General features: G+C 41.1%; 1 protein-coding gene across 1 annotated transcript; it reads left to right on the forward strand.

Moving 5' to 3' along the window:
- Positions 1 to 808: 808 nt before the first annotated feature.
- On the forward strand, positions 809 to 54,709 carry MPPED1 (metallophosphoesterase domain containing 1). Its single transcript, XM_054813349.1, is given in 7 exon segments — positions 809 to 850; positions 852 to 1,051; positions 6,212 to 6,393; positions 25,218 to 25,443; positions 43,420 to 43,535; positions 48,285 to 48,398; positions 51,977 to 54,709. Coding segments are annotated over 7 exon segments (984 nt in total). The 5' UTR covers positions 809 to 823; the 3' UTR covers positions 52,096 to 54,709.
- Positions 54,710 to 65,663: the final 10,954 nt, after the last annotated feature.

The raw sequence follows: 65,663 nt of genomic DNA on the forward strand, positions 1-65,663 counted from the left end.
TGCTGCTGCTCTAGACTTGCATAACCTTCAGGGAAAAATTTATTCCCAAACATAAAACCTGTATGGATTTTACTTTTTTTAATATTTAATAACATTTAACTATGTGTTAGCCTTTGAATCACTTTCTTTTCCAGTGAATCCAGAATGTTGGGCTAGTGCTGACTGAGAAGAGAATGGGGGTGAAGGGGGGAGCCCTTCAGATCCGTGGCAGGAGTTCCTTCTGTGATACTATAAAACCAGGACCAAGTGTACAGAAGGCCGTTTGCTCTGTTCCCTGGGATGTAAAGAACAACCACTTGCAATACTTCCCTTTAATAAATGGTGCAGACTTTCTGAAGAATTGGTTAAAACTGGTTCTTGTTTAATTAACTCACATTTTAGTCATGCACAGATGTGTATTCCATTTTGGGTTTGGTGGGGTTTTTTTGAAGGAGGATGGGAAATAAACATTCAGCAATGCAATAAAAAAAAGAAAGGAAAGTAAATTATTGTGTTGAAGAAACATTATTTGACCTGCCATTCTGAAGAATGACTGCCTTGCCTTTTAGATTTGTATTAAATGTCTGAAATACTTGAGCAAGTTGCCCCTTCCACTCCCTGCTTCCCACCCCCAACTAAAGTACATTCATCAAATTGCTGAGTGGGAAAGGTTTGTGATGAGTTCTTTAAACTGTGTGTCTTCTAGCCTCCATATCCCCCCTTCATCTTAATCTTATATTAAATAAAGCAAATTCCAAACAGATTAACTGTCAAACAGTTATGCTCCATCTCTTCAATTTGCTTTCAGGTTTTTTGAAGGGGAGCGTGCTGATTAGTTAAGGAGATGTCATGGTCTTCTTCCATCGATGTAGGAAGATAGCAGATATGATCGCCTGAAAAAGCTGAACTACACTGCAAGCATGGCTTTCGCCCAGTCGCACATTATGGCAGCTAGAAGGCATCAGCACAGTAGACTCATAATCGAAGTGGATGAGTACAGCTCCAACCCCACACAGGCTTTCACGTTCTACAACATTAACCAGGGACGTTTTCAGCCCCCACATGTGCAAATGTAAGTATTATAGTTTTGTTATTGCTCCAGCACAGCCTTCTGAATTGTTATTGCCTTGTCGATGTGGTATTTGATGGACCAGTCGAAAAGAATTCAAAGAACACTGTTTTGCTGCCTTTCTAATAATAATTACCATAATGATACAAAATCAGTCCATTTGGAAAGTATAAGTACTTTGTTAAAGGATGGGAGAAAGATCACTCCGCTAGCATAACTTTAATACATAATACGTATTAAAAAGAAAAATAAACAACAAACAGTGGTAATAAAATAAAAGATGGTACAAGGATGGTACTTTCTGCGATCTTAATAATGTTTGTTTGCATTGTGCACTTGCTTATTCATGTAAATAGCTGTTGAAAATTCCAAGCCCATATCCATTTTGTATACTGTTTTGTTAGTTATATTGCAGCTACATACAAGGAAAAATCACATCAATAAATAAAATAGTGTGGGCACCCATCCGATAACTTACTTTCATACCAGTGTGCCGAAGATGCCAAGTGCTTAAAGAGTAATTAAAATAATGTGTTTGTTTCTGACTTCTTATATAATGACAACATCAGTAAAATTAACTGCTCTAAATGATTTACTTGTAATGTAAAGTGGAGAATTATAATTACAAAATGAAACCTGCCATAAAGTTTAAAGCCAGAAGGAAGAGCAAAACACTAAAGCTATTACAAATAAATTAAGTATAAAATTCTACTGTAAAATATTTTTATAGGGAATAAAAATGTCTGCACCATTTTATTGAGTTTATTAAAGAGAGAAGCAGCCTTATCTTTAGATCAGAAGGCTGGTTTCCATTTCTTTACAGGAAACTTTTTTTCCTTTAGGAAGACTGAATACATTTTTGGTGTTTAATATGACTTGGTAATTTACAAACATAGGCCATGATTTCTGCAGTTAAAAAACTCAGCAATGATGACTGGTTGAATGCTATGTGTTTATTTAGCGTGTGCTTACGTACATTCTTTGGCATAATTTAGATATATTAAAAAATTGAAGACTAACAGGTATAGCAGGGTGGTGAGCAAACACTCAGTTTTTGAGGGCAGTGTATTAGCTTATGGTCTGTGTTGGGGATTTTTAGGTACTATTGAAATGCAAACAGTAAAATGAGTTGAGTGTTAGCACTGGGAAACATCTTTTGTTTATAAAGCTAGCAAATGGTAGCAAAAGTACAAACAAACAAATGTGGGTTCAGAAATACTTTTACAAATGAAAATAACAAATAAAGCAACCTGCATGTGATGAAGCTTAGCCATTCTTTGTGAATATTCAGACAGTTCCTGGGCACTGGTGAATTTGTTCACTGGTCTTAAAAGCTGAATGTTTTTAAGTGGGCTGAAAATAAGTTATTTATTAGTATCCACTTGGAACTCAACAATACACTTCTTAAACTTCTAACCAGTAACAAATCATATTACTGGAGGGCTTAGACAATCAAGTGCATGATAGAAGTTCAGCACCTAAGCAAGTAGTTGAAAATAAGTTATCCTTAGAAAATGGATCCTCAGAAGAGTTTAGCAATCTCTCATGAATGGTTAATACTATTGAAGAAGCTTGTGCAAATAGAAGAACAGGCTAAATCAATTGAAACATTTACCACAATCTGCCCTACTCTTTCTCTTGGTACAGAAATTGTAAATAATGTCTGACTACCAGCAGGATTGCTTTTGCCTCCAACCAATTAATAGAATAACAACAAAGAAGGGAAAAGTAGACATAAAAAGTATGACAAGAGCACCTTTTATTCACATGATTGTTATGGGTGAAATCTCAGCCCATGCAAGTTTTGTCATTAACTTCAGGGAGGTGAGGGCTTTGCCTTGTCTTTGTGTGCAGTTCCAAACACCTAGATTAGTCATGTTGCACGCAATCATAAACGGATTTCACATAGACCTGTTACCATCTGAACTCATAGTAAACTACTTGATGCACGGGGCAGGGGGAGGGTTTGTGCTTCTTTTCTTCTGAATTCAATCTTGCAGTTCTTCCTTGGTCCTTCGTGCAGTTTTATATTTCTTGTTTCACTTTTTCGCACCCATAACATGCTGACAGCCCTTCCTAGCCCTCTCTTAGTCTGGCATTGCTGTGCTTGTGAGATGACTGGGTCACCACTGACAAGAAGGGTGGTAAATTGTGATAGTGTTTTAAAGTCCATCAGTCATTTCTGGGAAGTTCCTGTCTTGCTCCTATGTGAAAGCACTGAAATCTAGTGTATAAACGAACCTCTGGCAGTGTCTTCACTCTGAGATTTTTTAACTTTGGTTTTCAGTTTCTCTGCAAGTTTTCATACTGCTTTAAAGAAAAACAAAAGAATTTGCACAAAAATAATCAGCAGATCTTTATTCCTCTGCACGCGCTGCAAGCAGTGCATTGGGTGTCGGTGTGACAGCTGCTGTGGGAATGCGTTACACAAGAATCTGGGGATCGAGCCTTCAGGAATGATTTCCAGTAATACAACTTAGATGCGTTTCTGAAACTTGACATATGTTTTTACCTGTATCCGGCCTCAGTGTGTGCATATCACTTCAGCATGAAAATCTGCATCTCATTTATCTGGTTTTTTATATTGATGCCTTTTTCCCATGAAAATTCTCTGGCCCATTGCACAGGATTTAAAAGTTATACATACCACAGCAACCAGGAAAATGCTGTCCACGTCTTCCCCATCCCCATCCAAACTATAAGAAAAAGCATGTGTATCATGTGCTGCATGGGTTGCCATGGTAAGTGTGTTGGTTTTTCCATCTTGCTTCAGAGGAGCAACATGTGAAATGCATGCTACTCCCCAACACCCAACTTACTGCTGTGCTGAGCTTTAAAAAGATAGCTGCAAGAGAAGTACCTGCTTTAAAGACTGCCCTACCATGAAAAGTCAAAAAGTGGTGGTTTCGACCAGTTCATATCATGATGTTGTACCAGGGTAGTATGCATAATTTAAATCTGGCTTACTAATATGACCTGTAACTAATTTTGGGAAGTGCTGGGCAGGCAGAGCAGTAATCAGGAATTTGCGTACTGAACTGATGTTTAATCTTTTTAGCTTAAATGGCTGCAACGATAGCTAGAGTCAGCTCCCCTTCATTTTTATCCAGCCATCCCAGTTCGAGGAGGAACTCCATGAACTGAATGCATTACCCTTCACACAGCTCACACCTTATGACAAGCCTCACTCACTAGTCTAAAACCCACCATTCACCATCCATATTCCTTTGCGCCCCTGCTACCTCCACTCACCCACCACCCATAGAGCTCACTCTATGGCAGCTCTCTTCCCTCCGAAACATCAGCATTTTTAACAGGTGATGGTAGTGATGCAGCTGCACTGTTTGAGGTTGTGACTTGTTATGCCTAACTCCCCCTTGCATCTAACTCTCTTTTCTTCGTCTGCCCTTCTACATGTGCCTGTGGTCCTCCTGCAACACATGCACTCCCTCAGCCCTACACGCAGTGTTTGCAGCTGCTCTCTCTCAACGTCCCAGCGTTCCACTCTTTGTCCGCCAAGTTTTACAATTTCCAGTACATGTTTGCTTACATATCCCACTAGCACGTACATACTGCTGGGTATTCATTAGGTATGATTTAATCACAGCTGGTTTTACTCCTTACCTCCTGTTTGGTTACTTTATGCACAAAAACTGGAACTTCAGAAAGATGACTATGAGGTACTTGTACTAAAAGGCTGTTTCTCCAGTACTACTGTAAAAACCCCAGCATTTCTTCTTCCTAAAAAGATAAAGGAAAGACTGATACAAAACAAATTTGTTCATACTCTAGTTTTGTAGTTACATTGTAGAAAATGCTAAGAACTTTTTCTATATTTAACAAGGTTTGAATGTTTTAGACTTATTCCTCACTCTGTCACTAATCTTGTGAAGTTGTCAAAACCACCTCAGTTTACCTGCTTATAAATTTCATAGAATTCTTCTTTGACTTAGGGAACAGATTGCATAATTAAGGATTATTATTGTATGTCTTTCAAGCAATAAAATACCTTCTGAAAATTTACCCAGTAAACAGGGGTAGTATTATTAATAGCAAAGATCTCTAACATTTTTCTGAGTTTATTTATATAAAAGTAAGCTCCTGCATTGAAGCACAACCAGCAAGGGATAGGGATATGTATTACATGCTGCAACAGTGAACAAAACTAATTTTATTTGTCCTTTCAAAATAAATGTTGTAAAAGTAAAATAATTCATAACAATTCTGTATATCTCTCTCATTTCTAGTGACATAAATATAACTCTTGCATCTCTGGCTTTTTTATTTTATTCCACCAGAATTCCCTAACTGGAATGGCAGATTTCATATAGCTCCACATAGATACATTTGCTTCTATATATTCTAACAAAATATGGATTGAGGGTAAAAAGATTGAGTTGAAAATAAGTATTCCTCATATAGCAGAGAGGTGTTCTCTGCCTTCCTCTTCTAAATCATAAGTAAGTCTCATCAAACTGGGTCAGATCTTTTCATTTCCTCAGTTTTGAATATCGAGATTGGGCTCTGAACAATGCAGCCTCACCCCTCACAGCATCTGATTTCATTTAGTATAATTAAGCCCAGAAAGTTGCCACATTTGTCCTGACAATAGTCAGGCTTGAACGTACATTTACAGCTGTTGTCAGGAGAGTTCTTATCTTGCTTTGCATTAACACACTGAAACATATCTCCAAAATGTGTTAATTAAATTTGCTGGAATTATATAACTTGCAGAAAAAAGTTATAATTAGAAAAAATGCATTGAAATGTATTTATGTATCTAAAATAAATCTTTTCCCTGTGTACCGTGTAATGATATTTAAACAATGAAACGGGATAGTACTGTTCCTTTGAAACTGGCAATGCCTTTGATTTATTTGTAAGTATTTGTTTCAGAGTTACTGCCATAGTTCAATCTCTTTTTCTTAATCTCTTTAAATTAATCCATCTACCCAACAAATACCGAAAATGTTGTGATGTGAACATCAAGAATTTTTACACCTCCCATTAGTGTTAGGTTTGTTTTAATAAATCCCTTCCATCAGACAGATCTAGAAGTCTGTGTAATCCTTTGTAAAGGTAAAAGATAGTATTAGAATTGCAAAGTAGATGGTAAGAAGTACATAAGTATTTTATAACCTTGTTATGATGCGTTTCCTGCAGGGTTGATCCGGTGCCCCATGATGCTCCCAAACCTCCGGGATATACACGATTTGTCTGTATTTCTGATACTCACTCAAGAACTGATCCCATCCAAATGCCATATGGAGATGTGTTAATACATGCTGGTGATTTTACTGAGCTGGGACTTCCTAGTGAAGTAAAAAAATTCAACGAATGGCTAGGTGGGTATTGAATTCTGTGTGGATTTGAAAGTAAATTTGTTTACTGATTGTATCTGCCCCTTCTGCCTCCCAGTAAAAACCATCATGCACTCAGAAATGATGAATATTAATTTGGTTTTTAAATTTGAATGGTAATGAGCAGGAATCAGATTTTTTTTTTTACAAATATTTTTGCATTTTTCCAACTGAGCAAATAAGATTTGTGAGACTATTCATCTGTTCTGCCTTCACACTCTCAAGTGTACATTAAGCAACTTCTTGGTGTTAGCAACAATTTAAGTCAGTAGGCCTTCGATGATTTACATAAAACCTCTTACATACATTGTTATGGCTTTGCTTCCCTGCAAAAAAAAGTTGTTGTGACTGAAAACATTTGTCTGTTTAACCCCGGAGGCTCATAGTTTTTTTATCTGAGGCTCAGCTGCACCACAGTGATGAATTCCAAACAAAGCAAAACGTGTGCCTGTGGTTGCTGTCTTGGATGTAGCAGACCAGATGTAGATGCCTTCTGTAGGCAACTGTTGGCATTGGTAACCGAAATTCTGTTCCACTGGGCAAGAGAGTGGTGATTTACATGTGCTTCTGCAATGTTTTGGATATGCTAAAAAAAAAAAAAGACAGTGAAAATTGGAAAGCATACACTGTATCCAGACAAAAACCCTGATAGGTATTGCTCCTGCAGCAGCGTGGGTACCTTAATTTGCAATAAAAATGGATTCTTAATTCTGATACTTCATTATCAAAAAAGGGTGAGAGGAAATGAAGGAGTTGGAGAGAGAAAGAACACAGTTTAAGGGTAAAATAGATTTCAGTTTTTAGATTGATTTTCCTTCCTATAGTTTACGTTTTTGCATTTTTCCTGTCTTTATTGCTACATACTACAGCATTCCACACTAAGGCACAAAGTAGACAGATGCATGTAGGCTGAAATGGAATATAAAAAAAAGTCGAGACTTCACAATTTACACAAATATTTACTAGCAAATAATTATCAGCAAGGCTGACAAATATTTATTTGAGCTTGGGAACCCAATAATATGTCCCACATGGAACAACTGCATTGTTCTGTGAGTATTAAGGTAGGGACAGCATGTGGAAGTGCCCTCACCTCTGTATCCAAACATGCACAGGTTGGTTGTAAAACACAAAGCAAATTTTAATCCTATTTTGTAAGTCTCTACCATGTATTATAATAATGTACTGAAAACAGCATATAAAGATTATATAAACCATATGGTTATCCCTTCTAAATAATACCCATTTTATTTATCTGCTAGTGTGGGAAGAAAAGTGCTTTGGGATATTGCTAGCGAGCAAGGATGGGGGCTACACACATTACTTGCTGCACAGTTTTTGTCTCCCCGGTTCTCCATCTGCCTCCCTGCTGGTCACAGCTGTACAGTGTTCTGAAGAAGTCCTTAAGCTGAAATCCTCTTGGTATGGTAGGGAGATTTCCGAAGGCATTTCTGTGATGGTCTCTTCATCATTTTTATTCCAAAAGAAGGCTTAATTTTCTGACTTTTCAGGCATGCTTCCAATTTCATGGTAGTGCGCGATTTGGGAAAAGGTGATCTTGATGGTTAGAGTCGTATTTTTGCAGGAGCATCTTTGAAATATGCAAATTTAGCAAGTTAAAGATTATATTTTTAGTTTCTTGGCAATTTGAAAAAAAATGCAAAATTTAACTTAGTTTTTTAATTCATTCTGGAAAATCCAATAGAAAAATAATTTGGGGTCACTACATAGGTTTCATTCAGCTAGCATTTAAAGTTTTGTTTCAGTTCAAAATTGTAAACTTTTTTTTTTTAAACTACTGTCAATGAAATTTCAAAATGGAAACTTCAGCTTTTTTTGAAAGTTTTTTTTTTAAATGAACAATTTATCAACTCTTGAATACTTTGAGTGTTTGCAAAATCTATAGCAAATGGTGGAATGGTTAAAAATGTTCTCTTTGGGAAGATGAAGTTTCAAAAGTTTTTGCTGGTTGTCCATTTTGTTGTTAAAGGCACTAGTCTCCAACAGTTTTGATTTTTCTAGATAGCTACTTCCAGTAGCTGCCATGATTTTGCAACTCCCACAGCCTACCCAACCTTCTCCTTCTTCCTTGGCTTAACATTTTACTTGTTCCTTGAGAAAGTAATTGACAGACTCTGGCACAGACTCGTACCTCCACTGTCATTCTTACCCGCTGCCCCCAAATTTCCCTGTCTGTTCCTTCATCCCATACTGCAGGGCTCACCTTCCCACTTAGTCGTTTAGTTCGGTGTCAAATCTGTGTCTTTTGCCATCATTAGACTATAACTTTATTTATGCCTTGGTATGAACACTAGAGTGTTTGCTACACGCTCCCTTGATCTCAGCTTCCTCTTAGGCATGAGATACATATCCTACTTCTGCTTTTGCACCGTATCTTTATGTGTAGCATTGATTCCTACCTTTCAGCTTTCTGTTCCATCATACCCTCTTGGGTCTGTGCCACTTAGGTCTATTGGCCTATTTCATCTTTTCAAGAGGCCCTTCAGCAAGTTCAGGTTTTATCTTTCTGTTCTACATAAAATTTCTGTGCCTGTTGGATACAAAGTATATTTTACATTAACATCATTAACTTCCATGGACCTTATGGTTATATCGAGCACATGCTCAAGTGTTGTGCTAATAGAGGCACGTTGGCTTGCTGAGTCATACCCTAAAATATGTTCTCTCTTTTTTAGGCTGACTGTATGTGGGTACACGGGAAGGCCTGTACCAGCTCAGATAATACGTCTCTCTAGCCCAGTATTGTTTTTGACCATGGCTAGCAGCCAAGGTGCTCTGCTTTGTCTGCCCCTTAGTCACCTAGTTTTATACTTTTTATCCTCTGGCCCCTAAAGCCTTCCACTTCATTTAATTTCATTTCACTTCGTTCTTTTTGGTAATTAGTTGTTTTCTTTCACTTTTCTTTTTGTTAAAGCACCCTCCCCCCTTCCCAGGGAGGGATTTGAGGTTTTACTAGGGCTAGTTGATGCCTCGCTCTATGGAGGAGATTAAATGGTGGTGATAACTGGATATGCGTATTTTCTCAGCTTTCTTTGCTAGGCAGTCCAAGGACTTCTTGAGCCACAGCGTTACTTTGTATTTAATATATAGATTTTTCTTCTCTGAGTTTTTTTTAGTTGCCTTTTGGATCTATGCAAATTTTGAGTGCCAACACAATCTTGTATCAGAGTTCCACAATACGATATGGATTGTGTGAAGAACTTTACTTATTTTGAACCTGCCACCTACTAGCTTCATTTGCTATTACCTAATACTGGAAGAGGCAAGTGAACAATTCCATTCTTCATTCTGCTTAAGAATGTATAGGCTCTTCCCATATCTGCCTTTAAGATATTTTTCAGGCTGAAGACTGTTTAGAAGTCCTTAAATGCCTTTGATCATCCATGTCACTCTCTGTACCTTTTTGTTCTATATCCTTTCAAAAATGGTGAGACCAGAACTGCGCATGATCTGAGTACACCACAGACTTATCCTCTGGCATAATGAAATTTCCTAGTTTGTTTTCTTTTTCTTTCTAGTGTTTTGGATTGTTCTGGTTTTATTTTTGACTGTGACTGAACAGTGAGATGGCATTTTCATAAAATTGTCTATTACAACTCTATGAACTCTTTCCTGAATGGTAATATCTAGTTCAGAACCCATCAGTGTGTATCTATAGTTGGTGTATTTTTCCCAGTACTTGAATTATTCTGCATAAATTTATATTCAGTTTCATCTGTCCTCTTATTGCCCAGTCATGCAGTATCATGATGTACTTTTGCAAGTCAGATTTCTATTTTGCTACTCTTATTCAGGGTAGCTTAGAAAAAGAAGGGAAAAAGGGATGAATAGTCAGTTTACAAAGCTTGCCAATGGTGCCGACCTGGTCATTTCCCTCCCTTCTTTTCCCATATTGACCTTTCTCCTGTTTTTATATTTCATCTTTTCCCTTTTTTTGCCTAGTTTCTTCTCTGACTGTATTTTTCTTCCAAATTTGAACATCCAATTTTGGATGAAGTACAAAATATGTATTATGGTAGGGCCAAACGGGAGTCCATTAGGCCAGTGAAACTTTCTAATGACATTATAAGGATGCATGGTATGACAGCTTTGAACATATGCTAATTTTCCAGTATGTCCAGGAGATTTTAATGACATCACTTTAAACAGCTGAAAATAATTCAGGGAAATTGTTTCTAAATACATGGAGCTGTTGGAGCGAGTCCAGAGGAGGGCCGTGAAGATGATCAGAGGGCTGGAGCACTTCTCTTGTGAAGACAGGCTGAGAGAGTTGCGGTTGTTCAGCCTGGAGAAGAGAAGGCTCCAGGGAGACCTTCTAGCAGCCTTCCAGTACCTAAAGGGGGCCTACAAGAAAGATGAAGAAAGACTTTTTACCAAGGCCTGTAGTGACAGGACAAGGGGCAGCAGTTTTAAACTGAAAGAGGGTAGATTTAGATTGGATCTAAGGAGATAATTGTTTCTAATGAGGGTGGTGAGACACTGGAACAGGTTGCCCAGAGAGGTTGTGGATGTCCCGTCATTGAAAATGTTCAAAGTCAAGTTGGATGAGGCTTTGAGCAACCTGATCTAGTAAGAAATGTCCCTGCCCGTGGCAGGGGAGTTGGACTAGTTGACCTTTAAAGGTCTCTTCCAACCCGAACCATTCTATGATTCTATGTAATCAGGGCTAGATAAGGTAGATTGTATCATAAGATATATCAAGCTCACTATGCACTCTAACTATCCTTGTCCTCAGCTTTTTCATTATTTTGTTTTTGTTATTTATTCCCTACCTGCATATAAATCAAATGTGCTGTAGGACAAATACAAAGACACATGTCCTGCTTTAATGTACTCATCAAATAGTGACTCCAAAACCATCTCTATTTTTTTATCTCCCATATTGTTGGCACTGGAAATTGCCTGCTTGGCTCAGTTGCTTTTGTAATTCCCTTTGCTCAAGTCTGTAATACCATTTCCAAATTGTGTATGCTCCAGGACCCACTGTCACTTTGAGCTTGTGGGTTACTTTCCTGGAAATGTAACTAAATAGCCAATCTGTGATATAAGCTGGAAGACATACTTCTGTATTCGCTCTCAGAATTCTGTGCATGGATTGGAAAGATTACCTAAAGTAACACATTTTATAATATCCCTTGTTTCAATGTGTTTGCTTGAGCTTTTCCAATGTCAAAGACAGTCTTCCTATTTGAAATTCAAGTTCAAGCTAAAGTTGAAAGAAAAAAATAGAAGGTGGCTTTGCATTGTAGTGGAAAACAATAATTAACTCTTCAGAGCATTTTCCTGAAAATGTTAATCATACATGCATGTGTTACACCCCCCCCCCCCAAAAAAAAAAAGATTAAATTATTTGACATGCACTTCAGGAATTGACCTGGGCAGATTCAGCTCAAAAGATAACATTTTTATTTTAGACTAAAAATGTTTGAGAGTGAAGATGCCTTCTCAGCTATAGTAACCAGCACTGCTAGAATCACCTGTTTCTAGTAATAGTTTGTAGAACAAAATCAGCTAATTTTGGTCAATAAACATCTTCCCTACTTTTAAGTTCTTGATAAAAAATAAAAGATTTTCAGAAAAGCATGAAACACTAGGCTTAGCTTTACTTTTGCTTTACTGTTCAATCTTGCAAAATCATGATAGTTATTTTTTTTCCTCTGTTAACAGGTATTTTATATTTTTAGGTTCGATAATACTCACATTTAAAACATTAAAATTGTGTTGAAGAAGAAAGAAAATCAGCTTCAGAGCAGCAAAAGAAATTAGAATTTATAAATTGTAGTCATGCCATTTTGACCATCGGTAATTACACTATTTTTATGTTAATGTAGAAACCCCTTGAAAGAAGTATTTAAGCACTAATTATCTATTTACAAAAGAATGGCTTTGGAAATGCAGTGAAAAACATTGAGCTGTGTAGGGATTTAGAACAGATGTCATTTTTAAAAGACTGGGCATACTAAAAAAAATGTTGGTTTTTATTGCATTTCTTAAATGCATGATGGCTCAGATCCATTTGTACATCTAAGGCTCAGACAGTACAGCACAGAAAAGCACACTGCAACACTCTCTTCCAGTATTTCTCCAGTTCTGGGGAGTTAGTATGTCCTGAAGACTTCTAAACGTTAAACTGGCTGCCAGGAGTCTCAGGGAATATTTAAGCTACATCCCCGTAGTGGTAAGATGACCCAGAACAACTGTTTTCCAGGGATGCCTCCCATGCTAGTGGTGAGAAGCTGTAGAAGCTACAGGAATGGTAGGTGCTAAAGGATTTTTCCCTCATTCCCTCCTTCCAAACACATGCATGCTTGTGGGGAGTTTCTTGCACTAATACCGAGGTTGCTTCTTTCCACTGATGGAGTGGAAAGTAGCCAAACGTCAAGGTTCTGAGTCTCTGGGATGACTCACCTAAAAACGTTCTGGGATTTTCATAAATATTGAGATCCCTAACCATCAAAATAAGCGAGTAAAAAAACCCAGTCTTATTCCAGACTAGCAGACAAGCGTAGCTTTAGGAATGCGGTGCAGCCCAGAAGTACAGAGAGCAACCAGGGAACTAAAAGATCTGGAAAACGATTCTGTGAACTGTTGTTGCCTCTGGCAGAGATACTTGAAAGAGCCTGAGGAAGACAAGCAACCAAATTGCAGTTAGTCCTCTTAAGATGTGACAGCATCTTTATCATTCCCCCTTGTAAAATTGTGAAAATGATGCTTGATCCACCTACCACATGAATGTGTTGGAGGATTAATTATTCTCAGTACAGCATTTTGAACACCTATTGCAAACCACTATACACAAACATTAAACATTGTTATTAGCGCTGTGCACCTCGTACGGTGACATGACACACAGCTCTTTGTAGTCGTCCCTTCCAGAAGGTGACAGCTGGGAGATAGTGAAAGCACCTTTGTGGGATCTGAAGATCTGAATAGGAATCTGTATCAGTGTGCAGAGAGATCCATGTAGGAAGTCTAAAGTATTTTTTAATTGTTACTTTTTAACACAGTTCTCTGTCTCCTTTGCTTTCATTGTCCCCAGATACATGTTATAAACCAAAACTGTAATATTCTAAAGGGCAGAAAAGCTGTTGTAGAAATTTATGTTCTCAGAAAGGTATATTATTTAAGACTGTAACTATTCCAGGAAGTAAAAAAGAAAAACTATTTACGCAAATGGACCCTGTGTCTTATGTAGTTGTGGATTCTCAAACCATTAATTGCCATAATCTAAGGGGACATATCACAGGAAGGTTAAATCTAGGTAAACCTGGCAGTCGTACAGTTTTCTAGGCATCTGTTACTGACGGTTAGTGGACAGAAGGTACAGAGCTACATAGTCTTTTGGTTTGACTCACTACAGCTACTCTAATGGCCTAGTTTGCAGCATGCATTGGGTTGGTTCTGCACAATTACAGGGTAATTAAATAAACCAAGGTAAACGGAAGCCACTTTTCCTGTAGAAATAATTTGGGCCAATTATTATACATGTGTGTGGCTGCATATAAAACAGTATATGAAAAAGCTTAAGTTGGACTATTACCAGATATTTTTTAGTTTGATTTGCCTGTATTTATTTTAAGAAATCCTGTTTTGCAAATGTGAGCAGTATTGTATGTGTTTGCTGGTTTAGTGTTTGATATAATTACTGACTTTTACAATGCAAGAATGTCTAGAGCTAGCAGGTTACAGATGATTTAGGAGGGAGTGTTCATTTGCAATGTTATTCCAGATTACACACCATACAAAAAGTATGTTAATGTGAATTTCCCAGACATCAGCCCCAGTGTTTAAACACAGAACTGTCAAGAGATGCGAAAAAAGCAATCTCAGACAGTTATGCAGTCTTTTCACTATATCACTCACTGCTGTATTCTGAAAGGTTGAAATGAGAGGGAAAAAGCATTAAGTGGGCACTTATATGATTGTCACAGCTTTTAATGAATACTAAAAATTCTGCTCAGTACAATACCAGGAGAGAAGCAAAGCACATCTGCTTGTACAAGTTTACATTTATCTTGGTGAAGTTGCAAGTTGGTAACAATTGTAAGCTGCAAAGGAGGTCACTGGTTGATAAAGATGCCTAACCTCTTAGTACAAGAGGAGCTTGGAGTATAAACATCACGCGTTTGCTTTTGAATTATTTGCAGCGTTGATCTAATTTACAGAGAAGATGACTTGCTGATAGAACAGGATGAACCTTTAAGCACACAGAATTCTACTTTGAACAAACTCGGATGCAGAAAAATAGCAAACAAAGGCACGTTGTTCAGTGCTTTGCATTATGCAGTTTGTAGTTCAAGTAATGGTTCCCCAGCATTTCAAGTTATTCTGTAAAAATTATGTTCACCATAAAAAGGACCTACTGTAGTTTAGAAGTTAAGAATTGCTGTAATAATTTTGTAATTGGTGCATAAACATGCAAAAAATTAGATGTTCAGTTGATTTTCTTAATTAGTAATCTACAGTAATGAAGGGAATAAACAAAGACGTTACTAGCTAAATAATATATATATACTTTTATACATGTTATATTACCAGAACTACTATCAGATTCTTATACTAAGCAAACAAAGACTAAGAAACTTTCTGAGGAGAGCTTGCCACAACTGACAAAAACTCCATGTATCTAGTTAAGAAGTTTGTAAGAAGATAATACCATCTGGCTATATATAAGCTAAATATGATATTCCAGGCTTTTTGGTAGTAAAATAGTATGATAGAATAATAAATTACATTGTTTTAGGAGATACAGGGCAGAACTTTTTGTCTGATAAGTTGTTCTGGGAGCAGAACCACTGCTGCCTGACTTCTTGGATTTTGTCTTGTAGACCTTCTGTGGGTGCTTAGGTGTCTTAAAAGATGAGTCACCTAAGGTGTCTCATTCCTTTGAAGCCTCTCCTTCAGACTGGGTGTTAGTCATCTTGGACACTTTCAGGAAACTCAAGGGAAGATAATTGCCTTTGAGGCCCTTACTCCTCTGCTGAATATAGTAAATGACTTTTGAATCTGTTGGGCATTTTCAGGGGGATGTTGAGAGACAAGCATACAGAAGTATAAAGCATCGTACTTCTACAAGTTTTGCTTCTGCTAAATTAAGTGCAAGGTAATGTGTCTCAGGCATGTTTCTGCACACAAGGGGAAATTACGAAAAGGAAAGGAGAGGGAAAAATGAGCTGGAAAGATGAAGAACTCTGTAGCAGAGAAGGAGGAAAAGGAAGGGAAAAATCTCATCCCATGTTAAGACAGAGGCTGAAGGAGTGGATGGTGGCTTGGAGCTCCATTCCGAATTAGCAGAAGGCAAAAGTTGGATGCAGCCTGAAAGAGAAAGCCCTGAAGCCCAGGACAGAATTGGAACCAGTGTGTTTCTGACAGAATTTTGATGTGTAAACATTTCTGTTGATTCCAAATCCAAATAGGATGAAGTGGCCAGAGGTTGATTATGGAGGAAACTAATTTTAATTTCTTGCAAGTTAGACATTATGGGAGGGAAAAAAAAGCTTGTTTTAGAAAAAAATGTGAATTTTTGCTTAGAAATGAATTTTTTATTCACTCCAAAATATTTTAAACTGATATTTTGCTTCATTTTGTTTCCTTGGTAATGTCAGAATCATTACATGAATTTCCAACTATATCCCATTCCATCCAAGTGGTAATTTAATAATTTTAATACCGAAAACTGTTTAGGTAAAATTTTTCCAATCAATTCTAGTTGTAGTTTGTCTCTAGGTTATAGGGATATTTTAGCAGAAGCTTCTCAGCTGCCAAGACGAGGGGGATCCCTGGTCTTTGGGCAAAATCACTTGTCTCGTTTTGGCTAGTCAAAATAAGAGATCAGAAAAAAAAGGTAGTTTCCCCCCAAATTCATAACTTTTCCTTTTTTTTTTGGTTTGAAAATACATCTTTGACTTCCATAGCATATGTTCTTGCATGTGTTTCTTGGCACTCCTGAAGGGCAGATCTATTTCTTACATGCTTGCTGCCTTAATTTTACTGGGGAATGAATTTTGTCCTGGATATGTGTGCAGAATTCCTGTGACAGCCATAAATTTTCTTTAATATCTTTGTATACATAGAGGTTCTGTATTAATACCAACTTTGCTACCTGCCCACCAGCAAAGCCATATGCTAGCATTAAATGTTAATTGGCTATCAATTGGATATTTAGTCCTACTCATCTGCTAAATGGATAGTATGAGAAACTTATACCAAAGTTAATGGAACATAATCTCTAGTCCTGTTAAATTGCTTGTCTACCATAGATTTGTTCCATTAGAATCACAACACGAAATGAGTTTTTAATTTCTTTCAGCATTGCAGGCTCTTTAAAATTTTTGCTGTTTTTCCAGTGTAGACTTACAGAAACTTAGAATCACACAGGATGCAGGGGACCTCTGGAGGTCATTGAGTCCAACCTCCTGTTCAAAGCAGGTCTAGTTAGAGCAGGCTGCTCAGAACCTTGTCTAGTTGAATTCTGAATGTCTCCAAGGATGGAGATTTCACAGCTGCTCTGGGCATCTATTCCACTTTCTGACCGTCCCCATGGTAAAATTCTTTCCTTACACCATGTTCCCACTTGTGTCTGTTGCCTCTTGTCGTATCTGTGTGCACCTCTGTGAAGAACCTAGATCTGCCATCTCTTTATCCTGAGATCAGGTAGTTGCAGACAGAAGTAAAGTCTTCCCTTCATCTTCTCTAGGCTGAACAGACTCCCATCTCAGCCTCTCCCCGTATGCCACATTTCCCTGGACTTGCTTCAGTTTTTCAGTATTTTTCTTTTACTGAGGAACCCAGAACTGGACACCACACTACAGATGTGGTCTCACAAGTGCTACATAGAGGACAAAGATCGCTCCTGTTGCTCAGCTGGTTTCACTGTTACCAATACAGGCCAGGATGTGGTTGACTGTCTTTGCCACAAAGACACACTGCTGAGTCTTGTTGAATGAAGTTACTCCATCCTAGGTGCAGGGGTTTGCATTTGCTTTTGATGAAGTTTATGAGGTTCCTGTCAGCCCATTTTTCTAGTCTTTGGAGGCTCCTCTGAATAGCAGACATGCCCTCCAGTGCAAGTCGGCAGATCCCCACCCCTAATTTGGTGTTGTCTGCAAACTTGCTGAGAGTGCACTCCATCAGATCATCCAGGCTGTTAGTAAAGATGGGAAGCAGTATTGGCCCCAGCATCACTAGCTGAGGGATACCTCTGGTGACTGACTGCCAGGTGGACTTTGTACCACTGATTCTAGCCCTTTGGCCCCAATATTCCAGGCAATACTTGACCCACCTTATCATCCATCCTTATCTCACCAATTTGGCTATAAGGATGCTATGGGAGATTGTGTCAAAGCCTAAAATCAAGGTAAACAACATCCAGTGCTCCCCCTTATCCACAGAGCCAGTTATCTCCTCGTAGAAGGCAATTGCATTAATCAGGTGTGATTTACCCATGTTAAATCAATGATGGCTGTTCCAAATCACTTTCCTGATCATGTACTTGGAAAATTACTTTGTGGGAGATGTGTTCCATAATTTTCCCAGGCCTGATGTGAAGCTTGATGGCCTGTAGTCCCTTAGATTCCCCTTCCTTCCTTTCTTGAGGATGGGTGGGACATTTGCCTTTTTCCAGCCATTGGGAACTTCTCCAATCCTTTTCTAAGGTGATAGACCTGTGTCCATCCATTGCAGCATTTCAGTCAGGTGAGCTATCCCACTATGTCTCCATAATCTCAGAGATGTCACAGCTCTCCACTGTGCACGGACTTCTCCTTCCTCCTAGTTGTACCCCATGCTGTGCCTAAGAGGAGCCCCAGTGAGGCTGCTTTTATAAGGGTAATGCAAGAGCCTTTGCCATCCTCTTGTCCCCCAGCTGCTTCATCACTGCCTCCATGCCTCCTCCACTTCTCTTCACACCACGGCAACCCTTCCCCAGCACACCTAGTTTGATACTCTTCCCACTGTATTAGTGAACCGGTTGGCAAAGACACTCTTGCCCCAGTTTGCCAGGGGAATGCCATCCCTGTGCAGCAGTCCTTGTTCTTCAAAAAGGGTCCTGTGGTCATAGGAGCTGGAGCCCTGCTTGCAGCACCAGCCATGCAGCATTGTGTTGACTGTGGGATTCATCCACTCCCACCTGAGCAGTGAGCCCCCTCACTGGGAGGATTGAGGAGGTATCACCAGGGTCTCATGCCCCTCACTGTTATCTCAGGGCTGTCAGTCACCCTTGATATGTTCAAGGTCACTCTAGTGTTACCATTGGTGCCCACATGGATGAGCAGACAGGGAACTTAATGTTTACATATGGCTATTTTGGAAAAGAAAAGGAAGGGGGGGGGAAATGGAAAACTGCTTAGCAAATGAAAATGTTAGCCAGTGCCTTTACTAAGGCATGTTTTCATGGAATTTATAAAGGGAAGACAAAAGGAACCCACTGCACTGACTACGTTGTAGCCACTGCTGTCTTTGGTAGGAACCAAAGCATTTCTTAGCAAAATGCAATTGTTATAAGAAGCCATGAAAATCTGCATGAGTGGAAATTCAACATTCCCAGTTCAGTTTGTTTAACAAGGGGCAGGAAATGTGCCTGGTGTCTTTTCTACCCAGCTTGTCATAAGCACCCACTAGCAGGTGTGGGAATGAACTGGTCAACCTGGAAGTGTTGGCATTATCTCTGTTCAAGAGCTGGTGGCACAAAAAAAAAAAAAAAGACGGAAAAGTGGTTGTTCTGAAGCTATGGACACATGTAGAAACACAGCCATACGACAGCTATTAGGCTATGTGCTCTTGGGGAGGTCTTTGTCCTAGCCAAGGACCAAGCCAGGACTACAAATTGTGCAGTAGTCTGTGCCTAGGGATGGAAAACCATGTATTTGTGTTGGAAGGACATAATGGAATAAGACAATACAGAACAGTTTAAATAATAACATATAAAAAGGAAAAGTAAGAAGTTGTAGGTCAGAAGTAGGAAGGAGTTGCTGCTTTAAGGTGGTTTTCAGGTAAATTTTGATCAGATATTGCTAATGTTTGGTGGATCTTAATGCTATAAAAGGCACTTGAAACATTCAACATTTCTCAGAATTGTGCTGACACACCATGTTGGACTATGGTTCTGTTGCAGTAAGGTGGTGTTGGTCCCTCTGAGGTCAGTGGTAGGAGGACCATGCTTTACTGCAAAGAGATGTTTAGCATTCAGTGTTGATTTCTGCATGTGGACTCGAGTGAGCATTGATATGTATGGATCACAGTGGAAGCAGGGAAGATGGAAATGTGTAATCAATATTGTGGTCTGATAGCTGAGGGTCTTCATCTGCAGACACTCAACTGGCATCTTTATACATATAGTTCATCATAGCAGTGCCCAGTCAAGAATAATGTTTCAGAGATTTATACCTAAGATTGACTTTGCACTTTGAGAGCACTTGGAGTAAAAGTGAAGTATGTCTTATCAGAAGCAAAGTTTAAACAAAATATTGTTAAATTTATGTGCAAGCAGCAAAAAATACCTGTTAGACAAAAAATCAGGATTAAAAGGGTAAAGAGGGCTTGTGGAGACAAAGAGAAGGAAATAGGTTTAGCAAGTTGCTGCTTGGTATGGAATGAAAGGAAAAAAACCTGAGCTGCAAACTCATCAAAACCACAGTTGTTAATTGAAAAGCTGACAGACCTGTAACTACAGCAGCACTTCTGGCCGCCACTATAATAAATGTAACTGTACATTTAGAGTAATTTGCTAATTTGCCTAAGTAACACCCACAGACAGCAACATGACATAAATACATTAGTGGAAGCAACAACTATAACTAGCTGGTACAGGTTCTTGGCTGCTAGATGGATGGATCAGATGAGCTGGAAAAGATTTACAAAACAGAATAGAAATGGAATTGTTAACAATATTGCGGCATACATGATTATTTTCCTATTTCATAGAATCATTTAGGTTGGAAAAGACCTTTAAGATCATCAAGTCCAACCGTTAACCTAGCACTGCCAAGTTCACCACTAAACCATGTCCCTAAGCACCACATCTACAGGTCTTTTAAATACCTCCAGGGGTGGTGACTCCACCACTTCCCTGGGCAGCCTGTTCCAATGCTTGACAACCCTTTCAGTGAGGAAATTTTTCGTAATACCCAATCTAAACCTCCCCTGGCACAACTTGAGGCCATTTCCTCTTGTCCTATCGCTTGTTACTTGGGAGAAGAGACCAACCCCCACCTGGCTACATCCTCCTTTCAGGTAGTTGTAGAGGGTGAGAAGGTCTCCCCTCAGCCTCCTTTTCTCCAGGCTAAACAACCCCAGTTCCCTCAGCTGCTCCTCACAGGGCTCGTGCTCTAGATGCTTCACCAGCTTCGTTGCCCTTCTGTGGACATGCTCCAGCACCTCAATGCCTGTCTTGTAGTGAGGGACCCAAAACTGAACACAGTACTTGAGGTGCAGCTTCACCATTGCCAAGTACAGGGGGATGATCGCTTCCCTAGCCCTGCTGGCCACACCATTTCTGACACAAGCCAGGATGTTGTTGGCCTTCTTGGCCACCTGGGCACACTGCTGGCTCATATGCAGCCGGCTGTCGACCAACACCCCCAGGTCCTTTTCCACTGGGCACCTTTCCAGCTGCTCTTCCCCAAGCCTGTAGCGTTGCATGGGGTTGTTGTGACCCAAATGCAAGACCTGGCACTTGGCCTTGCTGAACCTGATAGAATTGTCCTCGGCCCATTGATCCAGCCTGTCCAGACCCCTCTGTAGAGTCTTCCTACCCTCAAGCAGATCAACACTTCCGCCCAACTTGGTGTCTGTCATCTGCAACTTTACTGAGGGTGCATTCAATTCCCTTATCCAGGTCATTGGTAAAGATATTAAAGAGAACTGGCCCCAGTACTGAGCCCCAGGGAACACCACTTGTGATGGGCCACCAACTGGATTGAACTCCATTCAGCACAACTCTTTGGGTCCAGCCATCCAGCCAGATTTTTATCCAGCAAAGAGTACACCCTCCCAAGCCAGTTTCTCCAGGACAATGCTGTGGGAAACGGTGTCAGAGGCTTTACTAAAGTCCAGGTAGACAACATCCACAGCCTCTCCCTCATCCACTAAGTGGGTCACCTTGTCATAGAAGGAGATCAGGTTAGTCAAGCAGAACCTGCCTTTCATAAATGCATGCTGACTGGGAACGAACGCCTGCTTGTCCTGCACATGCCATGTGATGGCAATGAAGATGATCTGCTACATAACCCTGCCTGGCACTGAGGTCAGACTGACAGGCCTGTGGTTCCCCGGATCCTCCTTCTGGCCCTTCTTGTAGATCGGTATCACATTTGCTGACTTCAGATCAACTGGGACCTCCCCGGTTAGCCAGGGCTGCTGATAAATGATGGAAAGTGGCTCGGTGAGCACTTCCGCCAGCTCCCTCAGTACCCCGGGGTGGATTCCATCTGGCCCCATAGACCTGTGTGTGTCCAAGTGGTGTAGCAGGGTGCTGACCATTTCCCCTTGGATTATGGGGGCTTCATTCCGCTCCCTATCCCTGTCTTCCAGCTCAGGGGGCAGGGTACCCAGAGAACAACTGGTCTTACTGTTAAAGACTGAGGCAAAAGTGGCACTAAGGACCTCAGCCTTTTCCTCATCCTTTGTCACTATGTTTCCCCCCACATCCAATAAAGGATGGAGATTTTCCTTAGCCCTCCTTTTGTTGCTAATGTATTTATGGAAACATTTTTTATTGACTTTTACGGCAGTAGCCAGATTAAGTTTTAGCTGGGCTTTGGCCCTTCTAATTTTCTCCCTGCATAACCTCACAACATCCTTGTAGTCCTCCTGAGTCACCTGCCCCTTCTTCCAAAGATCATAAACTCTCCTTTTGTTTCTGAGTTCCAGCCAAAGCTCTCTGTTCAGCCAGGCCTGTCTTCTTCCCCACCGGCCCATCTTTTGGCACACGGGGACGGCCTGCTCTTGTGCCTTTAACATTTCCCTCCTGAAGAGTGTCCAGCTTTCCTGGACTCCTTTGCCCTTCAGGACTGCCTCCCAAGCCAACCAGTCTCCTAAACAGGTCAAAGTCTGCCCTCTGGAACTGTAAGGTAGCTGTTCTGCTGACCCCTCTCTTTGCTTCTCCAAGAATTGAAAACTATCATTTCATGATTACTATGCCCAAGACGGCCTCCAGCTATCACATCACCCACAAGTCCTTCTCTGTTCACAAATAACAGGTCCAGCAGGGCTCCTTCCCTAGTTGGCTCACTCACCAGTGGTGTCAGGAAGTTCTCTTCCACACACTCCAGGAACCTCCTAGACTGTTTGCTCTCCGCTGTATTGTATTTCCAGCAGACGTCTGGTAGGTTGAAGTCCCCCCTGAGAACAAGGGCTAGCGATCGTGAGACTTCTTCCAGTTGCTTATAGAATATTTCGTCTCCCTCTTCATCCTGGTTGGGTGGTCTATAACAGACTGTCACCATGATGTCTGCTTTGTTGGCTTTCCCTCTGGTTCTTACCATAAACACTCAACACTGTCATCACCATCATCAAACTCTAGATAGTCAAAACACTCTCTAACATGTACAGGGCCACCCCACGACCTCTCATTCCTTGCTTATCCCTTCTGAAGAGTTTGTAGCCATCCATTGCAACACTCCAGTTGTGCGAGTCATCCCACTGTGTTTCCAAGATGGCAACTGTATTGTAGTTTTCCTGCCGCACAATGGCTTCCAGCTCCTCCTGTTTGCCGCCCATGTTGCGTTCATTGGTGTAGGTGTACTTCAGTTGGGCTATTGATCCTGCTGTCTTTTTGTGGGGAGAAGCCCCAATAGCTATGTGACCATTCTTAGGCACTTGAGTGGTTTCTAACACATCACTAACCCTTGGTGTCTCTGCTGCCGCATGGATCTCCATCCCCTACCTCCGCTGAGATGGCAGAGTAAAGGACCTCGCTAGCACACCGTCCCTCAAACACTGCCATGCTGCCCCCAGGCTTATCTCCTGTGAGCCTGGTTTTATCCCTTTCACCTTCAAATCTAGTTTAAAGCTCTTTCAATGAACCTGCTAACTCTTTTCCCCCTTTGAGACAGGTGTACCCCATCTGTCACCAGCAGGCCTGGTGTTGTGTAGACCAATCCATGATCAAAAAATGCAAAATGCTGCTGGTGACACAAGGCTTGGAGCCAGATATTCTTTCCCAGGAATGCTTTAAGGCCTGTAGATGCCCATACCTATCGTAGCATGTAAGTAACGTTTTTAACTTGTGTGTGTATGTGTGCACACACCTGGAAAACTTGTAGACATGGAGTACTCATCTGCAAAATGCTAAGCACTTCAGAAGCAAAAATGATAAAATTTATATCTCAAGTAGTCTTTCAAGTAAATAATTGAGTGTCCAACATTGAACATGTAATTATAAATATCTGAAAAGAGTTTCTGTTAATATTCTAAAGGCACATATGTGTTGGGTCCACAGGAAAGACTGGAACCTGTACAATCAATTTTCCTAATAGAGGTGTTACAAGTGTCTGAAACTTATACTTCAGAGTTACCGAGATCTTTTCATTTGGCAAATAATGAGTTCAGCCATGTGGCATCTCCTCTGGGCTAGCATTGTTCTCTGTCTTCTGTTTCCGTAACTCTGAATCATGCTGTTGCATTTTATTCTTAAGTCCTACTCACGCCAACTTTTGCCACTGCATATTGCCTGGTGTTTTACATTCTCTAAATATCCTACCTCTAGATTAGACTTGGGGTCATGTTATCAACAATACATTTTTAAATTAAAAAATGACAAGATTGCTGCTATGCGAGGTGGGTCTCATTTTCAAAAAAATATTTTTTCTGCTCCCAATCTCCTGTTCTGTCTTCATCCTGATGCAAATTAATAGTGCAGAAGCAAAGCTAATGAATGCAGCTTTACACGGTTTCTGTCTTTGATTCCTCTCAGATATACTTAGAAGGTTTCTATTGAGCTTTTTGAGACAGGTGATGTCTGCTCTCAAGGGCAGAATCCAGTTGATAACCAAATGCGGAGTCAGGGGGAAACTTTCCGTTGCAGTGCTGCTCTCAGGAAGAACCCACGTGTGTGGGCATATATATTCTTGCCTTCAGCAGGAGGTTGTTGAAAGGTTTTTCACTAAATACGGGTTGTAAAATATTCTTGAACATGAGTCACTTTAAATTATAGTCCATGGATCTAAGGAAATCACTGAGAAAATGGAGCAGGAAAAAACACGGGATGGAGACAAACTGCGAGACTTCTCTGTGGGATGTGGAGTTTTGATAGCTAAACCCAATTCCTGTCTTGCTTGAGGGCTTGATCTTAATGTCAGGGCAAAGAGGACAGCAGACCCAAGTGCTGAGTCTGTAAGACCTCCTCAGTACGCATTGATAAAGACCACAGCTCTGGGAGAATAGAGCTGACATTATGTATGAAGCATTCTGGCCAATCTTCTTTGAACCCTAATTTCTGTCAAAGAGTTATCATCACTGTCACAGTAAGTGATACTTGCAGCACAAATGGCAATTAACTAGAAGTAAATAGTAGAGCCGAAGTCTGCAGACTGGTTTTTAAGGTTGATGAGTTGAAAGTAGTTTCAACACATTAATGCTAAGCGTGCTAAATCATAGTGTGCCCTGAAAAAGACAGTAATGTCATTTACCTGAAATCACCAGGAATTGCAGTAACACGTAATAGGGATATGCTTGATGGTTTCAAGTATGTGAGCATATTATAGGAATTGAAAATAGTTTGTGAGTCTGTCTGTTTTCTTTTATCAGATTTTCCATAAAACACGTAATTTGTTTGTTTTTCACTGTTTTAGGTAGCCTGCCCTATGAATACAAGATTGTGATAGCAGGAAATCATGAATTGACCTTTGACCAGGAATTCATGGCTGACTTAATCAAGCAGGACTTTTACTATTTCCCCTCTGTTTCTAAGCTGAAGCCAGAGAGCTATGAAAATGTACAGTCTCTTCTAACAAACTGCATCTATCTTCAAGACTCTGAAGTGACGGTGAGGGGATTCAGAATATATGGCTCCCCTTGGTAAGCAGGTTTTTAAGCATACATAAAAAAAATACTGTTGATTGCTATCACATCAGCCATTTGGTATGCATCAGCTATATTTGGATTGCTGTGTTAGGAAGAAAAGTAATACTCAGTTTGATAAAGTTTTTATATTTTCTTGTAATGAATCATTCCTGTGACAAAATAATGTACTCGTACTATGGGTATTGTTAAACAAACAATGACGGGAAAAAGATAGTGTGCTCTTTAAACTCTCAGGCAGGAGCAGTTCTCTAACACAGTCCATGCAGGGGGTTTTTGTGTTATAAAATATGTTTTCTGTACTTAGTGAGTTTATATAATTACAGGTAAATTTTATTGTAAGGGGTACATTCGTTTGGCAATTTTTGTCCTACAGATAATATTTGAGGTTCGTTAGTCTATACAGTAGTCATTTATCGCAACAAACTTGTTTCAGTATTTGTTTAGGCTTTTTTTTTTTTAATATCCCTCAGTATCTTGCTTGCTTTTATACAGTAATAGCTTTCCCTCAAGGTATAGGTTGAGCTTCTAAACTAAAGTCAACAAATCAGTGGCAACCTAGTATTTCGTGGATTTTGCTCCATTGCATAGTGTGAACACTTAGAACTCCTTGACAGTATCAGAGACAGATGGGCTTTGACTTCCTGACCTCCACCTTGGACCTCATATGTGCTGCTTCTGTGTTTCTTACTTAGGTTACATTACTACTATGTTATTTCTGCTAACAGGACTGTAAATTGGGTCTTTTATGAACATTCGGTATACATTTAAAATAGTAAAAAATTATTTTAAAAGGCAGGTTTTTAAGGGAATCTGTTATTCTTCCTTTTAAAATCACATCAGGCTGGAATGTAGCAAACAAGTTGTCAAACCTGATGCATATACCCCAATGCGAATTTTCAGTGTGAATAAACTGTGAAATCTCTTGGATTTTTTTTTTAATGAAAATTGGCATTTTCCCATTTGGTTACTTGAGATGGGTGTTAATTTTCTCTGAGCTTATTATTCTACATTTGTCTACATTAAATAGCTTCCCTCTTAAATGCACCCTTCTCTCTTTCCCTCTTGGATCTCCAGATCTTTCTGGGTTTTTTTCAACCTACCCACCTGCTGTGTTGTAGTTCATCTTCCTCTTCTGTCTACTGTGTATTCAATCAATGCACAATTTACTTCATTTTCCAAATTATTAGGGAAGATATTAGATGGTATCAGTCCCAATATTAACTTCTGAGAAATGCCACTTGGCATCTCTTCCCATTTTGATGTTCAACTGTAAATACTGTAATTATGCTCTGTTTACAATATGTCTGGCAACTTCATATCTTCATTGCAGTATTCATAACCGGGCACCATATTTCCAGTGTCAGTAATAATTTTCCAGGCAGTAGAGTACCAAAAGTCTCATTAAAGCCTAGATAAATTAAATTAGTGCAAAACACTATCTATAAAGTAGCACTAAGTGGAGGCTAAAGGAAACCATTTGAACTTTCTGTGTATGATTAGATCTGTAAAAATCTGTCAAGAAAACCTTTGTCCACCCACTAACCCATAAATAATGTTTCTGTAAAATCAGATCTGCCGCATTCCCGTTGTGCGCTAATCCTGTCATTTTACACAAGTTGTCTAAGCTATCTGGCATGACCTATTTGTCATGAAAAAAGATTGCTTTCCATCTTTTAGGCATCTTCAGGTTATATCTGAATTTCCCCACTGCATGTCTCACAGTTTTGCTAACTCAATCTCCCACCCCCTTACGGTCCTGGAAGATGAGTGTTGTAAGGTCTTATGAAGATCTTTGCTTACTCCATATGGGAGAAAGTCTTGATGAAAGTCTTCCAGCCAAACTGGGTTTTTTGCTTGTTGTGATGCAATGCTGAATGATTTTTCCATGCTAATTGATGTCATGTCCAGTGGAAACAGCAACAACAACAATAATAGCGATAATAAGTCACTCTTCATTAGTCTGTCAGCAGATGCAGAAGTAACAGAGTCACATCAGCCAGCCCACCAGTCAGAAAACTTAGGAAGAGAAACAGCTGTTTTGTGTGGGTTAAACTAGCTGCCTGCTAGATTGAAGGCTGTAGTACAAGTCTGTGCCTACTCATGACTACTGTTCTTTAGCATTTCTTTTTGTTTCTATACTTCATTCACCCTGAAACGAGAGGTTTGTCATAGCCTCTCTGGGAAATCAATCTCACTTTCCTTCTATGTCATAGTAATATAATCTCTCAAAAACTACAGAATTTTGGTAAACTTTCCATGGTCAATATTTTTTGCCCTTGCATCATGAAGCCAGTCCTTTAGAAAATGCTTCTGAACCTAGTCGAGACTTCAAAATTTTGAGTTCTTTAAGATCTCAGAACACAATAAGAAAGCTAAATTTCATGCAGTTGCTTGTTTAGTATCCTAAAATAATTTTCTTTTCCAGCCTTGAAAATACACATCTAGCTTTTTGAATTGATTTGTTTAATTGGAGAAATCCCAATTACAGTTTATGTTTGTTGTCCATACATGACTCTATTTAATGAGAAGGTGAGCTATCTAGAAATTAAAAGACTGGGGCCCCGGATCCTGCCTTTCCATTTCTGGTTACAGCCCTCATCTTCCGTCATACTTTACCCTTTGTAAAAATAAGTACAAGCTGGAGATATCCTTCCTTTATTAAACAGGTTAATCAATAGTTGCAAAGTACTTTGAGAACACTGGAGTAAGATCTGAGTGAATGCCAACCAGCATTAACTTAGTGTGTTTACCTGTAGCCATCTGCGCTTTTATATATGGCCTGTACACAATTAAATTGTACTTCTGCTTGAGATGTTTTAGTTGCAGAGTAAACCATGAGAGCTTGATTGGTTTGCGTAACATGCCAGTCTCCAAGGCCTTTTAAATATGTACCATTTGTGTGTGGTTAAGTATTTGCACTAGCACTTGGGTATTTTGACCTCTATTATTATCTAAAACTCAATGGTTATTTTTAATTGCATAGAAGAAATGGGACACTGTTTTGTCTCAGAAACCAATGCTCTAACTCTCCTGGGCTCCAAGGGCAAGATTTCAAGTGCCAGATTGAGCCTCTACTCACTAACGAAAATTTAACTGCCTTAAATGTTAATTACGCTAGTATTATCATCAAGCAGGGAACAGCCATTTTGAAATGCAAGCTGCAAAGCACAAAAGCTGCTGTTTAGGAATTAGTATTTCCAACACTGGTATCTTGGACCACGGATTATCAGGATAGCTGATGAGGGAGAGGAATATAAAAACATCAGATGCTTCATGGGAAACTTGGGAATAGCAAGGTGTTAAATGTGTCCAGAGCAATCTTGAATTTTAAGTGTGGCTATGTTTGGCCTAGGGGACTGATGGTTTTAACAGTGCCCCATATAGTGTTGGTAGCCAGATCTGGATGAGCAGGGCATCAGTAAGAATGCAGCGTGCTTCCCTCTAGTGTAGCGCAGATGCTGGGAACCGTTGGGGTTTTTTTTCCTGTATAAAGCCTGGACACCATGATTTTTTTCATAAAGAGCCAGGCACAGGAAGATGCAGTCTGGTTTCATCCCAGCAAAACCCAGGACATGGCCAGAACATATTCACCAACCTGGAAGCAATCTTGTGTAAAGAATAGCCATAGTTGCTATGAATGTAAACCAAAGACTCTGGTTCCTCAATAGCATTTATTGTAAATTGGAAAGCTTCTGGTTGGAAAGTGCTTTTAAACACCCTGATTTATTCTGGACTGCTATGAGAAAAGTCAAACCGGCAGATAGAATAACCAAAATAATTCCATATAATAATTCTATATAATAGAATACTTTATATGTAATGTACTTTTGGCTGCTAAGCCTTCCCAAAGATGAAGCCATTTTCGAGAGGGGGTTAATTTGTTTTTCAGTAACACACAAAAACATAATATAGAAGTATAAATACAGCAAGCGGGAACACAAGAGAGGCGGCAGAGAATCAATCCTTAGGTGTTTTCAAGTCTTGGCTAGACAGTCATGGCTGACGAGATCTAGTGGTGGTGAGTGGCAGGGAGTGGTAGGTTGGACTAAAGATCTCCAAAGGTCCCTTTTGAGCAATGTTCCTGTGATTCTGTCAGTCCCAGTATGGAGCTAGAGGCAGGTTTCAGTGTCGATACCTGAAAGGAACAGGTGTGAACAAAGTCCTTACAATGGGGAGCTTTGTTGTTGATATCAAACTCCCTACAAGCAGTAGACGGTCCCAAAAGGTGGTTTGGAAGTCAGGAAGCCAAGATAATAGTGGAAATTTGAATTTGGATTTGAAGCAGAAGGTCTTTTCTGTGTCATCAGATTGGGTATTATCTCTATGATGATGTCATTCATGGAACCATATTAATAAATGATTAGTGAGTATTGCAGTTATAGATTTTCAGCCTTCTATTATAGTTCACTACCCCCCACAATGTGTTACTATTTTGCAGGTAAGAATTTTAGCGTTAGTTACAGCTGGAATGAAGATGGGCCATAGAATCCACTTGTGCCTCTGCACTTCTGAAGATTTTAACTGCACAATCACACACTGTGTTTGCACAAAACCCCCTCTTGCATTCAGTGCACAAGATCTGCTGCATATTATTCCTTTCATAGTAATTATTCAGAATTGCCATGTAAAAATAAATGCCTATAAAGGTGCACGTACATTTTTGTATCAGCATGAGAACATGTCTCTGAGGTTCACACTTGCATGTGTGACCCTGAGTGTTGCTACATCTGCTTCTCTGTTGCACAAGGTTCCAATTATGGACTCTGCTCTGCTGCGTGTTTTTTCCATTGAGTTTTTTACAACTCAATGAGTAAGTAACTTGGCTCTCAGTTCTCTTGGTGCATGCAATATCTAATGATAAGACCCAAAGACTTATGAATTGACCCCTCATCAATACTGCTGTTTGTGTCTGGCAAAGGTTATACTGGTTGTTCCCCCAATGTCTAGTATTGCAACCCTGCCTCAAATTTATAGAGAAGGTGCGCATCTGCAGAAGAGCAGGTATTCTGTGTGTATGCTCTGATCTTGTGGAAAATGGCAGGAATTCCAGTGGCATTTTCTATTAAAAGGTGGATTATTGCGCATTAATGGCAGGGTAAGAGCACGCATTTTACTTGACATAGCAAGAGAAGTGCAAGTGGCAGAGAAAACATCTTCCTAGCCACTGAATTTCCATAATGCTTCTAAGCAGCTGTACACACCTACAGGAGAAACTTTAGTCCTCCTGCTTTCAAACAGGCATACAAGGTGGCAGGAGAGCATTTTATCTCTTTCAGTGCTTTTTTTCATTTTCCACAATGTGGGAAAGGAAGGGACAATCAAAGCCCTTTTGCCAAACATTTGACAATTTCATTATTCTAAATGACATATTGGTCTGGATAGCTTAAAGAAGCCCTTTAGAATGAGATTGCCTCCAGACTCATTATCCAGAGAGTGGATTTTTGCTTGGCTTTGATTATCTGGAGGATCTATTCCTGTGATACAGAACTTCATTTTTCTTTTTGCAGAATGAGTTTTTTCTACTGTCTATGTATTCTCATTTCCTCCTTCATTCTTTTGTTATAGGCCATCTGGAACTTCAGAAAGTTTCATTTCCCAGTCAGGGAAAATGGGAGAGCAAAGATTAACATCAGCCTAGAAAGACACTTGTGACCATTTGTCCTGAAGCGACAGATGCCTGGTCTGGACTCCTGGGTTTTTGTAGCTTCTCTCCAATGGCATGTTGATTAGATGTGAACCCCACGTGCTTACACAGGGGCCAACAGCTCTTCTACAACATTGTTGTTCAGATAATGGGAACTGAGTGAAGAAAGTTAGGGGTGTGTATGTGGGGAGTGGGGTTTTTTTCTGTTCAAGTATTGTCAGGGCCATTCAGTGAGCTCTGGCTGTGTCAGAGAAGAGTGTAGAAGACATCAACCTGTAGGTTGCATTACTGAGCATCAGCCACCAGCTGAGCCCAAAGCAACCTTGACAGGGGGCTTATTCTCCAAATCATCATCCCACTTTGGTGTAAGGGCTGGAAATTTGTTCCAACCTGTTGGCCCTTTTCTTGGTGCACTGCAGCTATCCATACTATTCCAGTATCCAGCTGAGTTGTCTTTACCCAAGCTGTATAGTCCAGTATGATCAGTAGTGCTTAGCTGTAGGTGTGTAACCCTCATCTGATTTGTTATTTTCTTGTCTCATTTGGTTTTTTATCACAAAGTAGGTGACTTTGTTACACTCCTTCTCAAATGTTCTCCTTTGTGTGTGTGTGCACACGCACGTGCACGTGTGCACTTTGGACAGAAAGACAGGTAACTTCCGTGTGTAATTGGGGTTGTTTCAAAGAGCATGCAAAGGGCAAAATGAGGCAGACTTATTTTTGTTCCACACAGAATCCAGGCCACCCATACCCTAGATCTCCGTTTCAGTGCCTTCCTCCTCCATCTTTTCAAGAACAGCTATAATAGTCTCTTTCATTCCTCACTGAACTCAGTTTCCATCAGTAAAATAATGTAGTAAAGATTTATAGATTCATTTCATGAGAGGGACATGCTTTCATTTTGCCAGTGATGAATCATCTAATGTTTACTTTCCCAGACCTTGTACAAATCTTTACAGTCATTGAGGTGAACATCAATTAAAATGAAACTGTATTAAAATAAAATATTGACTTCATTTAACATAACAAACCTCCCAAGTTGGGAATGTGGCTTCCAGATAGAGCAGCAGCAGCAGCAGTGCAAGATGTTATATTGCAGATTTCATTCCCTGTAAAATTCACAGAAAATAATAACTTCTGCCTCAAAGTGACCCCTCTGATTCTTAGTTCTTATCTCCCCTTTCAAATCTTAAAAAAACCTATTCTTTACCTTGCATGTGACTTAAATATATGAGGACTCAAAAATTTGTGTTATTGAAAAAACCATACTAGGAGTTTTTCTAAGTAAAATAGCTGATCTTCCTATGTTTTCTTCTTTCTGTACCCTCACTTGGTCAAAAGATAAAAATAGAAATAACTAAAGTGCAATTGCTTCTGTACTGTTTTCTAAAGCAATAAAATACCACACTCAAATTCTTGCAAACCTCCAGTAGATTTTTGAGCAAGTGGCTTGTTTTCATGTCTAGTTCTGTCAGTGCTAGTTGTGTAGGGATGGATGTGGAAATGCTGGATGTGGACTTACTACAGAGTGCTGCGGTTTGGTTGCTGAGAAATATCTTTTAAAAATGGTAGATGTTCCTTGATTTTTAAAGTTGGGAACCATTTGGAGCTTTTTTAATTAGTGACTTTGAAGCATGCAATGTGAGTGAGTAATTTTGGTTGACCAACATGGTTCTCAAAGAAAATGAAAATCATCGGTGGGAATAATAGCCTCTACTTGTTATTTGGAATTGAGGCATCTCAAGTTTCAGAAATTTTGGGGAGAAGGTCTAAGCCTGCCTGATGTGGTTGCATTACAATGGTTAGAATGCTGAAGATGTTTTAGGCATTCAGTAAAAGGTAGGTAAGATGTGACAGATGTGTAAGAAATAGCAACGTGTTTAGGAGGGAGAAAGCAAAAATCATCATCCTGTTAAAATATATTAATTAACAGTCTGAGACACATAGATACAGATTTAATTGTATTTTAACAGAATGCTGGAGTGATATTTTTATTTTCTCTTCCATACTTATCAGAAACCATTTTCCATTTTGGAAAGTGCTGCTTCTAAAAACACTTAAACCCACAATACACTGTAGTTTAGTTTGCACCATATGGAAGATCATCAGAATGGTTTTTCCTGCAAAATGATTTTGATCTATTAAATTCAGCTGTTCAGGGAAGGTGGTAGGGAGAAATGTAAGATTTTGAACTCCTGAAGTGTGAAAGGTTTTCCCGTGGCAGAAAGTGAAAGAGTGTATTCTGTCTCTTGTAACATCAGAAACAGATCACAGGATCATTTTTCTCGTTTTTTCTTTTTTTTTTTTTTTTTTAAACTAATGGCACTTTACTAAAATTGATGCATTTCATGTGATAAACACATCTTGGAAAGCGTTTTTTTTTACATGACTTGGAAATGCGGGAAGTGTGAGTCTCAATTCAGTAGACAATAGGTATACAGGTGCTATTGCTCATGTGAGCAATCATACTGAATTCAGGAGAGGTCTTTTTAATGAACAGTGCAGTACAAATTAAGTGACTGAAATGAACTAGCAAGAATCATTAACGTTGCTGGAAGAAAAAAAAAGTGTATGGAACAAAATGAAAGTTTCTCAGACACCAAGTGAATTTTCTATAGCATGTTAAAGAAGCATAGTTGTTATTAACTAATTAAACTCTGCAATAGATCTGTGAGCGAATGAAAATGTAAACCGAACTATGTCTGTTGTGGCCTATAAATATCATTAAAGTCAGACCAATTGGATAAATTCTAGTTATCCCCCAAGATTTTTTTTTCAAGTCACAGCAGTTTAGAATATCCCTTTTTTTTTTCTTTTCTTGTTAACGAATATTCCAGAAAATGGTTTCTCTCAAATAAAATTTCTTCCCAACATTGCCCAGGGCTGAGGAGTCTGGAACAGTTCAATCCTAGAATAGTCACAATAGAGGAGAACCAGTAAGTCAAACACCTTTGCATGCTGCTTTGTTGTACTTGTTTGCCTATTAGGGATATGGATCAATTCTCTAACACATGTGACGGTGACCTCTTGCAGAGTGAGCTTAATCAGCCACCGAAGCCAAAGATGCTTTGTATCCATCCACTTTGCAGTTGTGGTCCTCCACTGTGCCTGTACAAGGGTGCAGGACGTTACACCGCCTATGTGTGCCTGTATGCTGAATATAGACCAGCAGTTACGTGGATTTCCCGTAACATTTTTGAGCAAGTCCTGTTTCTTGTAATCTCTGAACACGTCGTGTGACTTTATGTATGTGAGTGGGGATTTGCATTTGCTTGTTTTGTCGCAAATGTTTCTAGCTTTAGTTAAAATTGAGAGCAGTCGAAAAATATATTGCTTTAGTTTAATTAGCTTGGTAGAAGAAAGTCCTTTCTTGGGCAGTAATTATTAGTTGTATATTATTAAAAGGAAGCAGTTCGCATTCAGTTACTTAGCCGAAATAATTGAATCTTCTGATCCAGTAAACTAGCTCACTTTGGATTCAGCTGGTTTTTAATTTAAGACCTATAGAAGAGGAGACCTGTAATCTCACTACAGGGAATTGGCTTCACTTTCCTGCAGTTCATAAACCACAAGAGCGAAATTGCAGTCCCGCACAGCAGTTTTCTCTTTATTTTTCACATTTGCTTGAAAGTTTGATTTTATGAGACGGAGCTGATATTAAAGTTTAAAGTGCTTTTTTTGTTGTTTTCGTGCTTTTTTCCCCCATTTTTTCTTGAACAAAAGGACTACCAGCTCTATCTGTAGTCTCGGCTGTAGTCTCAGACAGCAGCAATTTCAGGATGTTTCAAAGATGTAAACACAGTTGGGTACTGCCATGAGCCCTTTGGCGATATTCCAAGAGAAACACAAATAGCTAACTAGTTTGGAGCGGATCTACACTGAGCTGATTCTCAGCTGGAGTAAATTGGCAGAGCTCCACCGGCTTTTGAGCCATTTACACCTGGTGAGAATCAGTCTCCCTACTTCACGGTAGCTTGTATGTGTGCATTTTCTCCTGGGTTTTTACACAGTAGATGCGTTACTACATCAAGAAGTAGATGGTGGCTTTACATTGTGCTCTACGTGAAGAACTGTAAATAGAGCCACCATCACAGGAACTCATTGTAACACCGTTATGTGAGTTCTTTCTCTTTTCCCTGGCCAGATTTTAAGGGGAAAAGTAATTTACCACTTGTTGGGAAGCTGTTTAACATCAGAACACTTCCTTTGGATTTGTTGTTCATAAATTAATTTTATTTAATAAATTAGCATTGTTTAATATGAATTAATATGAGGATTTTCTTCCCCAGTAAGAAATTAGAATAAATTGGAACCAATATTAAAACAGAAGCTGCACCTGTGTGTGTCAAGTATTTCTAATTACATAATTTACATCAGATAAATATATGATTTTTTTTTTTAAAGTTATCTCAGAATACCTAGCTAACTGAATGAGCATCCAGGTGTTAAAGCTGTACCTTTTTGGTGTAGAAATTTATATTGCAGCAATCAGTTTCCACCGCTGTACTGTGGGGTGAATTTAGGACTGCAGGAAAACATGAATTTGGAATTTAGGATTGCTTGGATGTTGTTCGCTTCAGGTAGAACCATACCATATGAAGTATCATTATGTGCTTTTTTAAACAAGAAGTTCATCTGTTGCTAAATTGAAAATGTTAAAAATAATACACTTTATGCATATATGCACACGTGCTGTATTAATTTATTAGTTTTGGAAGCATTTTCATGGTTGTTTAATTCAAAATGGCTTTGAATTTTCTGAGGAAAAGAAGGTTAAAAAACAAAAAGGAAAAAAAGAAAACTGGCAGACAGTTAGTCCACATGGCGTAATTACTCCTGGTATTTTGAGAAAAGAATGTAAACCTGGTGAGTTACTAAACTGAGAAGTGGCTACGGTGAGGGCCTTTTTTATTGATTCTCAATGCACCTATTACACATCTTACGTATTTTAGTCATGTTTCATCTAGGAGAGACCTTCCAGGAGCTGCCTTGTAAAAAACCCCGCAAGTATAGCATCTCCATTTGAAGGGATATTCCATCTCCTCAGTTAGCAAACTTCTGCAAAGTCTTAGAGGACTACAGTAAACACTAACTAGCTGGATTTGTGGAAGAACGTTATTTTTCTTTAGCCGTAGGGTCATTTGATAGTGAAAAACTGTAAAGATGCCATGCATAGATGGGCCTCAAACTATTTTTCCTTACTGATTGGCCCATTCATGGCAAGTTTTACATTGAAAATGAGATGGTGACTGTACTGTGGACAGAGGGGCTGTTAACTCCTTCTCTTAACCCTTCTTCTCTCTGTGACTATCAGCTGTCAGTATCTTAAGTACAGTCTGCATAACCTGGCTGTACCTATATTTTTACTGAGAATCAGACTGAGGGAACAGACAGGAGCTTGACACCTTAGCCCTGCATTAAAACCTTAAGACCATACTGAAAGTCTGTACAGTTCTACATATGTACCCTCAGCACTGAATCTCTGGACTAATTATTCCAAATTAGCTTTTAAGTTTGTTTGTTGGGTTTATTTTATTATTTTTAAAAAATATCAGATGGGATATTATCACTTGGCTCCCAACGGAATGAAATACACTATTTGCATTTGGTGTTGGCATGTTTTAAATTCAGTCTTTCATTAATTTTTCTCCTTACCTGTTATCTTCTGTTTTCTTACTATGAAGATAAAGTACATTTCATTTTATTTTTCATTGTTTTATAACAGATTAATGTTTAGAAATGATCAGTTCCTATTAGTCACAGCTCATTCTTTCTTCTTCCCATTCAGAGATGTATGAAATCCTTTACTAAACAAAAGATGAATGATTTCATGTGTAACTCAAATTGCAAAAGAAATAATTATTGACAAAGGGCCATATTCTGATTTTTACCCTCCTTTCCTTTTGTGAAAACAATAATTTAATTTTATTCAGAGTTTCAAGAATGACAACCTTGGATGCGAAGCATGTTAAGGTGAAAAACCGAGAACACAGCAAACTTCTCCATGGAAGAAATGTCTGTTGTGGCCAGCAGACTGATAGAGGATCTGCGATCAATTTGCTGCTCGTACAGCCTCCCGAAGTAACGCTGTGCAAGCCATCTAGTGTCTTAGCACCTACGTTCCCCTCCCTTCTGCTTTCTCCTTTCCACCTGCTGAGCTGTACTTCGTGGCCATGTGTTCCAGGGGATAATCTCATATAAGATTAACCATCATTTGCATTTATTAGTTTTAAGTATAACGCCTTAGCATTCATTAAAAAAGCCCTGGTTCCAGTATTATGAATGAGTGAATCTAAGTTTCTTTTTTGTGATATTTAATTCTTTTTGTACACTGCTTTCATACTTCTCTAAAATCATACTACCCTTGTCTCTCTCACATGGAAGTTAGTCATACTCCTCAAAACTTCTGAAACCTGTTTTTCTATAAATCTCAGTTACGCTGTTAAAATACTGAGATGCCGAGATGTTGAATGGTATTTCAAAGCCTATAAACAAACAGTGCCTCGGCAGTCCTTCTTAGCACTAATACCCTAATAGCCAGTTTCGTCCCTGCCTGCTTTGGACGGTCCTCTTAAATGTGGGGAAGAAAAGACAGAAAGATGAGTGTTATTTCACAACTACTTTAGATGCAGAAACAGCCGATACCCCCCACGCCCCAAAAAAAAGGTGAACTGTAATGAATCCTTACATGGAGAGAAAATTGAGTAAAAAGCAGTAGAAATACTCAGTAAACTGGTTAGTTACTTACTGAGGAAAGGCTAAAAAGACAATTACAGAGATTGGGTAAATTCAGCTAACACAGTGATGGGGAACATAAAAATAGAAACAGTGAAGGATGTGAACACCAGCCAGACAAGGAAGGTATATGGTCTATATAGTACTGTATACCCGTGTTCACAGGACTGTAGCTAGTTAGAATAATAAGATTAGATCAAGACCAGGAAAAGTTAGACTTAAAGGTCCAACAGTGAGATTTCTTGGGCTGGGAATCAGGCTGTATTGGAGTTTTGCCTGTGATTGCCAGTGCTGAATCTAACTGCTTTTTGGTGCTCCATGGCCCTTGACCAGTCGCTTTTACCAGTATGACTTTCAGCATGCATAGTCCAATCTTCTAAATACTGAATATGTGCAGCTCTGCAGTTATCAGGAAGGGGAGCAGGAATGGGAAGACTGATTTGGTCCATTCTTTTCCCACTGAGCTTCTTTCTTCTGTTTATTTTCCAATAGGAGAAAAATGACAACTGTTGTGGAGGAAAGACTGGAGCAAGTTACACCTGTTTGTGAACCTTTGAAGTTTATTTTGTAAGCTAAGTTCTAGTGAGAGAACTTTCAGCTGCAAAAAAGATATCTGTAGGAAACTTTTTAGCAATGAGGAGGTACAATGATTTGCGCATTGTGTTTTAGTTCTGTATTTTTTGCTACTAAGTATTGCCAAGATGCTGCCCACCAATCTCTTTGATACGCTAACGGCTGTTCAGTCAGTTACCGTCCATAGCTCTCCGTGGGTATTGCACTATGCAAGGGAGTTTTCCCTTGAAGTCAGAGTAATTGCGTGCCTACTGGTGGCGGGATTTGTCTTACTCAACTGGACAACCTAGATGCAGCTGATGCAGTAAATCTTGCAGTCCTGAAGTTCTTGTGGTAGCTGACTACGGGCAGTGCTGTGGTGGGAATATGTCTTTGCCTGCCTGCTGGCTGCCTGCCATGTTCATCTGTAGCTGATGGCCAAGTATTGTGGAGCGTCCCCTTGAGCTGGTAAGTGCACGGAGAGGAAGGAATCCATTCTTTAGGTTAAAATGTTTAAATTGAATCAAGGTAATGGAGAATCAGATTTCAGTCTCTCATTGCTTGTAATAGAAAAATCTGTGCGCGTTGATAGTTTTCCCTAGTCAAGTATCCTTTTTTGTGTCCCCTTTTTGTACATCTGCTGAGCAGATTGAGATGGGTACCAGTGGTTTGAAAATTGAAAGCCTTCAATTTTCACGTAAATTACAGGTCAAATCTGTGTAGTGCGTCACTGCCCTTTACAGTAAATCACATGTAAAACTAAGTTATGCCTCATTTAAATGACAAAAGAATTCTTGGACTACATGGTAGCTCTTTCCAGTAGTAGCTGAATAAAAGAAGAAAAACTAATAAATAATTAAGGTGGTAATATGTTTGACCACTTTTTTTTTTAGCATGACTTTTTTCTGTTGTAACAGAAATGCACCTTTCAAAGACAGCTAAAGCACTAATGATAGCTAAGAAGGTCATTCCTAGGAGGTTAAACTGGTTTAATTAGAATTTATGAGAAGGTTACTATAAGAGTGCAGAAAGATGTTAAGGGGTTAACCTGTAAGAGATTACATTGTAGTCAGTGTTCTGTTAAAGTTTGAATTAATTTTTCCCATGGGTTTTTCACATTCTAATTTTCAACTAAATGAGACATCTGTTTCAGAAAAGGAAAATTTGCTATGGTTGTCATAGCAACTATCATTCTGTAAGAAAATTATTCCAATGGTTACTTTAGAACAGAAAGATAGAAATTCAGTACATAAAGCAACATCCGATTGCTAGCACAAATTCTGATAATTCAGCCCTTTTTGTATGGTAGATTATTTGACCTGCAAAACTTGTTCATATGTTTTTAACATAAGGTTAATCGTGCTGTAAACAAATTCACTTCCAATATATTTTCCCCCTAGAGTCTTATATGTAGACAATCATTATTCTTATCATAATAATAATACCATTGAATTTTAGTAGTATAGGAGAGGCTCAAACGGTTCGCTTTAAGAAGGTAAGACCTAAATCAAAGTACATTTCTACACATGAGTGCTTCACTTCAGAGGTGAAATACACTCATGATGTATGTCTTTAATTGCCAAATACATTTTTCTTGGGGTTTTTTTGAGAACAGCAGATTTTTCTCTTACAGCACATACACAACAGTATTTTCTTTGTAAAATGTAAAATATTATTGAAAAGTAATTTATAAAAAAATTACACTTTTCCTGAGCAAGCAGTAACTGGGGATCCAGAAATTCGGTGCTTGATATGAAGACTTTAACTTTGCAAATTTCAGGTTCCATTTAAATGGAAATTTTAGACAAAGTTGTCTTTGCACCGTATCCAGGTCACAGACTTGTTAGTGGGTATTAGAGGAGATTTTTTTTTCCCTACTCAGAAACTTTGATGGCTGTTTTGCAATAAATTTTCAGAAGAAGGGACTTGGGGATTTGTAAAATCCCCATACGCATATAAAGATGGTTTTGCTTTGGGGTTGGGGCACTGAAGTGTATGATTTGTCTTTCTTCTCTCAGATGTAAAGCACACCAACATCTTCCACTGAATCCTTTCTTGGACTTCAGATTTTTTTTTTTTTTTTTGCCAGAAATATTCCAGACGTTGCTTGCGATCTCAGGATTGTCACAAAAGACAGCGTAATGGCAAATCACACAAGTTGTAACATCTCCCCTTCACAAAAGAACAGCTCCAGCATGCATAACTTACCAGCCCCGCGCTCGGGCGGCTACGCGCTGCAGTCACCACAAAGGGAGGGAGGGAGGGATGGGGGAAAGTGCTTCTTGTCTTAATGAGCAGATCATGCCTATTCATAAGGGGAAACGGGCTTTTTAAGAAGTGGCCATGTACAGGCTAGCGCTAGGAGAGGCAGGCAGAGACTCTCACAGCTGCATATGCCATTCGTGGTCATTTGGATTTCAGCAGGATTAAGCTGACTTCTGGCGAGGCCTGTGGCAGGCACGATTATTTCTCTTTATAAATGCTTCATTGTATCCTTAAAATATCCTTAAAATAATTATTCCATATGTTTTTGAGCTTTGGCAAATGTTGATCTTTCCCTGTGGTTTCTTTCTCGGGGCGCAGAGCGGCCACGGCCCCTTCCGCTGGGTCTGGCAAACCCACGGGATGCAGGACGGCGCCTCGCCTTGCTTCCCACTGGGGACGTGGGCACGGTCCTCTTCCTGCCCCACAGCACCGGGGCGAGCGACGGGTGGGAGCAGGGGCCTGTATTCACTGAATCTGTCAGTGGCTTTAAAAGCATGATTTACTATGCCGACACTTTGTTTGCCTCCTATTTGCCCTTGCAAATATTTTCTGTCGGTGAGATCTTGCTCCTGGAAAACTTGCTCTGGGCTTAAAGACAATTTGCCAAACAGTTGAATATTTTCATCTTGGTGAAGAAAGATACTTGGCATGTAAGGTGTGGAACACAATCCCAAGGCAGGGATGGGTGGAGAGGTTAGAAAAAGCCTAACCTCTGTATATTCTTATAAAGTCTCCCACTTCTGTAATATCCGAGCACCTCGCAGACTGCAGTTTATTTATTTTCAGGGCAGTACTGTGAGATAAAAATACTCCCACTCTGTCAATGATGAGCTGAATGTAAAGACAGGCTGATCAAACTCCACAGACTGGGGTTTGGTTCTGCGTGACAGTGTCGCATAGGAACGTCGCTGGTAGCTTACCACAGAATAAGCCAGTAACCAGACCATGAGACCCCAGCAGCAGGAAGGTGAGAAGCCGTGTACCTGTGAGCTGAGTCCTGTTCTTCCTATGAGGAAAGCCTGCTAGGAGATGAGCAGGTAGCCAGAAAAGTGTGATTTGAATTGTATGGGTCTCTGCAGAAGGGAGATAACCATATTCCTTATACAGGGTTATGTCTTTTTCTCAGCCAGGTGCCCTGGTCTGAGCAACCTGGCTCAGAACAAAGTTTCTGCTTCATTGTCACTGCTATTAGCATCTCTTCTTCACACACCTTCTTCACCTCCCTACCTCCCTCATCACAGCTTCTGGAGGCTGGGATGTATTTCTGGGCCCAGTGGCAGATGTAGAGAGTTTCACCTTTTTTTTTTTTTTTCCTGTGCACCTGGTTATCCAGGGTGCTGTGCGATGAAGAGCTAGGAGATGAGCTCTTAGCCGTGGACTCAGCCCTTCAGTCATCTGTCTAGGAAAGTTGAGGCTTTTTTTGTCTGTGGAAGAAAGGCAGGAAACATTCTGCAAAGCCCTCTTCTTCCCTTCCTTGGAGCAGAATTTTCTTTTCTTCCCTTGGGTAAGCCACATCCCTTTATATTTTAGCAAGCTCTGGTTTTTAAGCTGTTTTCAATAGACATGTGCTTTACAGCATTCCGAAAGGAAAAGTAGAAAATACATCATCATGAAGATTGCAGGCATGCTAATTTTTGAAATGTTAGTCAAGCATCAGTAATGGAAGAGGATGAATAATAGCTTTATGGGCATTTTCTTTTGTCTTTGCCGTACATGATGTAAAGTGGAGTTCAGAGAATTTGTTTGAAAGAATTCTTTCTGTCTTTTGATGCGGTGAGGGAGTGTAAAGCTTTCTTCAACAAAGTAACATCTCAAAGGGAACTCTGGTTGATGTGTATGTATTTATAAACACTAAGGCTGCAATTATCATAAACCTTATTAAATCACAGCAGCCTATTTGTTGTTCTCCAAATATGGATATGACCAGAACACATCAGTCAAAAAATTACAAAAAAGTTCCAACCTAAAAGTAACCCCTCAATTTTATGACCTAGAATTAGAGCATAGTCAGCAAGACATAATTTACCACTGTGATACAATTGCTGTGAAATACAGGTTTTTTAATCAATGGGATAGTAAGATACGGATAAATTGTGTTCTGACTGGCAGTGTTACAGTCCCTCTGCTCCATGATAAGCTGCTCCGTAAATATGTTTTAAAAAATGTAAATGCCCGTCTGATAAGAAATCCTGAATATGGAAAGTCTTACTTAAAAGCAAGTCAACAGACCAGAGGACAGAAAAAAATGATACGTAAGAAAAGATGCAGTATTCTTGTTCTGATGGGATACTTCCAATTAGGGAAACAAACCAGCATAGATGATGTCACCAACTTTGGAGCAGGGTCTGTCATTGTGCCAAGGTCTGTCCTTGCCCAGCTGATGATAGATGAAGGGCCAAACATGATGGGAGCCCATGTGAAACATATATCTGCACCTAGGTATCTGAGACGGGTGTTCTTCCAGATATTGTGGGAGCTAATCCACACATGGAGATCTTGGTATCCAGGTCTTGTAAGAGTTAATTTTCACCTAGTTAGAGGAATACTGTGCATGTGTTACTGTATGCTGCCTACTGAAAGTGGTAAGGACTGCACCGATTTGCTACACAAGTTAAATAATGCTGGTTGTATGGAAAGAGGGTTTTACTCTGCACAGAAGGAAAATGAATGCTATTTGTGTCTCCAAATTCCATGCTAGTAGAGAGTCAATCTCTGTATTTTGATAACCAATACATGGAAGTAGCACTGAAGACATTCTCCTCCTCTCTTGGCAGGCAACCTTGGTTTTATGGCTGGGGCTTTAATCTTCCACGAGGCCAAGCACTATTAGAGAAATGGAACCTTATTCCAGATGGAATAGATATTCTTATAACACATGGACCACCTCTTGGTAAGAAAATACTAGTGCTCTTAGCTGTGTATTTCAGATGATTATACAGTAACCGATGGCTCTCCTTAGACAATGAGTGCAATCCTGACTTACAAAAGTCAAAAGTAACATCTGTACTGATTTCAGCAGCATCGGGACATCAGCTCAGTTTTACATTTCATGATTACCTGTGCTCAATGGTAGGGAATTAAATAATGGCTTAAAAAATAAAGCCTTAACACAGAAAGCCTTAATGAGCTTAATAAATAAGCAAGGTATAGTTTTCCTATGCCTCTCTCCACTCTGCCACTGGTGAAATTAGTAGATTTAAAGCATGGAGCCTGCTTGAAGAGAAATGCGGGATTGGGATCTTATTTTTTTAGCACTGCCTTTCTCCCTCGCTTGCAGTAGCATTCCCCCACCAACAAGTATCCAGAGTCTGTATTTTTCCTCATCGTGCTGACTCGGTGTATCTTCTGCCTCACAAACCCAACTGCTGCCATTGTTTGCCTGTTCTTTGGACAGCATGGGTAAACTGCCTATTTTTAGTACAATCTGGCAACACTAACAGACCAACAAGAAATAGTTTTACATTTGTGTTTTACAAATATTAATATAGATGATATAAAAGCCAGGAGAGATTTTTTTTGTATTCCTAGATAATAGTGAAATTATCTGTGTTACAGAAATAATACAATCACAGAAACTTGTCCAGATTCAGTAAAGGCTTAAGGCTTTTAACATGTTTTTCAACGTATTTAACATATAGCAAGCTATATTTAATGCAACTGTGTGTTTAATGTAACAAATGGACACGAACGTGAAGCATGTACTTAAGTGTTCTGCTGAGTCTTACTGCGGAGGAGTGCTTTGTGTGAAATGAAGGCAGTTGGTTTCTTTAAACTGTTAGATTCCCCAATTTCCTGAAACTAAAACCCTCTTGTCTTCCACCCTTTCTTCTCCTCTTTCAGAGCTTGGAGGAGAAACTATCTAAAGGGTTTGTGTTTTGTTGTTCTCTTTAGAAAGACATGTTTGCATTCCACTGCTCACTAATCCTGGGGAACAGGGCTTCTTTGTGAGCACGGTTTCTCACAGTAAGAGCGTGTGTTTTGATACTTCACCTAAGTGGAGTCTCATGCCGTGCCATAGACTGGTTTTAATGTGGACCTGTATCGTAAAAGTGGATGGCAGAAATTAATTGTTTAGACCTTGAGATATCAGCTCCAAACGGTTAGTACTGGGGATAATCCCTCTTAGGATCCAAGGCGTGATGCTGGATCTGTGATGTAGTTTTATTTATAAGTCATATTTGAAACTTTTCCAAAGCTTTTTTAGCACTTTCAAAGTAATTTTTTAAAACCAGCTGATCAGCTGTAAAGAAATCCAACCTTCAGCTGATCCAAAGAATATCCCTGTATCTAGCACTTGAAATCCAGTGTTGGAAGGTGGAGAGAGGGGTTCGCACCACCCAGCTTCAGCCACCCTGCTAATTTAGCGGCCAGGCTTCTCCAGGCAGCCTCTGGGATCAGCAGAGGGAGGAGAACCTCTAGAGAGCACTGCAGAGCTGGCACTCAACAGATGTGCTTTAATAATAGATTTAATAGTAAATTTAGTAATTGAAAAGTAATTTAATAATGGTACTAATCCTGAGGAAGAGCTGCCCATCTCCACTGACTGTAATGGGATAACATGAATTCCCCTTGTCTCCATGTCTCGGTATTTGTTCTCTTTTTTTTTTAATTCTTAAGCTTCAACCGTCCTCCAAGGATTTTCTATTTTAAAAGTTCCTGTTTCTTTGTCTTTTTCTTATTGATGCATTAATAGATGGCTCAGGCACAGAACCCTCTGCCTGAGGGCATCAGCTGTTGGTCCCCCTGACACCCATGGCAACAACTATATGACACTTCAAAAGAAATTAGCGCTCTGCCTAACTTACAGAACCTCCTTATTGTGGAGCTCTGTCCACAGACATTTTGGGAGACAGGATCCTCCTTGACCCTCCCAGGCAATTATTTTAACCAGAAAGCTGATTACTGTTGCTCTGATCTTGGACAGCATCACTAGAGCTGTTCCTAATGATCATAAGTGGCAATCAGTGCTCTTGCAAATTCCTCTTTTTTTCTCCAGCGTGCCTGCTTAAATTCTGTCCATCATCCATTTTCTGTGCTGCTTTCTCATTCCCTCACTTCAAAAGAGCATGCATGCTCCTAAATTAATTAACACTACATTATTAGATAGATTTAAAATTGTCTGCATGATTTGGATGTGGAAGCATCATTAAGAGTTAATGGCATTTGTGTTTCTAAGTCAGTTAGGCACATAGCAAAAATCTGATTAATTTTTTTTTTTCAGTTTTGAGTAGTGCTTTGGGATGAAACCAGGGCAGGGATACACAGGAGGTTCACACAGGATGAGAAAACAAATGTTAAAACAGCTATTATTGACCATTTCATTAGTAAACTGTTTATTATACATAAAGATATGCCATATATTTCATAGCTTCTGAAATAGCTATAGTATTAATGAATATGGGATCAGTGCTAATGCTCATTTCTATATCAGCATATTTTTGTTACTTTTATGTATGGTATAATTTTTAAAGTCTTTTCCCTGATTTCTAAAGATCTGCATTTATGATTCTTTTATTTCTCTTCAAAAAGTTCACTGTTCTTTTCTTTGTTTGTTTTTAATTTAATTTCACCTTTAAGTCTTCATTTGTAGCTGTCTGCTTGATTGTCTACGACAAAGATTTATACTTTCCTGACAGCTGCAGAAACCTGTTTCAAGTAACCAAACATTAAAAAAACCCTAAGATGAACTCTAATTGTTAGCTAGGTGTAATCAATTATTCTTAGTTTGTGTAGTCAGGTGTACATAATAAGCTGCAAACATATGGGAAAGCTTCAGAAGGGTGATAATGCATGTAAACAAAAACATGTTCAACATAAATAATGCTTAATTTAATGGAGAAGTTAATTTTATGGATTTTTGTTTGTGAAGTTTTTGAAGTGGAAATACTTTTGGCTTTATGCTCACCACAGACATTGTGACAATTAACTGTTTCAAATCATTGAAGTAACAGAACCTATGGTTATAATGTGTTTGCTCTGAAAAACATGACTGGATTCCAGAGGAGTTGCTGGCCTCACTTTGGCATCTTAAATACTTATTATTTCCTGCAGTGAATTTTGACCTGCATTGGATACCAAGAGTAAAATCAGTTGCCAGAACTGAGCATTGCTCTGCTCTGTCTGTAGTTCAGCGGGGCTTTCTCTTTGTACGTCCCCCCCCGACAGGAGCCAAGCAGCATCTTTAAGAGGCATCTGAATGAATTAGGAGTCCATTGTCAGCACTTCCTCTTTTTGACACTTAGGATGCCGCAGTCCCAACTCATTTCTGAAAACGGGCCTTAGCTCTTTGAGTAACTGTGATACAAAGGCAAATTTTTACCATTTTCATAAAATCCCACAGTATACTGAGCCCAGTTTTCAAGCACTGGCATCTAAAGAGGTATTTCTCAATGTGTGAACCTACCCCGAAGCTCTAGCAAATCTGAGAGCTTTTCCAAGAGCTTGAATACCACAGTTCTGGTCTTTTAAGCCAGTTGTTTAGCTGCTATTCAGCCGTGCTTGACTGGACATCAAAAGTAAACATATGAAAACTAGGGCCAGACTCTGTATCTCTCTGGCTGACTGACAATATATTCACGCTATTGCAGCAAACTAAGAGATACAAAGCTATGACAGGCACACAGGGAAAGTACCAGAACAACTAAAGGAAAACAGAATGATTATATCTTTTAGGTTTCCAAATTTGAGCCTGATGAAAATGGCAGAACAATAGAAAGAAAACAAGATTGGTTATTGCAAGCCCTCTAATGCAGCAACATCCTTTTTATACTACTACTTTGAAGGAAACGTGAGACTTCAGTTGGCAGTAAGCATCCCCCTGCAGTATGTTTTTAGATGTAGAAGCAAGTTGGTGTACATTTTTGTCTGTATTCATAAAAAAGGCATTTTTATACAAACTTTGTGCCAGTAAATATAGCGCTTAAAAACATCTACTGCCGAAGGGCTGAGTTCCTCTTCCTATCTGAGGTCCTCAGATTTAGGCTGGTGGGGCTTGCTGTGTCATGAAGTGCTTAAACCCGTTTGACTTGAGGATGTTTTTAGGCATGCTGTGGGTTCCTCACCTGAGTTCTACTACTGTAAGATTCAATGTGGTAACAATATAGTTGTATTATTAGCAACACAGATTCCATTACATCAGTTAAAGCATTCAATTTTAAAAACTAGATCCCAGGACTAGATTTAAATAGCAAAATGTTGATTTAGCTTCTTTAGAGACTCACTTTGGACATACTGCTCTTTACACCTCACTCAGAGAATGGATAAACCATTGAGTTTTCTCATTAACAGCACTGCAAAAATGCTTTAATTGCAGTGATTTTTTTTTTTCCTTGAAAAACAACTGGCAAGAGTTAGTCCTTTTCCTTTGGATGGGCTTTTATGGTTTTCCTCAAGTGTTTTTCCTTCCTTCCTTCCTTCCTTCCTTCCTTCCTTCCTTCCTTCCTTCCTTCCTTCCTTCCTTCCTTCCTTCCTTCCTTCCTTCCTTCCTTTGCTTACCAAGGCAAACACTGTTTTTTCCATGCCAGTTCTTCTGTGGCTGCTTATGAAAAGCCACAAGACATGAAATCTCAGAAATACTGTATAGCAGTACAGCTTTGCAGATAACCCGTCTTCTTTTAAAGCTTTCCTTTCTTTTCCAAAGGTTTTCTAGACTGGGTTCCTAAGAAAATGCAACGGGTAGGATGTGTTGAGCTGCTGAACACAGTCCAGAGACGAATACAGCCAAGGCTTCATGTTTTTGGACATATCCATGAAGGTCAGAATGCATTTCTTTCTATATATATTTAAAAACCACAAACACAGAAGTTGTCTGGTTTAACTGGCATTTTCAAACTTGAATGTCTGAACTGAAGCACTTCTGGAATTCAGATAGTTATTTAGCTGCATATATAGAGATGAAATTGGCTGCTACTCACATTTCAATATTTGTGCTTCAGCTTCTCTTTCAGTTTCTGCATCTATAAAACAGGGTGATGCCTCCTTCGTAGAGAGGATTACTCTGAATTTTAAAATAACACGAGTCCAGTAGTTACAGAAAGTGACTAAATCTTAGGATTGATGGATTGTATTTTCCTCTGCTGAATCTCTGTGACTTAAGATAATTCATGTAAGCGCTCTGTGTCTCAGTTTCTGTGTTTGTAAAATGGGTAAGAATGCTTTGGGGGGTGCTTCTAAGGCTTAATCTTCAAGGTTGTACAATAAAGGTCATCTCATCAATGTGTATATGAAGTTAAAATCAAGAGGGGTGTTACTTGCATAGAAGTTCAAGATATTTATTCATGTATTTATTTGCTTTGGCAGGGGAAGCATTTTGCACCCCGCCAAAACAAAGTGGTTCTCTTGACTGTTTGATTTTTAACTGGAAAAAAATTAGTTCCCTTCACGTAAGTCAGTAAATGGTGACAAATATGCTCCGCTGAAGTCAGTGACAGTAGGCGTTCATCTCCAGGCAAAGGGAAAGGTAGATGCTGTCTGCTCTAGAGAAGTCTGTCCTGTTCACCTGTCAAGGCAGGAAGACTTAAAGCAGTGCCCCTACCAAAAGAAACCACTGGGCTGTGCAGAAGTGTACCATTGGCATGTAAGCCGGTATTATCAGCTGCTTAGTTCTTGGCAATGTTAACTTACTGGCAGGAAAAGGTGCACCACAACTGCCAGTTTTCTGTTTCTGGGACTGCTCCAGCCTTCAATGGATATCCATGGGTCTCACCAGTGTAGAAATGAACAAATGGAAAAAACCGGAGTAGCTGGCACTCAGATACTTCTGTTTCTGTGAAGAACTGTTACCCTTCCCATGAAATCCCACTCTGACTTGCTGCAGGGTGCTTTCACCATGCTGGGTTAGGAGTGGTGAGAGTGTGCTGCTGTAAAATTGGTGGAGAAGACATTCAGATCATTGTTTTACAGCTCAGGGATTAAGTCCGTTCTCCTTATGCATCTTATCTGCATTGACCTGTTAATGCCTAGTTAATGTCCAAGGTCCTGTTACATCAGAGTAAACAAACAACTCATAGGCAGTATTTTTTCCTAACCCTTTGCTATTGTAGCAGTCTTTTGAGATTCCATACGAGAGAGCTGGTGAATACAGTTCAAACTCATTGTCTTTTCAGAAATCGTAAGCCAAGTGGGTTGCAGGGGATATAAGCAAACACTTAGCAAGCCATGAAGCTTCAGGCAGGTAAACAAAATCACATCTGCTAAGACCAAGCCCAACTTTGGCTCCCAAGGGAAAAGAATGGCACCTCCACAGAATGGTAAATCTTGTGAATTAATACAGTTGGCACAGTAGGTATCAGAACACAGAAACAAGGTACTCTTCTTGTTAACTATCATAATTTAGAGAAAACAAATGGGGAACTGCATAGCCTGTTTTGCAGTGGGATGCTAAATCTCTGCAGAGGAGAATTCCCATTGCAGACAGCCTGTGCAAACGGAGCTGCTCTTTGTAGAGAGAATGCATGATTTGAACAGATGAGTTCCTCCCCTGACTGAGCATAGCTACATCTGCAGCAGTCATTTACTGAACATCCGCGAGGAAGAGATGCTTAGAAGAGATGTTTCTTCCCTATTCCCCCTCTGCACTGCTGTCTCTGCCAAAAAATACCTCTAGACATGGGCTTGCTGCTGATCGACCCGTGGAAGTGACAAGCGGCGTGGCAGGGACTCCAGCTAAAATCCTGGTTTGCCCATTACAGCCGGTACTTGGCTGAGGTCACGGCCGAGGAAACTCTGTTGGCAGTAGGGTAGGAGTGAAAACTGTAGCATTAGGAATCTTCCAGCAAAAGGAACGTATTAGCAAGCTGATTCTGTTCTCTCCACATGTGTAGCCGAGGAGACAGAAAGTCCCAGCAGCAATGCTGACTGTCCTCCGTGCAGTTTGTGATTTACACAGAACAATTGTTCTGTGGCAAACAGCAAATGATTTAAAGAAATGTCTGTGACAGGAACCTGACAGAGTTTTCTTCCCTCCCTAGTCCCTAATTATAGTGTGGTTTTTCCGTGGGGAGTCCAGGAGTCCCTGCATTATTCAGGATATTTTAAGGAACAAAAAACAAAGGAATTTGGCTACTGTTTCTTTGTTTGTAAATTCTGCAGCTAACAATGCTTCTATAAGACACAAAATTGCACTCAGAAAAACTGTAGGATCCTAGGTACCTAGGATTTGAATAGCTGGAACTCGGTGTATGTACAAATACATTTCATTATTAACTACATTAATGGTGAGATTGAATCTTAGTACAAATGCTTTCTACCCGGTGATTTCCCCAAAAGCATGTATTTCTGATTGTGAATGCATTTCTTCATATTGATCTTAGTATTTCAACGCAAGTTTCCAACATTAGACTTTTAGTTTTAGTGTAATCAAGCTTATGTTTTTTCCTAGTCGTTCATGAAAAGATTTTTGACAATGGAGAGCGCGTCTACTTTCTCCTAACACCTGGGCAGCTAAAGGGCTGCTTCTTTGCTTTCTGAAACAGCGTTTCACTGTATTTCTATAGGCATTAGAGTTGGAAGTTTGATTTTCTGCAGATTTTGCTCTGGAATTGGTTGGGTGGGGTGTCTAGTCAGACATGAGGTGTAGTTAAAGGTTTTTGTCACTGGTGAGACATAAAGAAGGGTGTTTTCTCCTGTGGAAATGTTATGGTGTCTTAGGGTGTGAATTCACCTTGTCTGTCAGAGAATGTATGTAGAAAGCCATTTTTTCTCTGCCTGGGCAGGCATTTTAGCGTCTTTCCAGCAAATTTGGTTGAAATTGGTCAAGAAGTTCTAACACATGGGAAGAAGAGGTTCCTACTAGAGAAATCCCGCCCAGGTGCACATGCACACCTACTCCCTTAGTCAAGCAATGCTTTTCCTTTATTGGTTGCTTAAAAGATGCACAACACAAGACAGAAAATGAGGTGGAAAGATAAAAATTGCGCAAAGCTTGCTGCACTGATGACTGCAAGCCTAAATGATCAGAAGTATGGTTTTTTCAATGCTGTAATTGCCTAAGCTCTATCTTCTCATCCTTTCCAAGACTGAGAAGGCTTTAAGAAAAAAGCTTCGTAGAGAACAATACCTGCCTTTCTAAGGAGGTTTAGCTTGCTGGCTGCCAGATTATAGCCACCATTTTGCTGTTCTTACACAATTTAAAAGATGGCAAAAAGTTCTGCTGTAGGACAAAGATGGTATTAATTCAGGAGACCTTTATGTTTTGCATGAAGAGAATTTTTAAATTCCTTCTGAGTAATAAATGGGGCACTTACCGTCGTGTGATAAAGGTGAATAATTAAAATTAAAAAAAGAAGATAATAATGAATAATGAGAGTAACCAGAGTTTTTCTTTCTTTGTAGGTTATGGTGTCATGGCTGATGGAACTACTACCTATGTGAATGCATCTGTGTGCACTGTGAATTACCAGCCACTTAATCCACCTATAGTTATTGACTTACCTACTCCAAGGAACACATGATTATAATGAGGATTTAAAGTTGTGCCCAACACATTAGCAACTTTATATTGCTGGCTGAGAATCCCAATAGGGAACCATTCAACAAAAAAGCAAAAACCTTCTTTTTTTCCCTGCTAGCTCTTCACAGATAAATTTTGAGTGACAAAAGTGGATGAGGAACAAAGACATTTTGGTGCCAGAAACAGAGTAAAGACTTTAACATTTCACCATTAAAATATTTGTGAACACAGAAAAGTGAATGCATTCCACGTATCTATATACATATACATATATATATATCTCAAGTAGGGACTTTTGTATATACCGTACATTATATTGGACTTATTAAAAGAACAATGTCTTTTAAAGGAGTGTTTCTTTAAGAAAGTTTGCAGTTTAAACTTAAGTGTTTAGACTAGGATTTCCTCATTTCAGATGTTTCCCAGTGAGCTCTTGGAAAAAGAAAAATGATGGTAAAGATGTTTTCCCTTAATTAACATGGCAACTATAAAAGATGGTGCATGAATGACCAGTCACAGGAGGAAAGCTATTACTTCAAGTCCTCCAGGTCTAAGTCTTTGCTTCTATTCAAACCCAATGCAATAGAGGCCCTAATTCACTGTACTGAAATGAAGTTTTACTACATCTGGCATTACAGATGGTAAGGGAAATGGTGCATATTGCTGGCATGCTGTAAACAGCTCAACATTGAAGAAGGGAGACTGTGTTAAGTGCAGTATAAACTCAGGAATTTGTAACCTGGACTCGCCTGTGAAAAAAAGGATGACATTTCCCTTAAAAAAAAAAAAGGAAGAAAAAATATAACTGTGTTTTCATATGGTAAGGCGATATGTGATTGTATGTAAAAAGCAAAAAAACCCCACAAAACCCCCACCCGGTGTTCAGTAATGGTATTTTAAATAAAACCCACAGGGACTATTTGTTTAAAACCTGTTAACGGGACATACAGCCAACGATGAGATTACTGGTTTGAACTTGGCCCCAGTCAGAGGTGATTAAATGTCATTGTGATCCTTTTGTCCTTGGGGAACGCTATGGATGTCAAGGGGAAGGGGTCACCTCAGCATGGCGTTCAGGCATTCGCTTTTGGGTAGCTGTGTAGTAGCGTATGTGCGATGAGTGACGAGTACATGGCAATGGGTACAGAGCAGGGTGGCCTCACAAAACCTGTCATTGCTGTTTGCCCGCTCACGGACAGTGCGAGTTTTCAACCGAGTTGAAATCCATCTGTCGTGTTGCATGTGACGCCAGGCAAAGCAGGGGACGTGTCAGGAGAGGGTTGGGATGGCCACCGCTACTACTGCCCACGCAGCTTTCCTGCAGGTTAACGGGGGGGGTTGAAGCTGCTGGGATTTCAGTCCCATCCTAGGCAGAAGCTTGAGAATTGATTATAAACCCACCAAAAAAAAAGTGCTTCAAATGTGCCCTACAAGAAATGCATTTCTGCCTTGAACTAACGAACTTCTCGATGCTCGAAGAGGAGACTTTTTGCATTGATGGAGATAATTTAGCTGCTGTATTCTGAACGTGAACATCCTAAATTTGGGGCTGACAGCATCTAGGCATTAATCTTGTTCACAGACATTGGGAGATCATCGCGCTACCAATACAGGGTTGTTTGCAGGTCTGTCCATAGCCCACTTCCGCACACACGCATTGGATAATCGAGTATGTTACTTTTTGCCTGATACATGGATGTAAATGTGAGTTTCACGTAGTGGCTGCGTGTACATTATATGCATACACAATTTAAAATACCTGTCTCACAAAACCAGGCTATGTCAGCCTCAACTCTAGGAGAGGCAGGCAGAAACATTGCGTTTTGCTGCCTTCCCACGGGCAGCAGCGACATTCAAGCCCAGTAACTAACTCCTGCTGTGGACCCACCAGAAACCGCCGGAAAACATGACAAGTCGCGGGTCTGTCATTTCTTTTAAGCTGTTGGGTGACTTGAGGGTCTAAACTAATTTGCTGCTTTTTCTGAAACGAAACCCAAAATGATCGGTGGCGCCTGCAACTGGTTCTTTGGGTAAATAGCTCACAAGCGCGTGAGCAGTCTGCCATGAATTCAGATGGGGCCACTTCTGTCAAAACTATTGGTGTAGAAATTGCAGGATCAGCTCCTAAATCAGCAAGGACCGAAATTCATCGTTGACTATGAACTCCTGCCATCATTGGGAAGATGAGCAATAGCGTGTAGTTAGAATAAAAGCGTCTTAGCTAGTCACAATTCAAGCGGTTTGAAACAAACGTGGCAGGAAATTGGCTGTATGTTAAAGAAGTCTGAAATGTTTACATTCGCTTACAGCACTTAAGAGACTAAAATGTTAAAGTGGGGGGAAGAGGTCCTTTTATTAGCCTCAACAAAATTTCTATGTCGACCATAAACTATTCTCTTAAAAATAATTTTTCCTAAGGTATCTTCAAAATACTGTGTATTTTTATGTGGAAAGGATACGAAAGCAGCTGTTACTTCAAAATATCATTTAAAGTACTTGAGGTATGAAAGCTTAAAGGTTATTTAATCATTTTGGCATAACTTGATTGTTGTTGTAATTTTTGGTCAAGCATGTTAGACAAATAAAGTCTTAAAAAAAAAAAAAATGACAAAAAATAAGGCCTCTTTATATCCACCTCACGCATTCAGCTCCCTGTGGGAAAGGCTGCCGATCTTCTCCAGGTGCGGGAGCGAGCCCGTCGGACATTAAAGTTGTTACCGCGACGGGCTGCGGATGAGCTTGGGGGGCAGCTGGCAGAGGGGCTGGGGACGATGGGCAGAGGGTGCCCTGTTCCGTCTGCCAGCTTCTGCAGAAGGTAGCAGGTTGGAAGTTGGGGTTGCAGAGGGGAAAACGGCAAGCGCTTCCTCGAACTGATGGATTTTGCGGGGGGGGGGGAACATGCCAGATGCCGCTGTGAGGCAGGGCAAAGCTAACGTGAGGGGAGTGCTGAGAGGGAGCTGTGGAGCAGTCGGGAACTGGGATGCGGTCCTTTGGGAATGGGCGGCAGTGGGGGGAGGATGGTTCATGCTCTGAGTTGAGTGTAAGGACACGGACCTCACAGAGCGGGAGAATAGGGCAAGGTGATTATTATTTTTAACTTTGTAGGCACAGTCAAGGCTGGACTTTTCTCAAATCTGATCTACATCAGATTAAGGAAGCCACAAAAAGGAAGGTTGCCACAAACGCAGTTTCGCAATTGTCGGCTCTATTTAAATTCAGGGATGCTCTCTCCAGTCATTTCCCACCCCACCTTCCCATTGCTGACCTTCACTGATATTTATCCAGGTAGCATCGCTCCTGAAGGTGTGCTGGTGTGTATCACGAATACATGTGTTCCCATCACTAGGCAGAATTGTTACCAAGATTAATTTCAGTTCATTTCAACGACAAATAGGGGAGATACCACTGCATGTCAAAAAAAAAAAAAGATTATTTTTACCTCCCTCAGTCACATATGGCTGAGGATGTGAAATATTCTTTGGCTGCAAGGACTTGGCACCTACCTCTTCCCAGGCAGCCCCCACCCACCGCAGCTGCACCCCAGCCTGGGGAACTGGCTTCAGGCTTTCAGATGATGCTATTTGGTAGCCCCTGAAGCCAGAGACTCCAAAACTACAGTGGTCTTCAAGGAGGTCACTGCAGCGAGTGAGGCTGGTGGCAGCAGGACGCCGGGCTGGCCCTGCTGGCTGCCCCACTGGCGAGGTGGCTGCGGGGAGGGAAGGTGAAACCCCCATCTCTGGGCGATGCAGGGGGAGAGAGCGGGTGGGAAGGTGCTCTGGCCTTGCTGCAGGAGGGAGCCAGAGGGGATAAGAAGTTGTTCGTCTTCTCCAGTTGCTGATTGCTGCCAATAGCCATTGTAAATGCTTCAGAGGAAGAAGGAACAAGCATTCCTCAAAAGGCAATTTTTGGAATAATCTGCCCATGGGGATCTTTGCCCCCCTCCCGCTTATTCTTGTTTGTATGAGAATGTCTCTCTTAAAAACCCATATTATTGTTCACTGCTAATGTAACTCACATATAGCAAATATAACAGCAAATGTTCTTTTCTTTCAGGTACATTCCTGTCCCTTTCTTGCAAGTCTCTCTGCATCTGTGATTTTAGCGATATTTTGGAACAGTGAGCTCCCCGGGTGATTAGGCACAGTGCATTAGAGCAACAGTATTTCGCTTATCCTCATACGTGTGCTGCCATTCGGGTTTATTGACTACCCCTTTGTTCTCTTTTTATGTGAAAAGTGTAAATAGGAGTACTTATATGTACCTTCTTTGTGCCATTCGTTATTTTGTATACTGCCATTATGTTGCTTTTTACTCACTTCATCTAGAAATTAAAATCATTTCAATTCTAGATAGACCCTATTACTAACCCTCTTACTTTCCCATCTCGGAAACGCTCCTCTCCTCTCTTTTTGATGTGTCCTTTGGGAGTTGGTGAGAGGCAGTGACGCCAGAAGATGACCTCCTCTTCCTTCCTATCTGAGCATTGGGACACGCTTCCCTGCGACTTTCTCTCCTGATCTTTACCCAATTCTGTTCTTCATTCATTTAGGATTTTGGTAATAATGTACATTTGCAACCCCCAGTGGAGGACTGTGGCGAGCTGCCCATGGCTCTACCTGCGTTTTCTCTTCAAGAGGTGACAGCTGATCTGGACTTCCCTGGTTTTCACAAACATCACCCCCTTCTTCCCAGGGAGCCCTGCCCAAGCTATGTCCATGGGAGGATCCTTTTCTCCCCCACTCTGTCCTGTTCCCCGGCTTTGGTGGTGCCCTTGGCAAGCCTTGTCACCCCTGGTCGGGTTTGCTGTAGGGGACACCTCATCTGCCATGTGGGGTGAGCAGCCCCAGGGCTGGGGGTGCTGCTGGGTGGGGTATGGAGCCGTGCGACATTTACCCAGTCCTCATCCTGCTTTTGGGGTTTTTGTTTCTTGGCTAGTGCCTAACCCATGACCCTGCTTTGCCTCTCCAGAATAGCTCTTTCACAAAGGTCTTTATCAAAACCTTTGCAACTGTCCACAGCAATTATATCAGAGATATCTCTTCTTGCAGGACTTTGATGTACCAAAAGCTTTCAAATAGATTAAAGGAACAGGCTTTTCTCTTCCACAAACCGGTCGGCTTTGTTTTCTCCCCAGCCCAGTGAAGTGCATTCCCCCTCTAGAGCACAATGGGCTAAAACCAAGCAGAGTAATTAACCTCACTACTTGCCACCGGGCCAGCGCACAACATGCCCTCCTCACACTCGTGCTGTTTGCTCTGATTCAGTGCAATCCGGGCCCGGTTAGCGGACAAATCACTTCCCGCCGCTGCAGAAGAGGCCGTTCGCTCGCCCAGAGCGAACTTGGTAGCGCGGCTGCTTCTCTCCTGGTTTTGCCTGGGGAGCAGTGCTGCACCGTGAGGTTGTGCTGCCGGCTTGCAGGGAGCCACAGAAGCGGGGGGGACAGTTGTAGGAAATGATGACCCAGATAGGTTTGCCATTTAACTTACTCTCATCACATTTTTCTTTTAATGCTTTCTGCTTTCTGGATGGGATGAGCAGCTTGGCCAGGGCCAGATGGGAAAATGCTGGATGCTATAAACACAGTGCAATGGCTTATGGTAGCATTAAACTGCAAAATCAGGGTAAGGAAAATGCTGTACCCCACCAGCTGCGCCATGCAATACCCAGCAAAGGCTGAGGAGAGGCGAAGGTGACATTGAAGCACCTTCCCACCAGCCCAGCCCTAGCTCCCCACTTCCCACCACAATTTGAGCTCACCCATGGTCTCACTGCGGGTCTGGGCTGGACGCCGGGGCTGGCCCCCTCCCTGATGAGTGCTCCATGGGAATATTAGAGGTTCTTGGGGCTGGTGCTACGAACCTTTCCACAGAGGCCACTGGAGTGGTGGGAAGAGGTCACAGAGAGCACCTTCCCCCAGTAAGTGCCCCCTGTTCATGGAGGAATGGCTGGGGACGCTGCAGCGTGCGCCCCAGCAGGGACCCTGCCTGCGGGTGCGTGGGGCCGAAGCCGACGGCGTGCGGTAGGTGACTCCGTCCGCACCTCTGTGCGGCACAGAGCCAGCTGACCCCGGTGTCATCTGCTGTAGGTTTCAGAGAGAGGCTTGTCCCCGTCCTTTCAGGTTTCCATTTCAGACTGATGGTGCTGCCTCTCTACCAAGAGACACAAGGGACGCGATGAAGCGATGGTCGGGTTCCAGCTGCCTCCCAGCCGCACAGCGCTGGGAGCCTCCAACGTGCTGACGGAAGGCTTTGTGCAAACAAAAATTCTCTCATCTGCACTGTGTAATAACCCGACTCGGCAGGCTGCGGTTGCTGCTGCAGTGGGAAATCTCATAGGCGCCTGCAAACTTTACCTCCCACCGTAGTGGCCTGGGCCAAATTTTCTAGAAATAATGAAGTTACGCAGGATAAAGCAATTTAAGTGGAGTGGGCAATTAAACCCATATTTATATTTCTTCTACTGTTTTAAAAGGCTGCTGCATAGCGCAGCCATTCTGATTGCATCTGTTATTTGATATTTTAAAATGCAGAGAGCGCTGCTTCACAGAGACACGTGCTGGCTGCCGATTACCTTTCTTTTATTACCGGCTCCTCTGCTTCCCGCAGTTGGTCCATCCCTGCCACTTCATGCCGCTTATGGTGTTGCTCCCCGAGCAGCCTCTCACCATGGGCACCCCTACTCTGGATACCTCTCTGGTCTCCCGAGGGACGACGTGCGAGCCTTACCCCATCCTGATCTTGCTTTTGAGCCCACAGACAAACCCCACCGCCTTCCCTGCCAGTGCCAGCTCCAAGGACCTGCAACAAGCCGAGAGCAGTGTGGGACAAGGGGGACAGGTCCTTCTGCTTGGGGTGAGCCTAGGGACATCTCCCAGCATCACCCTGAGCCTCTCCAGGTGAGCGGGTACCCCCATACAGGGTGGGTTTGCTCTGCGGGGAGGGAAGAGCCCTGCTCCATCGGGAACAACTGCCAACGCCAGCCAGAGCAAAGGTGGCTCCTCGCCAGGGCAGCCAAGGCGAAGCGCGGCAGAGCGGAGCAAGCCTCCGGAGAAGTGTGCCCAGCAGTGTCCCCCAGCCTCCCAGCACTGGGGTCCCATTCATTTGTGAAACAGTGCTAAGGTTTGGCACCTCAATAATCTCATGGCCTGCCCATGGCACTTAACCCAGATTTCTGCCCCTCATTCACATGCCAAGTGATGCAGCATCTCTGCCCTTGTTTGCAGTCCCCTGTATCCACATACATAGGGAAGGAAAAGCTGCTGTGAAGCCACCAAGAAGTCAAGAGAAGTAATTGGTTCGAATGTGCCGCCCCATCATTTCAGCTGGTGCCCTCTGGGTTTTGTGCTGGGCAAGCTGGGGAGCGATGGTTTACCTGCACACCTTCAAAAGCACTTTCTTTCCCCGCCTGTTATGCTTGTAACACTGTGTACATAATTATGTTTATTGCTTGTTCAGAAAGAAATAATAACTCTGAAGTGTTACCTATCAGGTTCGTTTCTGCGGATGCCCGTAACAATAATTAATCATATGTATTAACATGCGGTCAAGAGACTTGTCAAAACTGGAGCTCTCGAGCGGTAAACAGAGCTCACGCAATTAGCAGTCCCTGCTCTGAAAATGCTTGGATTGATTCATTGTTCCTCCCAACACCTAAGAAAGTCAGGGAAGTAATAAATCATGAAAATATAGACAAGGCACTCAACAAACTATGATGAAGACACTTCATCAACAGCCTTTAGCTCTGCATCAGTGTGTTGCACTAGAGTCGACGCTGGCTGAGCTGGTTGCATGACAGCTGTAACCAGTGAGCGCTCACTAACACTGCACTAATCTTGGAAATACCGTGCTCTCTTCTAAGTTAAAAATAGAGGATTTCTTAATTGCTTTTAATTCACCTGCTACAGAGCATATGCCGTCCTGTAAAATAAAGGTATATGACCTTTTAGTGCACAGATTTTAATCTAAAGCATAGGACTTTCTCCGCTGAGCCCCCAAGGTTGGGTAGACCAGAGGGGCAAAGGGTGCTGCTGCCTTTGCTGGTCAGGAAAGGGTCCTTCCACCCCTCCATGAGCTCAGGATGCCACAGCACGAGACACCCGGCTCTCCTGGATCCTGGGCGTTCTTTGTTAAAGCAGCTCCTTTTAACTTGCAAAAAACCCAACAATTGCTAAAGGAATAAAAGAAAAAAGGACAACAGCGACAGAAAGAGGAATGGTTCCTCCAAACTTTGAAGCTGGTGTTATCTATTAGAAACAACAAAAGGAACTCAAAGCTGGGAGATGGAAAGCAACAAAATGTATGAAAGCAAATGACTTGAATGGAGCTCTCAGAAGTGACGGTGACGTTTTGTGCTCCCTATTGGCTTCATTTCTGTTTCTGAGTGAAAAAGGAGAGTGTCCTTTAAGAAACAGTGTTGTCTCGCTAATCTCCGTACTGGCATTATTGTGGCGGTTGTGTTCTGGAATTGTGCTGTTGGTCTAAAAATCATGAGGAAACCACAGTCCACATGTAGAGTAGAAATAGGAAGGTGGTACATGGCTTTTGTATCATTATTATTATTTTTTAAATAAAGAAAAAAAAGACTGGTTTTATTCTTTAAAAGTTCCTTACAGATGTAAACGGCAGTTACTTCTCTTGACTCCTCTGTGGCCTCACAGCAGCTTTTCCTTTCCTGTGTACACGGCCGCAGAGGACTGCAAAGCTGTTCCCACAAGAAGAGGGTGCTGATACCAGGGGGACAGCAAAGCTGAGCTGGACCCATGCAAGACTGTGTCAGAAGACCAAAGTCCACTGAATCTGGAAACCAACTGACTCTGTGAGGAGCAAAATGACCCGTCTGGTTTCCGAGTTGCTCAGGTTGGAGCACCTCTGCCAGTACCCAGCCCAACCTCCTGCTTGAAGCCCGCCCAGCCAGGTGGGCTGCTCAGGGCTCCTCCGGCTGAATTTTGCGTATCTCCAAAGATGGAGAGCTCATCACCCCTTTGGGCATCTGTGCTGGTGTTTGACCACCCTTGTGATGTAAAAAGCTCCTCCTTCTAGAAGGGACAGCTCATGTCCTGTGTTCCCAAGGGGAAGCCACCTGCACTGCTCCCTGTCCCCAGTGCCCCCCAGTCCGCACGGCTATGCAGTCACGTCCTGCGTGGTGATGTCCTGCGTGGTGGTTGGCTCAGAGCTGGCAGGTGGCCTCCAGGCAGCCAGCACATCCATCTGGCTGCCCCAGCCACTCCAAAACATGATGTGTGTGGCGAGCCACAGAAAAACCCTGGATCCTGCTGTTTTTCTTTCTTCTGCTCTGATGTCTTCAGTGCAACATCTTCATTTGCTTCAATTGTTTTGAGAGAGCAGATGGAAAACCTACTCTGAAGAAATGTGTGCTCGAAAATGTCTTGGTCCTATTGAAGTCAGGAGCAGTGTAAGCACTGACCTCAGCAAAACAACCATCTAAATCAGTTTGAGCCAAGAGCCTCCGAATATGACCACAGCCCAAAGCTTATGCAATTTTTTGGGATGTTTTCAAGAGTAGCCATGTTTGTCTCTGCACTGTGCCCTTTTCTAGCTGAGCTGGAGTCACTGAGAGAGACACCCTCTGAGCTGGACCTTCACTTCACCTGGCCATAGGAGAACAGCCTCCTTTCTAGGGGAAACACTGATCATTGGGCTCATTATGCCTGAATTTACAACCCACTTGCACTTTATTTTTGAGACTGTTCTCCAAGGGACATGTCAGCTTTCCAAGGGTATATATCTTCAAAGCAAAACGACTCATCAGCAGAGCACAGGTACGTGCCCCTGCATCACTGCAGTTTTATCCCAGTAAGAGTCAGACACTCGGCGCGCTGGGCCATGTAGTTATTTGCAAATTGTGGCTGTTTGGTTCAGGTTTAGCTGGGATATAAGACTTCAAATGCAGGAACTTGAGCTATAGCAAGCAAAAAGGTTTGTTCTTTGGGGAAGGATTTTGCTTTAGAAGTTGTTTGATTGATGGTTGCCTTTGATAAGTAAATATGTGTGGTGGGTTGACCCTGGCTGGAGGCCAGGTGCCCACCAGAGCCGCTCTCTCACTCCCCTCATTCAGTAAACAGGGGAGAAAAGGTATAACGAAATGCTTGCAGGTCGAGATAAGGACAGGGAGAGATCACTCACTAATTGTTGTCACGAGCAAAACAGACCAAACTGAGAGAGGGAATTCATCTAATTTATTACTAGGCAAAACAGAGTAGAGGAATGAGAAAATAAAATCAACTCTTAAAACACCTCCCCCCACCCCTCCCATCTTCCCGGGCTCAACTTCACTCCCGGCTTCAACCTTCCCCCCCTCAGTGGCACAGGGGGATGGGGAATGGGGGTTACGGTCAGTTCATCTCACGGTGTTTCTGCTGCTGCTTCATCCTCAGGGGGAGGACTCCTCTCATCGTTCCCCTGCTCCAGCATGGAGTCCCTCTCACGGGGTGCAGACCTTCAGGAGCAAACTGCTCCAGTGTGGGGTCCCCCATGGGGTCACAAGTCCTGCCAGCAAACCTGCCCTGGCGTGGGCTCCCCTCTTCACGGGTCCACCGGTCCGGCCAGGAACTTGCTCCAGCGTGGGCTTCCCCACAGGCCACAGCCTCCTTCAGGTGCCTCCACCTGCTCCGGCGTGGGGTCCTCCACGGGCTGCAGGTGGAATCTCTACACCCCCTCATCCTTCCTCCATGGGCTGCAGGGGGACAGCCTGCTTCACCATGGTCTTCACCACGGGCTGCAGGGGGATCTCTGCTCCGGCGCCTGGAGCTCCTCCTCCCCCTCCTTCCGCACTGACCTTGGTGTCTGCAGAGTTTCTTACATCTTCTCAGTCCTCTCTCCGGCTGCAAAAGCTTTTTTAACTGTTTTGTTTTCCTTCTTAAATATGTTATCACAGAGGCGCTGATTGGCTTGGCCTTGGCCAGCGGCGGGCCCGTCTTAGAGCCGGCTGGCATTGGCTCTGTCAGACACAGGGGGAGCTTCTAGCAGCTTCTCAGAGAAGCCACCCCTGTAGCCCCCCCGCTACCAAAACCTTGCCACGCAAACCCAACACATATGGCACACAGCCTTTACTATTTCCACAAGACAAGTCTAAGAAATTTTGTGTACTGGGACAGTGAAATGCAGAGAGCATCCCTGCACTGGGTACTGGGAAGAAGTAGAAAAGGACAAAATTAGGGAGGCAGTTCGACTGTGTTGCACAGAGAAGAGGAGGAAGAAACATCCTCCAAGGACAGGCTGGCACCAAAGTGATGAACTGACACAAAGAGTCACAGCACAGAGGATGACACTTCATGAAATCAGAAGACGTGGCTGCACTGATTCACGATCCAGCTTAATAAAAAATTACACTCCAGAAGGAGCTGAGGGAGAGGGATGTCCGAGGTACCCTCTTGGAGGAAAACGAAGGAGATCAGAGAATGCAAGGACCTGATAGTGGAAAAGTTGCTTAACTAGGAGGTATAAGTTAGAGAATTTGGGCTTTTAGTACACCAGAAAAATGGCACAGTTTGGAAGACCTCCTCTTCTGCAGAATACCAGGCTGTCTGGAGCTGCAAGGAGAGGTTTCAGTTAACAGAAGCGTGTGAAAAGAAAGGACCACCAAACCCTTAGACTGTACAAAGTCTTTGTGTTGGCAATGTATAGCAGAGACAAAGACTATGCTGTGCAGAAATTCATAAATTGATTATGTATCAAGATTAGAAGCCCAGGTAATAAATGCAAGGAATAGAAATTGCTTGTTTAGAAACATGCATTTGAACTAGCTGATATTAATGAACCGTAATAGGATGACACATGACAGGAATGTTGATTAAGTTGTTTATAATCTCTTTAGAAAAGATCAACTTGGAAAAAGGGAGATAAAACTGGCTCACAGTATAAAGTGGTGATGCTGGCAACTATGAAGTCAGTCAGCTGGAATATTTATTCTTCCACTGGACCTAAGAAGTTAAGCTTGGGGTGTCCCTCCAGGTCATAATCACTTGACACTTAAATGCAATTGAGCTTTATGACTCATCCCCATGGAGGATGACTACTACTTAAACACATATCAATGATGTTTGCAACTTACCCCACACTCATCGTCACGAGGCAGTTTGTTCTGGATTGTATAAATTGGAGATTTCGGTCTTCCAGAATTTCTACAGTCCCTAGAGGACAATTTTCTGACAAAAAGGCTACCTCCAGCAGGAGCAACATCTACATGGCGTCTCATCTTGATGGACGAGGAGAACTGGTTCACGGAACAAGCATGCCGAAGCAGCCTGAGGTATCAGCAACCTTGACTTTGATGATATCCACTGTGTGAATGTAAAATAAAGAGACAGAACAAGTCAGGTGATAAACTCTTTGTCTTTCAAAAAGGGGAATTTCACAAAGCCAAAAAGTATCAAATCAGTTGGGATAAAAAATATTTAAACAGGAAAACGTAAATGATGTTTGCAAACTGTTTAAGAAAGTTTGCCAAAGAACAGTCCTATAATCTAGGAAGACCCAAACTGGTTTAAAAAAACCAAAACAACCACCCTGTTTTTCAGGGTAAATAAAAGCAGATTGAAAAAAAGATGAAGATGTATACCAAACTGATGAAGGAAGAAATTTGTGTTAAAAAATGATGAGGAAAGCAAATGTGCACAGTGAGTATAAGTGGCTTGAAACAGTAATGATAAGAATACAAAAGCAAATGGGAATGGGAGATTCATCAACAGTATTATTAAAAAGGTGGAATTTTTAAATCAGTATCTTTGCTGTGTGCAGACAAAAGGCCACGTGGTAGCGGGACACAGTGGTGGTGCCCGTGCCCAAGTACTTTTCAGCCCAGCAGTCCTTAGACAGCACGTTAAACAGCAATTACCAAAAGTTTTCAATTGGGAACTTTGTATCCGAGAAGTCAGCTGAGGAGCTTTTTAAACTGCTAATAATGAATTTTCAGACACGTTAGGACATGAGAGAAGTTTCAGCAGTCCAGAGAAAGCTGAAATTGTGCCAATATTTTAAAAAGGGAAAGAGGATGGCCAAAGGGAGGGAGCGTTAGCCTTTGATCCCCAGAAAAAAAGCAGTGATGGGTTTGATTGTGCAAGGCTTGAGTAATAAAGAATTAAAAGGGGCTAATAAAATTAAATGCTAATCAAGGTGGGTTTAAGTAAAATGGATCTTCTCAAACTAATTTGATATCTTTTTATGAGATTACAAGTTTGGATGACAAATGAAATAGCGTTAAGGTAATAGACTTCTGTAAGGCACATGACTTGGCACCATTGCCTAGTATTTTGAGGAGGAAACGGGAATGATATAATTTTGACATGGCACACGTTAAATAAATTTAAAACCACCTAACCAATGTAATTAAATGAGGAATCATCTTTAAGAGGCTATATGTTTTGTAGGGTCCTCCAGGTAGTGGTTCCTGTCCCGACATGATTTAACAGCTAGATCTTGACCGCGAAACCTGCCTCCCCCCCCCAAAAAAAAGATGTTACTGAAACTTTTTATAGATTAGACTGCAGGAAATACTGAATAGGATGGCTCACAGGTACACTCTAATCTATAATTTTTTTTTTTTTTTTTTTTT

Source organism: Grus americana, chromosome 1 (assembly GCF_028858705.1).
Source record: "Grus americana isolate bGruAme1 chromosome 1, bGruAme1.mat, whole genome shotgun sequence".
Taxonomy (NCBI): Eukaryota; Metazoa; Chordata; class Aves; order Gruiformes; family Gruidae; genus Grus; species Grus americana.